We start from the raw sequence: 72,089 nt of genomic DNA on the forward strand, positions 1-72,089 counted from the left end.
GGCTGTCCAGTTTTCCCAAAACAATTTTTGAAGACTCTTTCCTTTCTCCATTGTATGTTCTTGGCTCCTTTGTAAAAAAAATTAGCTGTCCATAGATGTGTAGGCTTATTTCTGGGTTCCTGATTCTGTTCCACTGATCTCTGTCTGTTTTAGTGCCAGTACCATGCTGCTTTGATCATGATAGGTTTTTAGCATATTTTGAAGTCAGGGAGTGTGATACCTCCAGCTTTGCTCTTTTTTCTCAGGATTCCTTTGACTATTTGGCGTCTTTTATTGTTCCATAAGAATTTTAGGATTCTTTTTACTATTTCTGTGAAAAACGTCATTGGAACTTTGGTAGGAATTGTATCTATTCTGTAGATTGCTTTAGGGAGTATGGGCATTTTAGCTATCATAATTCTTCCAATCCAGTGTACAGATCTTTCACCTCTTTGGTTAAGTTTATTCCTAAGTATTTTAATTTTTTGTTGCAATTGTAAATGGGATTGTATTCTTAATATCTCTTTCTGCTACTTCCTTGTTAGTGTATAGAAACGCAAGTGATTTCTCTATGTTGATTTTGTATCCTGCAACTTTACCGTATTCATTCGTTATTTTGAAAAGTTCTTTTCGTGGATTCTTTAAGGTTTTCTATTTATAAAAGCATGTCATCTGCAAATAGTGACAGTCTCATTTCTTCCTTTCCAATTTGGATCCCTTTTATTTCTTTTTCTGGCCTGATTGCTCGGGCTAGGACTTCCAATACTTTGTTAAATGAGTGGTGACAGTGGGCATCCTTGTCTGGTTCCTCTTCTTAGAGGGATAGCTTTCAGTTTTTCTCCATTGAGAATGATACTAGCTGTGGGTTTGTCATACATGGCCTTTGTTATGTTCCAGTACGTTCCATCTATACCCATTTTATTCAGGGTTTTTATCATAAATAGATGCTGTAGCTTGTCAAATGCATTCTCTACATCTATTGAGATGATCATGTGATTTTTGTTCTTCATTTTGCTAATGTGGTCTATCACATTGATTGATGTGCAGATGTTGAACCATCCCTGCATCTCTGGAATAAATACCAGTTGATCATGGTGTATGATGTTTTTAATTTGTTGTATTCTGTTTGCTAGTACAATGTTGAGGATTTTTTTAATTGAAGTTCATCAGTGATAGTGGCCTGTAATTTTCTTTTTTTGTGTTGTCCTTCTCTGGTTTTGGTATCAGGGTAAGTTTGGCTTTGTAGAATGAGTTAGGAGGCTTCCCCTCGTCTTCAGTTTTTTGGAAGAGTTTCAGAAGGATATGTATTAAGTCTTCATTGAATGTTTGGTAGAATTCACCAGGGAAGCCGTCTGGTCCTGGACTTTTATTTTTTGGGAGGTTTATGATTGCTGTTTCAATCTCCTTACTGGTGATTGGTTTATTCAAATTCTCTACTCCTTCTGGGTCCAGTTTTGGAAGGTAGTATGTTTCTAAGAATTTATCCATTTCTTCTACATTATCAAATTTGTTGGGGTATAGCTTTTCATAGTATTCTCTTATTATCTTCTGTATTCTGAGGTGTCCGTTGTAATTACTCCTCCTTCATTTCTGATTTTATTTATTTGAGCCTTCTCTCTTTTTTTCTTGGTGCGTCTAGGAAGGGTTTGTCAACTTTGTTTATCTTTTCAAAGCACCAGCTCTTGGTTTCAGTAATTTTCTCTGCTGTTTTTTTATCTCTATTTTGTTTATTTCTGCTCTGATTTTTATTATTTCCTTCCTTCTGCTGATTTGAGGCTTTGTTTGTTCTTCCTTTTCCAGTACGATTAGATGCACTGTTAGATTGTTTATTTGGGATTTTTCTTCTTCGTTGAGGTAGACCTGAATTGCTACAAACTTCCCTCTTAGAACTGCTTTCGCCATATCCCATAATTTTGGCACATGGTATTTTCATGTTAATTTGTCTCCAGGAATTTTTTCATTTCTCCATTGATTTCCTCCTTGACCCAAACGTTGTTCAGTGGCATTTTCTTTAATCTCCACATTTTTACGGATTTTCTGGTTTTGTTCCTGTAGTTTACTTCTACTTTCATACTTTTGTAGACAGAAAAGATGCATCGTATTATTTCAATCTTCTTAAATTTATTGAGACTTGTTTTGTGGCCTAATATGTGATCAATCCTGGAGAATGTTCCATGTGCATTTGAAAAGAATGTATATTCTGTGGTTTTTGGATGGAATGTTCTATATATATCTACGAAGTCCATCTGGTCAAATGTGTCATTTAAGGCCAATGTTTCCTTATTGATCTATTTGGAGGATCTGTCCATTGGTGTAAGTGGGGTGTTAAAGTTACGTACTATTATTGTGTTACTATTTCTCCTATTAAGTCTTTTAATAGTTGCTTTATATATTTAGCTGTTCCTATGTTGGGTGCATAGATATTTACAAGTGTTATATCTTCTTGTTGGATTGTTCTCTTTATCATTTTGTAGTGCCCTTCTTTGTCTCTTGTTCCAGTTTTTGTTTTAAAGTCTATTTTGTCTGATATAAGTATTTCTTCCTCCGCTTTCTTTTCTTTGCCATTTGAATGGAATATCTTTTTCCATCCTTTCACTTTCAGTTTGTGAGTGTCTTTAGGTCTGAAGCGTGTCTCTTGTATGCAGCATATATAAGGCTCTTGTTTTTATCGAAATGGACACCCTATCCCTTTAGATGGCAGCGTTTAGTCCATTGACATTTAAAGTAGGTATTGATAAATATGAATTTATTGACATTTTGTTACTTTTTGGGGGGAGTTTTAGTAGTTCTCTGTTCCTTTCTTTTTCTCTTGCTAGCTTCCCTTGTGGTTTAATGGTTTTCTTTAGTAATAAGTTTCATTTCTTTTGTCTTCCTTATTTGCCTCCTTATTATAGGTTTTTGATGAGTGATTACCATGATGATCCTATATAATATTCTATGTATATAATAGTCTATATTAAGTTGATAGACTTTTGAGTTTGACCTCTTTCTAAAAGCTCTACTTTTATACTCCCCTTCTCCCACATTTTATGTTTTTGAAATCATATCTAATCTCTTGTTTTGTGTTTGTCCAGCCATTGCCCTCTTATCATTGAAATAGGTAATTTTCGTACTTTTGTCTTTTAACCTTCATATTATCTTCACAGGCGATTGATCTGCTACCTTTACTAATTTTCACCTGTACTGATGATTTCATTGCCTGGTTTTTTTGGGGGCGTTTTTTTTTTAATAATTTTTTACTCCTATTTGTGGCCATTGCTTTCCCACTTGAATAAGTCCCTTCAACATTTCTTGTATAACTGGTTTCTTGGTGATAAAGTGCTTTAACTTTTGCTTGTCTGGGAAGCTCTTTATCTCTCCTTCCACTCTGAATGACAACCTTGATGGATAGAGTATTCTTGGCTGTAGGTTATTTCCTTTTAGCACTTTAAATATGTCATACCATTCTCTTCTCGCCTATAGGATTTCGGCTGAGAAGTCTGCTGATAGCCTTATGGGCTTTCCTTTGCATACCACTTGTTGCATTTCTCTTGCTGCTTTTAGGATTCTCTCATTATCTTTAGGTTTGGACATTTTAATTATAATGTGTCCTGGTGTGGGTCTCTTTGGGCTTATCTTGTTTGGACCGCTCTATGCTTCCTGTACTTGGATGTCTGTTTCCTTCCTTAGGTAAGGAAAAATTTCATGCATTATTTCATCGAATAAATCTTCTGCCCTTATGCCCTTTATCTCTCTCTTCTCCTTCTGGGACATGTATAATACGACTGTTAGTACACTTGATGCTGTCCCAGAGTTCCCTTAGACTGTTCCCATTCTGTCTAATTCTTTTTTCTTTTATGTGTTCAGCTTGGGTGATTTCCTCAAGTCTTTCGTCTAGCTCACTAATCTGTTCTTCTGCATCCTTTACACTGCTATTGAGTGCCTGTAGTGAATTTTTAATTTCCAGTGTTGTAGTCTTCATTTCTCGTTTGTTATTTTTTATATTTTTGTAGTTCTTTACTGATGCACTCACTGTGCTCATCCAGTCTTCTCCCAATATCTCTGAGCATCCTTATAAGTTTTTGTTTGAACTCCTTGTCTTGTTGGTTGCTTATTTCTGTTTCATTTAGTCCTATTTCTGGGGTTTTGTCCTGTTCCCTTGCTTGGAATATATTCCTTTGTCTCCTCATTATGCCTCTTTCTGTATGCTTATTTCTATGTATTAGGTGAGTCGACTGTGTCTCCTAATCTTGGAGAAGTGGCCTTATGTAAGAGACGGTTTTGAGGCCCAGCAGTGTGCTTCCCTCTCATTCACAGTCCAAATGATCCAGGATTGAGCCCTGTGTGGGCTACTTGTGTCCTTCTGCTGTGGCAGGGTTGCTCTTAATGCGGGTATCCGGGGAGTTTAGTCTTTCCTTCCCTGGCCAGCTGTTTGTAAATCTGGCTTGGGGATGCTCAGCACCATTGGCTACAATGTCTAACAGCACACTCCTGTTGCAGTTTTCCTGTTAATTGGGTAGGTACCCATGTAGCTGGTTGCTAGGCTAAGGGGCTTACAATTGCTATAGGCTTCAGGCCTACAATGCTGTTGTCAGTTCTCCTACGAGTGCAGCTGAGTGGGGCTGGCCCTAGGCATGGGAGCACTCAATTGTTTCAGGTTTTGAAAGGTGAGGCTGATCCTTTTTATGGCAATTTGTGAAGCACAGTCTTCTGCCACTGATAAGCCTCACTGCCCCACAGGACCACACACACTGTCAGCACAGTCTTTTTCTGTGCACACATCCCAACCCCCTGGAGCGTACTCTGATACCCCACTGCAGAGGCCCCCACCTCTCTACTAACACACCCCCACAGTTCACCTGGTCCTCACACAGGCCCTGCCCCACAGAGGTGAACACACTCACCTGCCTGTAGAGGATTAAGGCACCCAGTCAATGCAGGCGAAAAAGTAGCCTGAGGGATTGCTGTTGGTCAGGGCTGGTCCCTAGGGCAGGCTGCCTACCCTGGCTGAATTGAATTAAATCTGTCTGTAGCGGGTGTGGCAGACCCCTGGGCTAACAGGCCAGGGGAAGAACCTCAATTGCATATGCCAGGGTCTGTGTCAACACGCCTGGACCAGGTCAGAACAATGACCACCCATGTCTCTGTCACTGGAGAGGTCCCTCCTCTCACCAAGATTCACCCAGAGCCCACCAGGGGAGTGTCTTTTCACCAAAGGACTGTCAGCCTTCTCTCTGGTGATTTTAGATTGCTGAGATGGGCGAGTTCATGTGTGGGCCCTGTAAGACCTGGGTCTTTTTGGCTTTCACCTGATTGCTTTTCTGGGAGTATCCCTGCTGCAGTTAATAGTCAGGGAAGCCAGATAGTAAGACCGTCGTCTCAGTTGTGCTGAGTATGAAGGATGCTTATAGCAGTACGGTACCCCTGCTCAGGTCCCCACTTCTCCAGGGATGACTGTGTACCTTAGGGTGGCTCCTGCCTGACCAGCTGAGAAACTCCACTGCTCCTGAAGGTGGTTTTATTTTCTCTTCAGAAGGAATTTCTGCCTCTTCTGCCTTAGTCAGCACTGTCCCTTGTTGTGGGCGTTCTTTTAATCTAGTTTTCAGTTTTCTATCTGGGGTAATTTTTCCAAGAATAGTTGTAACCTGGTTGTGTCTGTGGGAGGAGATGAGTTCAGAGTCTGCTTCTGCTGCTATCTTGACAAGATCCATGGGGAGGTTTTTGATTTGTGTTGGTCTCCTTACAGGTAATTATTCTATTCTAATTGTCTATTTCATCTTTATTCTGCTTTGGAAGATTGTGTGATTCTAAGACTTTTTCCATATCTTCTAGATTATGAAGTTTGTTGTTATATAGTTGTTCATAGAATTCTGTTATAATCTTTTGTATATCTGAGGTATTCGGTGTAATTTCTCCTCTTTCACTTCTGATTTTATTTATTTGAGCCTCCTCTCTTTTGCTTTTGCTTAGTCTAGCTAAAGACTTGTCAATTGTTTTATCTTTCCAAAGAAACAGCATTTAGTTTCAATGATTTTTGTCTGTTGTTATTTTAGTGTGTATTTCATTTATTTCTGCTCTGAATTTTATTATTTCTTTCCTTCTATTGATTTTTCACCTTTCTTTTTCTTCTTTTTCCAGTTCTTTTAGTTGCATGGTTGATTGTTTATTTGAGATTTTTCTTATTTGTTGAGGTAGCACTACATTGCTATAAACTTCTCTCTTAGAACCACTTTTGCTATCGCCAATAAATTTTGGCATGTTGTATTTTCATTTTCAATTGTTTCCAGGTATTTTTTTTATTTCTTCATTGAAACGTTTTTCAGAGCACTTTGTATAATCTGCACGTTTTTGTGGCTTTTCCGATTTTCTTCCTGTAGTTGATTTCTAGCTTCATACCATCGTGGTCAGGAAAGATGCTTGATAGTATTTCAATCTTCTTAAATTTATTGAGGCTTGTTTTGTGGCCTAATATGTGATCTATCCTTGAGGGTGCTCCATGTGCATTTGAAAAGAATGTGTATTCTGTGGATTTTGTGTGGAATCTTCTGTATATGTCTGCTAAGCCATATGAGTCTAATGAGTCATTAAGGCAAATGTTTCCTTATTGATCTTCTGTTTGGATGATCTATCCATTGGTGTAAGTGGTACGTTAAAGTCACCTACTATTGTTGTGTTACTGTCTGTTTCTCCTTTTATTTCTTTTAAGGATTGTTTTATATATTTAGCTGCTCCTATGCTGGGTGCATAGATATTTACAAGCATTATATCCTCTTGTTGGATTGTTCCCTTTATCATTATGTAGTGCCCTTCTTTGTCTCTTGTTACAGTTTTTGTTTTAAGGTCTATTTTGTCTCCCATAAGTATTGCTACCCAAGCTTTCTCCTCGTTGCCATTTCATGGAGTATCTTTTCCTATCACTTCACTTTCAGTCTGTGAGTGTCTTTAGGTCTGAAGTGTGTCTTTTGCAGGCGGCACGTAAGCGGGTCTTGTTTTTTATCCAATAGGCCACCCTATGCCTTTTGATTGGAGAATTTAGTCTATTGCTATTTAATGTAGCTGTTAAGAGAGCTAGTCACGATGGCAGCGTACATAGACTCTGAACTCACCTCCTCCCACAAACACAACTACTCTTGGAAAAATTATCCTGGAGAGAAAACTGAAAACTGGATAAAAAGAACCTCCACAACAAAGGACAGTCCTGACTGAGACAGAAATTCCTTCTAAAGGGAAAAAAATCCACCTTCCTGAGCAGCAGAGTTTCACAGCCAGTAGGGTAGGAGGCAACCTAAAGTACACAGCCCTCCATGGAGAAGTGGGGATCTGAGGAGGGGCGCGTTACTGCTATAAGCATCCTTCAGACTCAGTACAACTGAGATGAGTGTCATACTATCTGGCTTCACTGCCTATTAACTGCAATGGGGAATACCTCAGAAAAGCTATGAGACGAAAGCCAAAAAAAAAAAAAAAAAAAAAAAACCAGCTCTTAAAGGGCCCACACACAAATTCACCCATCTGAGAGAACAAACTAAAATCACCAAAAAGGAAGCTATGCAGTCCTTTGTTGAAAAGAGACTTACCTGGTTGGTTCTGGGTTCATCACAGTGAGAGGTGAGACCTCTCCAGAGACTGAGACATTGCTGGTGGCCATTGTTGTGATGTAGTAAAGACATGCTGACACAGACCCTGGCAGACACCATTGGAGTACTTTCCCTGGCCTGATAGCTGAGGGGTCTGCCACACCCACTAGAGTGCAGATTTAATACAGTTCAGCCAAGGCAGTCAGCCCACTCTAGTAACTGGCCCCACCCAACAGCAATCCCTCAGGCTACTTTTTGGCCTGCATTGACTGGGTGCCTTAATCCTCTACAGGCAGACAAGTGTGTCCACCTCTGTGGGGCTGGGCCAGTGTGAGGACCAGGTGAACTGTGGGGGGCGTTGGTGGAGAGGTGGGAGCCTCTGCAGTGGCACAAAGGGGTACAGTCCAGGGTGTCAGGAAGTGTGCACAGACTAGGGCTGTGTTGATGGTGTGTGTGGACCTGTGTGAGGTGTGTCTTAACACTGGCAGGAGACCTGTGCTTCAAAAACAGCCACAAAGAGTATAGGCCCCACCTTCCAAAGCCTGAAACAATTGAGTGCTCCATGCCTAGGGCCAGTCAGACCCAGCTGCAATCCTAAGAAAGCTGACAACAACCTTGCAGGCCTGAGGCCTACAGCAACTTTAAGCACTTGAGGCTACCAATCAGCCACACTGGGTACCTTCTCAATTAAAAGGAAAACTGAAACAAGAGTGTGCTATTAGTCCTTGCAGCCAACGGTGCTGGGGCTCCCCAAACCCAATTTACAAACAGCCAGCCAGGAAGGGAAAGACTGGACTCCTTGGGTACCTGCAGTAACAACAAGCCTGTTACAGCAGGACACAAGTAGCCCAAACAGGAGTCATTCCTGGATCACTTGGACTGGTGATGAGAGGGATGAACACTGCTGGGCCTCAAAAGACATTTCTTACATAAGGCCAATTCTCCAAGATCAGGAGACAAAGCCGACTCACCTAATACATAGATATAAGCAAAGAGAAAGGGGCAAAATGGGGAGGCAAAGGAATACATTCCAAGCAAGGGAACAAGACGAAACCCCAGAAAAAGAACAAAATAAAACAGAAATAAGAAATCTACCTGACAAAGAGTTCAAACAAAAACTCATAAGGATGCTCACTGATATTGGGAGAAGACTGGATGAACACAGTGAGAACGTCAACAATGAATTGGAAAATATAAAAAATAACCAATCAGAAAGGAAGAATACAACACTGGAAATGAAAAGTTCATTAGTGGGACTCAATAGCAGAGTAGAGGATGGAGAAGAACAGATCAGCGAGGTTGAAGAAAGACAAGAGGAAATCACCCAAGGTGAACAGATAAAAGAAAAAAGAATTTAAGAGAATGAGAACAGTCTAAGGGAACTCTGGGACAACATCAAGTACACTAACATTCGTATTATAGGTGTCCCAGAAGGAGAAGAGAGAGACAACGGGGCAGAGAATCTATTTGAAGAAATAATAGCTGAAAACTTTCCTAACCTAAAGAAGGAAATAGACACCCAAGTACAAGAAGCACAGAGAGCACCAAACAAGAAAAATCTCAAAGAGGGCCACACTAAGGCACATTATAATTAAACTATCCAAAATTAAAGATAAAGAGAGAATCATAAAAACAGCAAGAGAAAGGCAACAAGTGGCATGCAAAGGAAATCCCATAAAGCTATCGGCTGACATTTCAGCCAAAACCTTAAATGTTAGAAGAGAGTGGTGTGACACATTTAGAGTGCTGAAAGGAAAAAACCTACAGCCAAGAATACTGTATCCAGGAAGGTTATCATTCGGGTTGGAAGGAGAGATAAAGAGCTTCCCAGACAAGCAAAAATTAAAGCACTTTATCACCAACAAGCCAGTTCTACAAGAAATACTGAATGGAATTATTTAAGAGGGAAAGAGAAGACCACACATAGGGATTAAAAAAATTATCAAAAGAAAACAAACAAACCAGGCAATAAAATCAATGATAAAGGGAAAAATATAGTAAAGGTATCAGATCAACTGCCTATGAAGATAATATGTAGGTTAAAAGACAAAAGTACTAAAATTACCTATTTCAATGATAAGAGGGTAATGGATAGACACACACAAAAGAAGAGATTAGATATAATTTCAAAAACATAAAATGTGGGAGGAGGGGAGTAAGAGAGTAGAGCTTTTAGAAAGAGGTCAACTAAAGAGACTATCAACTCAATATAGATTGCTATGTAGGTAGAATATTGTCTAGGAACCTTATGGTAATCACAAACCAGGAAGCCATAATAAGTTAAAAAAAATAAGTAAGAGGAAAGAAAGGAAACATACTACTAAAGAAAGCCATCAAACCACAAGGGAAGAGAGCAAGAGAAGAAAAAACAAACAGAGAACTACTAAAACACTCAGAAAAAAAATAAAATGGCCATAAATACACTTTTATCAATACCTACTTTGAATGTCAATGGACTAAATGCTCCAGTCAAAAGGCATAGGGTGGCCAATTGGATAAAAAAAACAAGACCTATATATATGCTGCATTCAAAAGACACACTTCAGACCTAAAGATACAAACTGAAAGTGAAAGGACAGAAAATGATACTCTCTGCAAATGGCAAAGAAAAGAAAGAGGGGGTAGCAATACTTAGACGAAATAGACTTTAAAACAAAAACTGTAACAAGAGACAAAGAAGGGCACTATATGATGATGAAGGGACAATCCAACAAGAAAATATAACACTTGTCAATATATATGCACACAGAGGAGCACCTGAATATATAAAACAGTTATTAACAGACATAAGAGGAGAAATAGACACAATAATATGATAATAACACAATAATAACAATAAGTAACACAATAATAGTAGGTGACTTTAACACTCCACTTACACAAATGGATAGCTCATCCAAACAGAAGATCAATAAGGAAACATTGGCTTTAAATGACACATTAGACCAGATAGACTTAGTAGATATATATAGAACATTCCATCCAAAAACCGCAGAATACACATTCTTTTCAAATGCACATGGAACATTCTCTAGGATTGATCACATATTAGGCCACAAAACAAGTCTCAATACATTTAAGAAGATCGAAATAACACCAAGCATCTTTTCTGACAAAAAATGTATGAAACTAGAAATCAGCTACAGGAAGAAATCAGAAAAGCCAAAAAAATGTGGAGATTAAACAAAATGCCACTGAAAAACGATTGGGTCAATGAAGAAATCAAAGGAGAAATCAAAAAATACCTGGACACAAATGAAAATGAAAACACGACATGCCAAAATGTATGGGGTACAGAAAAGATGATCTAAGGGGGAAGTTTAAAGCAATTCAGGCCTACCTCAACAAACAAGAAAAATCCCAAACAATCTAACAGGGCACCTAAGGAGCTGGAAAAACAAGAACAAACACCCCAAAATTAGCAGAAGGAAGGAAATAATAAAAATCAGAACAGAAATAAATGAAATAGAGACTTGAAAAACAACGGAAAAAATTATTGAAACCAAGAGCTGGTTCTTTGAAAGATAAACAAAATTGACAAACCTTTAGCTAGACACACAAAGAAAAAAGGAGAGAAGGCTCAGATAAATAGAATCAGAAATGAAAGAGAAATTACAAGAGACACCTCAGAAATACAAAAGATTATAAGGGAATAATATGAAAAGCTCTACGTCAACAAATTGGATAATCTAAAGGAATGGATAAATTGTTAGAATCATACAGCCTTCCAAAACTGGATCAAGAAGGAGTAGAGAATTTGAATAGTCCAATCACCAGTAATAAGATGGAAACAGTAATCAAAAACCTCCCAAAAAATAAAAGTCCAGGACCATATGGCTTCCCTGATGAATCCTACCAAACATTCAAAGACTTAATACCTATCCTTCTCAAACTTTTCCAAAATATTAAACAGGAAGGAAGCCTTCCTAACTCATTCTATGAAGTCAACATTATCCTAATACCAAAACCAGAGAAGGACAACACAAAAAAAGAAGCTTACAGGCCAATATCACTGATGAACATTGATGCAAAAATCTTCAACAAAATACTAGCAAATCGAATACAACAATACATTAAAAAGATCGTACATCATGATCTAGTGGGTTTTATTCCATGGATAGAGGGATGGTCCAACATCCGCAAATCAATCAACATGATACACCACATTAAGAAAATGAAGAATAAAAATCACATAATCATCTCAATAGATGCAGAGAAAGCATTTGACAAGATACAGCAATCATTTATGATAAAAACTCTAAATAAAACGGGTATAGAGGGAAAATACCTCAACATTATAAAGGCCATATATGACAAACCCTCAGCTAATATCGTTCTCAATGGAGAAAAACTGAAAGCTGCCCCTCTAAGGACAGGAACCAGAGAAGGATGCCCACACTCACTACTCTTATTTAACATAATATTGGAAGTCTTAGCCAGAGCAATCAGGCAAGAAAAATAAATAAGGGGCCGGCCCCATGGCCGAGTGTTTAAGTTCACACACTCTTCTATGGCAGCCCAGGGTTTTGCCTGTTCACATCCTCGTCAGGGACATGGCACCGCTCATCAAGTCATGCTGAGGTGGCATCCCACAGGCCACAACTACAAGGATCCACAACTAAAATATACAACTATGTACTGGGGGATTTGGGGGAGAAAATGAAAAAATAAAGTCTTTTTTAAAAACATGAAATAAAAAGGATCTATATTGGAAAAGAAGTGAAACTGTCACTCTTTGAAGATGACATGATTTTATATAAGGAAAACTCAAAAGAACACACTAAAAAACTTTTAGAAATAATAAATTAATACAGTCAAGTCTCAGGATACAAAATCAACATACGAAAATTGGTTGTGTTTCTATACACTAACAAGGAAGTAGAAGAAAGAGATATTAAGAATACAATCCCATTTACAGTTGCAAAAAAAGAATAAAATACCTAGGAATAAACTTAACCAAAGAGGTGACAGATCTGTACACTGAAAACTAAAACATTGTTGAAAGAAATTGAACCACAAAGAAGTAGAAGGATATTCTGTGCTTTTGGATGGGAAGAATTAACTTAGTTAAAAGGTCCATACTTCCTAAAGCAATCTGTAGATTCAATGCAATCCTGAAAAAAGTTCCAACAACATTTTTCACAGAAATACAAGAAAGAATCCTAAAATTTATACGGAACAACAAAAGACCCCGGATAGCCAAAGGAATCTTGAGGAAAAAGAACAAAGCTGGAGGTATCACACTCCCTGATTTCAAAATATACTACAAAGCCATAGTAACCAAAGCAGCATGGTACTGGCACACAAACAGACACACATATCAATGGAACAGAATCAAGAGCCCAGAAATAAACCCACACATATATGGACACCTAATTTTCAACAAGTGCTCCAAGAGCATGCATTGGAGAAAGGAGAGTCTCTTCAATAAACGGTCTTGGGAAACTGGACAGCCACATGCAAAAGAATGAAAGTAGACCATTCTCTTACACCATGCACAAAAATCAACTCAAAATGGATTAAAGACTTGAATGTAAAACCTGAAACCATGAAACTTCTGGAAGAAAACATAGGAAGCATGCTCTTTGACATCAATCTTAACAGCATATTTTCAAGTACCATGTCTGACCGGGCAAAGGAAACAAGAAAAAACAAACAAATGGGACTACATCAAACTAAAAATCTCCTTCACAACAAAGGAAACCATCAACAAAACGAAAAGACAACCTAACAATTGGGGGAAGATATTTGCAAACCATATATCAGATAAGGGGTTAATATACAAAATATACAAAGTACTCATACATCTCAACAACAAAAAAAACCCAACAACCCAATTAAAAAATGGGTAAAAGACATAACAAAGATTTCTCCAAAGAAGATATATGGATGGCCAACAGACGCATGAAAACATGTTCAACATCATTAACTATCAGGGCAATGCAAATCAAGGCTACAATGAGATATCACCTCCCTCCAATCAGAATGGCTATAATTAGCAAGACAGGAAACAGGTGTTGGAGAGGATGTGGAGAAAAGGGAACACTCGCACACTGCTGGTGGGAGTGTAAACTGGTGCAGCCACTACAGAAAGCACTATGAAGATTCCTCAGAAAATTAAGAATCTACCATGTGATCCAGCTATTCCACTACTGGATACTTATCCCAAGAGCTTGAAAACACAAATGCGTAAAGATACATGCACCCCTACGTTCATTGCAGCCTTATTCACAATAGCCAATACTTGGAAGTAACCTAGGTGCCCATCAAGGGACAAATGGATAAAGAAGATGTGGTATTTATACACGATGGAATACTACTTAGTCAAAGAAATGATGAAATCCTGCCATTTGTGACAACATGGATGGACCTTGAGGGTATTATGCTAAGTGAAATAAGTCAGAGGGAGAAAGTCAAATCCCATATGATCTCACCCCTAAGTAGAAGGGGAAAACAATGAAAAATAAACACATAGCGACAGAGATCGGATTGGTGGTTACCAGAGGGGAAGCGGGGGAGGGGTGATCAGACTCACATGTATGGTGATGGATTATACTTATTCTTTGGGTGGTGAACACGATGTAATCTGCACAGAGTTCGAAATATATTACGATGTACACCTGAAAGTTATATAATGTTATAATCCAATGTTACTGCAATAAAAAAATAAAATAATTGTTTCAAAAAATAATAATACAGTAGCTATGGATAAGAATGTACTTATTGTCATTTTATCGCATTTTTTTCTTGGTGTTTTAGTAGTTCTTCTCTGTTCCTTTCTTTTTTTTTTTTAAAGATTTTATTTTTTCCTTTTTCTCCGCAAAGTCCCCCAGTACGTAGTTGTATATTCTTAGTTGTGGCTCCTTCTAGTTGTGGCATGTAGGATGCCGCCTCAGCGTTTGATGAGCAGTGCCATGTCCGCGCCCAGGATTCGAACCAATGAAACACTGAGCCGCCTGCAGCGGAGCACGCGAACTTAACCACTCAGCCATGGGGCCAGCCCCTGTTCCATTCTTCTTCTCTTGCTCTCTTCCCTTGTGGTTTCATGGCTTTCTTTAGTATTATGTTTGGGTTCCTTTCTCTTAATTTTTTGCATATTTATTGTAGGTTTCTGGTTTGTGATTACCATAAGGTTCATATATAATAACCTATGTATATATAATATATATTAAGTTGGTGGTCTCCTTAGTTTGGCCTCTTGCTAAAAGCTTTACTCTTTTACTCTCCTCCTGACACATTTTATGTTTTTGATATCATATCTAACCTATATTTTTTGCATGTGTATTCATTACCCTCTTATCACGGAAAGAGATAATTTTTGTACTTTTTTCTTTTGACTTTCGTATTAGCTTCATAGGTGGTTGATCTACCACTTTTATTGTATATTTGCCTTTACCAGTGATTTCATTGTGCTTTTTTTGATGACTTCCTTATTCCTATTTTTGATCTTCTCTTTTCCACTTAAATTAGTCCTATTAGCATTTCTTGCAAAGCTGGTTTCTTGGTGATAAACTCCTTTAGTTTTTGCTTGTCTAATAAACTCTCTATCTCTCCTTCCATTCTGAATGATAACCTTGTCAGGTAGTGTATTTTCCCTTCAGCATTTTAAATATATCATGCCTCTCTCTTCTAGCCTGTAAAGTTTCTGCTGAGAAGTCAGCTGATAGCCTCATGGGGTTTCCTTTGTATATAACTTGTTGCCTTTCTCTCATATCTTTTAGGATTCTCTCTTTATTTTTAGTTCTTGACATTTTAACTACAATGTGTCTTTGTGTGGGTCTCTTTGAGATCATTTTGCTTGGTGCTCTCTGTGCTTCCTGTACCTGGATGTCTGTTTCTTTCCTCAGCTTTGGAAAGTTTTCAGCTATTATTTCTTCAAATAGATTCTCTGCCCCTTTTTCTCTCCCTTCTCCTTCTAGGACACCTATAAAATGGATGTTAGTGTGCTTGATGTTGTCCCTGAGGTCCCATAGACTGTCCTCATTCTTTTTAATTCTTTTTCCTTTTATCTGTTCAGCTTGGGTGATTTCCTCCCATCCAGCTCGCTGATCCATTCTTCTATATCATCTACTCTGCTATTGAGTCCCTCTAGTGAATTTTTCATTTCCATTCCTGTACTCTCCATTCTTATTGGTTTTTTTTTTAATTCTTTTTCTTTTTTTAATTTTTTTAGAGGAAGATTAGCCCTGAGTTAACATCTGCTACCAATCTTCCACTTTTTGCTGAGGAAGTCTGGCCCTGAGCTCACATCCATGCCCATGTTCCTCTTCTTTATATGTGGGATGCCTACCACAGCATGGCTTGACAAGCAGTGAGTAGCTCCACACCCAGGATCTGAACCAGCAAACCCCAGGCCGCCAAAGCAGAACATGTGAAGTTAACTGCTGTGCCACCAGGCCAACCCCAATTGGTTCTTTTTTATATTTTCCAGTTCTTTGTTTCAGTTCTAACTGAGTTCATTCATTCTTCTCCCAAGATCAGTGAGTGTCTTTATGACTATTTGTTTGAACTCTTTGTCAAATAGATTTTTTATTTGTGTTTCCTTTAGTTCTTTTTCTGGGATTTTTGTCCTGTTCCCTACTTGGAATGTATGCCTTTGTCTTCTCATTTTGCCTCTTTCTCTGGTCTTATATCTATGTCTTAGGTAGGGCAGCTACATTTCCCTATCTTGGAGAGGTGGCCTTATGTAAGAGATGCCTTACAAGGCCCAGCAGTATGCTTCCTTCTCATCACCAGTTCCAAATGTTCCAGGAGTGTCCCCTGTCTTGACTAAGTGTGTCCTTCTGTTATTGCAGCCTCGCTCTTGCTACAGGTTCCTAGGGAGGCTAGGCTGTGCCTCTAGCTGGCTGGTTGGAATGCTCAGCTCTGTGTGGCTGCTATGGACTCTTCAGTCACATTATCAGGCATGGGGAGCTCCAGCACAGTTGGCTGAAAAGCCTAATAGCACACTTCTGTGGCAGTTTTTCTGTTAAGTGAGAAGGCCCCCACTGTGGCTGCTTCCTAAGCTCAGGGGCTTACAATCACTGCAGACCTCTGGCCTGCAAGGCTGTTGTCAGCTCTCTCAGGATTGCAGCTGAGTGGGGCTGGCCCCAGGCATGGGAGGACCCAATTGCTTCAGGCTTTGGAAGGTGGGGAAAATCCCTTATGTGGCTGTTTGAGAAGCACAAGTCAGCTGCAGCTGTCAGGCCCCACCACCTATAGGATCACATACTCCTTCAATGTAGTCCTCCCCTGTGCGTGTGCCCCGACCCACTGAAGTGGACCCACTCACCATACTGCAGAGGCTCCACACACTCCACCAATGCAGGCCTGCCTCTCATGCATGCCTTGTCCCCAGAGGCAGACCCACTTGTTCGCTGCAGAGATTCCAGGTGCCTCACTTATGCCAGCCCACAAGTTACCTGAGGGCTTGATGTTGGATGGGGCCACTTCCTAGAGTGGGCTGCCTGCCATGGCCAAGCTGGATTAAATCAGTGCTCTAGTAGGTGGAGCAGACCCCTGGGCTAACACACCAGGGGAAGAACTCCAATGGCATCTGCCAGCGTCTGTGTCAGCATGTCTGCACTAGGTCAAAATAATGGCTGCTTCCAATGCCTCAGTCTCTGGAGAGGCCTCACCTCTCACCGAGATGCACCCAAAGCCTACCAGGTGAGTCTCTTTTCACCAAAGGACTGTGCACCTTTCTTTCTGGTTATTTTAGGTTGCTTTCCAAAATGGGTGAATTTGTGTGTGGCCCCAATTAAGAGCAGGCTTTTCTTTCCATTATGTCTGACAGCTTTTCTGGGGGTATTTCCCGTGGTAGTTAATAGCCAGCAAAGTCAGATATTATGCACTTGTGCTGAGTCCAAAAGCTGTTTATTGTGGTAATGCTTCCCTACTCAGATCCCTGATTCCTCCAGGGAAGGCTTCATACCTTAAGGTTGCTCCTGGCCAGCCATGAGGTGTCATGGCTCAAAGGTTGCTTTTTCTCTCCAGAAACCTGCTTTTTCTCTCTTCCACCTGTCAGCACAGTCCATGGTTTTCAGCATTCTTTTTATCCGGTTTTCAGTTCTCTCTTAGGGGTAATTGTTCCAAGAGCAGTCATAAATTCATTGTGTCTATAGGAGGAGATGAGTTCAGAGTCTGCCTACACTGCCATCTTGAAACCATCCCCATGTGAAGGTCAACTTTTAGGTTTTAAGCTGCTGAGGTATTCAAGTTGTTTATCACAGCCTAGCCTGCCCTGAATAACATAGACCATGGCTTCCTATGGAGCCTTGGTCAACCCCTCCCCTCTGGGCCTCTCTTGCTCCAGCTCTACAAGAGAGTGCCTGACTCAACACTAGGATATCTACTATTTTTTTAACAGGTCAAAGGAGAAAAACAATTTGATCACCTGGTCAGGAGCTGAAAAGATATTAGAGAATTCTCAACACCAAATGCTATTGAAATTTCTAAAAAAGGAAGAACCTGTGGCAAAATACACCAAAATATAAGTATGCCAGAAAGAGATTTAAGGAGAATTAAAATTTTAGCATAAGATAAATTACAAGCCAGTGGCTAAAATTTGAATTATTTGGTAGGTGAATGGATCAGGGCACTTGCACAACACTGAGAGTGAGGAATCCCCAAATTTTTGTGCCATAAGTGCTTCCTGGGCTACACCCTAGTGTGGTGCTTGGATTTTAACAATTGGTTCACAAAAATAAATCATTGAATTTTCCTTCTTTTTTCTTCCCTTCTGTTCTCTTTTTTCCCTCTTCCCTTTCCTTGATCTACCTCCCTATCATCTATCTGTCTATCTATATATCTATCTATCAATCATCATCATCATCATCATCATTATCATCTACTTATCTGTCTATCTATGTACCATCTATCTATCTATCACCTGTCTATCTATCCATCCACCCATCACCTACCTTGGTGTATGTAAACATATTTAATAAAAAATTTGGAAGGACATCTTCCACAGCATTAACAGATATGACTTTGGTGGGGAATTGCAGGTGATTTTCACTTACAACTTTACTTCCTTGTTTGTATAAAAATTAGAAAAAATAAAGTTATTTTTATTTTGAAAAAAATCTAAAAATAGCTTTCCCAATTCTTGGCTCATCACAGGTGCTTATAATGGATGATTTGTGTGTCTATTGTGTATGCATGTGCATGTATGTCTCGTTGTCTTTCATGTTATCTCCATCACTGACTTAGTCTCCAAATTTCTCCCCATCATACCTCCTCTCTCTCATCCCCCTCACAATATCTTTGTGTCTGTAGATGTCTTGCTTTCTCTTTCCTTCATAATCCTCATATTTATCAAAATGTTCACCCACTGTTTGCAGTTGGACAAAGGGAGAAAAATCACACATAGAAGAGGAGGTGAGCAGGCATTTTCATAATGTGGACAGGGCACCACTTACCCATGGAGAATGGAATGAAGCTTCCTGCTTCCTGAAGTTGCCCTCTGCATCCAGGAAACGGCCATGGTGGAAGGTGTGTGGCTTCTCAAAGTGTCCTGAGGCTTGGAAGACAGAGCTCAGGATAGCGAACACAGTAGTGTCCTAAGAGGGCATCAAAGCCAAGAGGATCCAAATGACCATCAACAAGGAGGAGCTGAATCAATGATGGTACACCCACAGGTGATAATAAGCTTTACCCACTGTATGGTCTACAGTTGGTGGATAAAATAATTGCCAAAATAATGAGTTGAGATAATTCTGCCCCTTCTGGTTAACATGCTGTCCAGAGCTCTCCAGGAATCTCCAGCGACCACCCTTATCCTTCTTCTCAATGACCCTTTGGACTTCCTCACGGTTCATCAACTAAAAAGGTCACATCTGGCTCAGTGGAGGCCTCCAAGGAACCGATTCCTGCACAAGGGCTGGAATACAACCTTATGGGTGGTGCCTATTGGATGTTAGATATTGTGAGTATCACCCCTATGTACATCTATACTCAGGAACATTTGCAACCATGGAAAAAATGAATTAGAACCATAGGCATTGACCTGAAATTATATCAACAGCATACTCATATTATAAAATGAAAGCCAGACACAGACACAAAATAAAAACAAGTTTAAAATTGTATTAGTATGAACATAAAGACAGGAGGGGAAGGAGACATGCACACTGTAAACACAAGTTCCAAAGTGATAGATACAGTATGACCCGATCTTTTTGTATATGTGTATATATGAGGTATATGTTCATATAATTCAAAGAAAGTGTGGAAGGAGAAACATCAAATTGTGAATGCCTTCTCCTGAAGGAGGAAAGTAGGAGACACGATAAAATAGTTTTTTTAAAAAAGCTCTATTTTGGGGGCCAGCCCCGTGGCTTTCTTCTTAAGTTCACATGCTCAGCTTCTGCAACCCGGGATTTGCAGGTTCAGATCCCAGGTGCAGACCTAGCACTGCTCATCAAGCCATGCTGTGCTGGCATCCCACATAAAATAGAGGAATATTGGCACAGATGTTAGCTCAGCAGCACTCTTCCTCAAGCAAAAAGAGGAAGATTGGCAACAGATATTAGCTCAGGGCCAAACTTCCTCACAACGGAAAAAAAGCTCTATTGTATAACAAGTTTCACTAAGTAAATGGTACTTTTTTCAGAAAATCTAATATCTAATAAAGGTAAAACATAAGACAGAGAGAAGGGAGAGAAATTTTCTATATTTCTAAAATCCCTCTCCCTCACATATAAACCTGGAAATAAAAGTTCTCATTTCAGTCCAACAGCCAGAGACACGGAGTATAAGACTGCAGGCAGACAGCACCTTCCATCCAAGATTCTGTGGTCCTGCTGGTCTCACCTTAAGGAGATGATATCCCAGAAATCAGTGTCCTTGATGACAGAGTATGGGACACCTGTGGGGATGAAGTCACTGAATCTCTCAATCTTGTGAATCATGTCATCTGTATAAGGCATTTTTGCCTGACCTTAAAGGGCTGGGAGATGGTGTGGGCCAATCACTGTCTCCTAGATTTTCTCTAAGAATGGTGAGGGTTGGAAGAAGGTCAATTAATGCCTATAACAGTGGGCTTAGCCAAGTCACCAAAAAAATGACCTGCAGACTTGGAGGAAGGTCTTATGAATTGTTTACTAGAGCATTGGGTTATTTTTCCTGCTCAATGAAAGTATCAAGAAAGAAAGTTGATGGCTTCTTTGTCAAAAAGTCTTGTCTGATGTTTCCACTGTAGTTATGAGAGGGATAATTTGGGTAAGGGTGGTTGGGTCGAAATTCATTCAACACTTAAGGCGCCTTTTTTTAAAAAAAAAAAAAACTAAAAATGCATTGTAGCTGCAACTGAGGACTTGTCCTTCTGTCTCCCTGATTTGCTATATGATCTTGGATAAGTCAGTTCCGATGTAAATTCATTATCTCTAAAATAAACATTTTTGATGAGATGAAACTTTCCGAAAGTCTGATCTGCAGACCATCCAAACGAGAACCAATTGAGAGCCTTTTTAATTAGCTGTAAACCAGCAATATACTCCAAATAGTTAAGTTCTTTGCCATCCTCAAAGTGTTCTGTCAAGAGCCACCTGCTTTTGTAGACTGCAAAATGTCCTGTGAATGATAATGCTTTGTGACTGGAGCATGCTTTGTAAACCATAAAGAACCTTACAACCTCCCAAGTGTTTTTGCAAATTCCAAAATATTTCATAAGCACAAGAGTACCTCCTAAACCAGAGGGTGCTTCATTGAATGAAAAGCATTTTGCAAACTGTGAAGTACCTTGTCAACTTCAAAGAGCTCTGTCAGCAGCAAAGCTTCATTATAAGTTACAGATCCCTACGGGATGGATTTTTTTCACACTGATCAGGACAGAAGTTGTCTGTCTTCATCCATCACCCAGCCCCTTCCAGCATGGCCTCAGAGACCCACAGCTATCTGGCCTCCACCAACCATAAGCCCAGCTAACCTAAGACATCTGGGTTCTTAAGAAGGAGAAGAAGCACGTAGGAGAGTGGTTCTGGAGGTCTCCATGCCAGTGAAGAACAGCGAGAGCAAGGTATGGACATTATTCTTATGGTGGAACTCTCTCAGGATCAGAGCATTCATGAGGGTAGCAATGGACAATCCTTGATGCCTCCTCTTGCATCCATTTTAGTTTCTGGATCTTCTTTTCTCTTCACTCACTCTCTTGTTACTCTGTGCTGGTTTTTCTTTTTCCCTATATCCTTTTTTTTCTATTCAAGGGAAACAAAGGAGCAAAAGGGTGGGCTCTGGGGCCAAACTGACTGGAATCAAGCTCAGGCCCTACCATTTACTAGCTGTGTGCCCTTGAGCAAGGAACTTAACCTCTCTTAACATCTGAGGTGATGCCTCAGTTCATCCCCTAGGGTTGTTTTGAAATTATGTATGTAAGTGGTCAATAAACTTAGGGATTAATTTTTTGTTATTATCTTCTCTGTCCTTTGGTGCCTTTGCTTTCCTGATTGGCTCTTGCAGCTGTATATCCAGAGGTAATATTGAAGATATTTAACAACTTGTATGAGTCTTACCAGACCAATCAGAACAGACATCAGCCTCCAACCAATGAGAACAGACATGGGCTGTGACTAGTCATAACAGACATGGGGCTCTGACCAATCAGAACAGATATGGGTCTCTGAGGAATCAGAATGGGAGGGGACTCCTCAGGCAAGGGAAACTAAAGAAAAAATAAACAAAAGGGACTATGTCAGACTAAAAAGCTTCTGCAAGGCAAAGGAAACCATCAACAAAATGAAAAGACAACCCACCACAGGGAGAAAATATTTGCAAACTGTATATCTGACAAGGGGTTAATTTCCAAAATATATAAAAACTCATACAACTCAACAACAAAAAAAGCCAACAACCTGATGAAAAAATGGGCAGAGGATATGAACAGACATTTTTCCAAAGAAGATATACAGATGGCCAACAGGCAAAAGATATTCAACATCACGAATTATTTGGGAAATGTAAATCAAAACCACAATGAGATATCATATCACACCCTCACAATGAAAATTATTAAGAAGACAAGAAATAACATGTATTGAAGAGGATGTGGAGAAAACGGAACCCTCAAATACTTCTGTTGGGAATACAAACTGGTGTGGCCACTGTGGAAAACAGTATGGAGATTTCTCAAAAAATTAAAAATAGAGATACCATGTGATCCACCTATTCTGCTTTTGGGTCTTTATACAAAGAACATGAGAACACCAATTCAAAAATGTTCATAGGAGCATTATTCACAATAGCCAAGATTGGAAACAAAATATGTGTCCATCAATGGATGAATGGATAAAGATGTGTTATATAGAGAGAATGGAATACTACTCAGCCATTTAAAAAGACAAAATCATGCCATTTGTGACAATTATGGACAGACCTTGAGGGTATTATGCTAAGCGAAATAACACAGACCAAGAAAGACAAATACCATGTGATTTCACTTGTTTGTGGAAGATAAACAAACACATAGATACAGAGAACAGATCGATGGTTACCAAAGGGGAAGAGGGCAGGGGAAGGGTGAAAGGGCTAACGGGGTACATATGTATGGTGACCAACGGAAACTAGACTTGTGGTGGTGAACAAGATGCAGTCTATACAGAAGTTGAAATATAATAATATGCGCCTGAAATTTACACAATGTTATAAACAAATGTGACCTCAAAAACATAATTAAAAAAAAATGGAAGGGGTGAGCAGGATCTCAGAAGCCCCCTGTTGGGCCAGATGTTAACTCTTTAGTTGTTACCTCTTAACAGGCTTTCCAGGAGGGAAACCTGGGGAGGCTGAGGAAGGAATAGTGGGCAGTGGGGTTGGGCCAGGGTCACTGTTACTAACTCATAGTGAGCTATTTCAATATTTAAACAACACATACATCGTACCCAAACACATGAGCTCAATGGCAGTAGTGTGTCCATCACTCCCTTTCCCACTCACCCCCAATGTAGCTTTGTCCTTGCCTTATCTATGCGTAAAAGGAAGGAATGAGTGAAGTCCTTTGAGGTACTGGGGTCCAGTATTTCCTGGTTTCTCTCAATGTTTCCAGCATTTGTGCCTCTCCATGTTCTCTGTGATAACATCTTTCATTTCTTGAATGTTTCTGTACAAGTGAGTGTGTGTGCCAGGAAAGAGTTTCAAAAGGACAGAGAGGAGTTTAAACACCCCCAGGGAAGCAAGGCATGCCCCAGAACCTGTTGTACTCTCTGGGCTTTTGTTATTGGTGTTGATGTTGTGCACTGCACAACAGAAACATCTGAAAGGCACCATTCACCACATGGACTTGGGGAATGTGGGTGCTAGCTGAGCAGACACACACACATACACACTCATACACACACACTCAGTGGGGCATGAACAGCTGCACCCTGCTCTTACATCTGCTGAGGTTTCTTCTCTCATAGTCCACCCATGTTGGAGGTCTTATTCTTACCCCTAAACTGATCCATCACCTCACCTGGGGAGGTGCAGGTGTTGACATGTGTGCACAGAAGCCTGAACTCTTGAGGACTTCTTGCTTTGGTGTTCAGGACAGAAAGCATCTGATTCCTTCCCAGGGTCCACTCACCTCAATTCCTGGCCACAGTGATATCTCTGGCCTCCCTGGCTATAGAAACAGCTGAGAATGGTGAAGATTTCATTCAGCGAATTTAGCAGCTGTAAGAATCTGGTGCCCTGGTAAATAAAGCGCTCACCAAAGATGCTGGAGCAGATGATGTTGGCCATTGTGGAGTGAAAGAGGAAGGTGGGATCCAGATATGCCCCTGGGGATGTAAGGTCTGTCATGAGGGTCCCTGAATTGCCCTTCTGGGTGGCTCTGACCTTGCTGGTGTCATCTTGGGCTGTCTGGTTTCTTTCTCTGCCGCTGGCCAGCCTAGCTTTCACTGGGTCTCTGCACCTCACTTTTCTTTCTGGGAGTCTCCCACTCTGTATCTCTTGTTGTTTTTCTCCGTCTCTGTCTGGATCTGACTTTCTTGATGGCCCTGTGTCTTTCTCTGGTCTTGTCCCTGACTCCTTCTTGGAGCCTCAGCCCCTTCTTCTCTGTGCTCACTCTTTTCATGCCCTCTTTGTGGTCCCTCTCCTTGGCCTCACTGACACTCTGTGTCCCCCCTGATCTATTTCTATTTTTACTTTTTTCTTTCTAAGTCTTTTCCTTGCAGTTTCTGCTTCTGGGTCGATCTTTGTTAGTGTCTTCAGTTTGTCTCTGTCTTGCTGTCTCTCTCTCTCTGCTTTCTGTTTCTCTGTCTGCTTTCTCTGCCTCTCCCTCTTTTCTTCCCAGTCCCTACCTCACTCTGTCATCCTCATCCTCTTCCTCTATTTCTCTCTCTGTCTCCATCTCGTCTCTCTCTCTGCATCTGTCTCTGCATCCATCTGTCTCTGTGCCTGGGTCTTTCTCCATCTGTCATGTTCTTTTGCTCCCTCTCTGTCCCCATCTCACCCACCCCCTGCCTGCCTCTCCACCCCTCAGCACAGGCCCAGGGCTCACCCTGGGATTTCTGCAGTTCCTCCACCAGACACTGAGCCTTGTCTTTGTTTCTCTCCTCCATACTCCAATTCCCCATCCTCAAGGTGGCCTGACAGAATTGTCAAAGGGCCTTCCAAGAATTTCCATTGGTAAAGATCACAGCTGATTGGTTCAGCAAGCAAGGAAGGCTGGGAAAAGGCATAGTGTGTTCCCTCATCCTCTCCCCAGTCCCCACTTTCATCCTCCACTCACCAGTTCCCTGGAAGATGTGGTCACATATGGTGATATGACCTCAGCCAGAAAAAGCCTCTGCCTCCCTCACTGTCTCGTACCCACACAGGATGATGGCTGGCCAGGGCCCCAGGTAGATCGTGAAGACATCCCCGTATTTCTCCAGCAGCTGTGGAGGCAGGTGCAGATAACATTCTCTAGCTCATGAGAAATGCCTCAATGCTCACACCTGGATCACACCTTCCAGGGTAGCCAAAACATCACTAACTGCAGCCTCATCAGGGAAGAAGAGAGACTTGAAATCCATGGCCTCCTTCAAGTCTCCCATGTATGCCCTCACCCCAAGTGTCCTTCTCTCTTGGCTTTTCCACAAACCGTCCCAGCTTTGGAGTTTAAGAATTACACAGACTCCCCATATCTGAGCTCTAGGACCGCTCCCTCCCAATCCCCATGGGACCACAGCTCAAAGCCTCAAGTCTATCAGAATTTCTCCCTCCATTTTACCTTCCCTCCATTCCATCTCATAGGAACTCCAGAAGCTTCTCTAGTGGGCAAGCCAGGCCAGGTTGTGGTTGGAAGAAGACCATCCCCAAGCTGGCCTGCCAAGCCCCACCCAAAGTTTGACTCTCAACTATCTTGCTGCCTCTGAGCTGTTTCCTGTCCAACCCCTCCTGCTCTCCACTCTTTTGCCCTCCCCATCTCACAGCCTGCAGGGACTTGAGAAAGACTTTGTACTTTGGTTGTAAAATGTTACCCAGGAATATTTTGGAGGTGACCACGGGAGGTGGGGTGGCCGCATAGTAGCAAGAGGCCAGTGAGGATGACTGAGGAGCAGGATGGCCAGGAACGCCATGATCCTCCTTGTGCCTGCCTTCCCTCCTACTGTCTCTCTTAAAAGGCAAGTAACTCTGTTGTTTCTTGTTTTATTTCTGTGGTTTTGGGGGAAGGGGATGCCTGGAATGTACCATGGTAGATTCCAGATAACTCTCCAGACGCAATAAGAAGCCTACAGGTGGAAGGGGCTGCACAGACAAGGAGTTTAGCATCTTGTTTGGGTCCTAAGGCCTCCTTCCCATTGCCCCTGGCTGGCCAGAGGTGTAGTAGGCAATGACCTCGGACAGAGAGCACCTCCCTCAAGGAAGGATGGTGGTGCCAACTGTGGAAATTGTGAGGCTGGGTTTAGGCTGGTTGCACTGCAAAGGTGACGCTCAGCCGGTTTTGTCAAAGGAGGGGTGGCATTACAGCATGAGTGATTGACAGTAGCTGGCGTTCAGAATTGGGGCACCTTGTGTCCTTTGGGCACAGGGGTTTAGTCTGGGCATCAGAGGAGAGGGAGATATGGAGAAGAAAACATGGTCTTATAGGGGAGGCCTAGTACCACATTGGGTGGATTTGAGGGTTACCTGATTTAGCCATTCATTCAGTCAGTCAGTCATTCCTGTGCAAATATTTTGAACACCTGTCATATGCCAACCACTCTTCCAGGTGCTGAGAGTACAGAGATGAATAAGACAGTGGCTTTGCCTTCATGGAACTGGCACTGAGGTGAAGGAGAGGTTCTCACCTTCTGGAAAGACCCCTAGTGACCTAACAATAAGTGGGTCACACCTAAAATGGCAGGGATCACCACCTGACCCAGGACATCAGCCCTTGCATGTTTATTTGAGTCTCAGGGACTTGAAGGAGAATATAAAGGAATTCATGTCACCGGTTTAGAATCACACAGCTCAGGGGCCATGAGCAAAGGAGGTCCTTTCATAAAGGGAAGTAGTGGGAGACACAATAAGAATGAGGATACAGGAAGATGAAAGTGGCATACAATTATGGTCTACAATGGGGTTGAGCCTCAAAAATATCATGCTGAGTGAAAGAGGACAGACACAAAAGATCACACATTGTGTGATTCTGTTTACATGAAATATCCAGAATACGCAAATCCACAGAGACAGAAAGCAGACTGATGGTCACCAGGAGCTCAGGGAAAGGGGGAATGGGGAGTGTCTGCTAATGGGTACAGGGTTTCCTCCCAGGGTGATGAAAATATTTGGAACTAGATAGTCGTGGTGGGTACACAACATTGTGAATGAACCAAGTGCCACTAAATTATACACTTTCAAATGGTTTATTTTATGTTATGTGAGTTTTATATTTAATTTTTAAATATATATGGAGGGAGAAGGAGCTGTGGTGAAGAGTTTGAGTTTTAGAGCCAGACAGACAGAGTGTGAATCGTGCCCCTCCACTCACTAGCCATGTGACCTCAGAAAGACCTCAGACAACTGATACCACTGCCCTGCCTCTGTTTACTTGTCTGTAAAATGGGCATGATCACTGTGCCCACCACAGGGGGCTAAAAAGAAGAGGATTCAAGCACAGTCATGTATGCACAAATCATGGAGCAGAAGCAGCTGATAAGTGGAGGGTGTGGCTGTTCTGAGGAAGGGAGAAGTCATCAGGGTGAGCTCTGGCTTGGGAAGTGGAACTGCAGATATCCTGGGCCAAGTTTCCCCTTTTATCCTCCATTTCTATACATATACCACCTCTGGAATTCTATTAACAGAAGAAAGGAAACACCTCCTTGAATCTTTAGAAGATGTGTGGCATGATGGAAGGAGGTGAGACAACAGAGACTTTCCCAAGGAGGTGGAAACCAAGGAGGGGTAAGGATACAGGCTTGCATTAGGTCTCTCAGAGGAAGGAAGACATGGAGGGAGTCAGGGACCATTCTCTGCAGAGGTGAGGATACTTCATGACCCTGGACTCCTTCAACCACCTTCCTCAGCCCTGGCAGGGCAGGGCAGGAAGCTGATCTGGTACATCGGGGGTATTTTGCCCACACCACTCTCCTGGGGTGTGAGATCAATGTCCTCAGGGGCCATGGAGCTGGCCATGGAGAAGTTCTCTGAAGGGTGGTGGTGAAGAAGAGGAACAATTCAATGTGATCAATGCCTTTGCCAAGGCAAATGTGCTTCCCTATGGGCACAGAGGATCACCAACTTCAGCACAGGGCAGGTGCACATTCTTTGCTGTGTCATATCCCAAAGCCCAGACACCTGTTTCCATTGCAACAGATTTGCATGGGATTGATCTTTAATCTGCAATTGAGGGTGGATTTTTAAGGGGTTCCCAAAGTCTGTGAATCCAGGTACAAATCTTTGAGTGGACGTGCCTTGCACATTTTTCTAGGAGAGAGTTTGTAGCTTCTGTTAGATTTCCAAAGGGTTCGGTGACCCCACAGAATCTAAGGACCCACTTCTGGGTGTGGGGGCGGGGGTGTGTGTGTTTGCCTCCACATGTAGGTTTGGGCATATTTCTTGCATAACATTTTTAACATCCTTCATTTCTAATATGGGGAGAATGGTACCTATCTCATAGGGTTATTGTGAGCTTAAGGAAATTAATATTTGTAAAAATTCTTACAATAGAGTTTTATTCTGGCCTGTATTAAGGATCCCATAAATGTTGTTAGTGCTTTGTGTTTCTTTCTGGTGTGTGGGGGGGGGATGTCTCTGGCACTGCATATGTTTGTCTATCTCTGGGATGTCTTCTTGTCTCAGCCAGAGAGCCAGGTGCTTCAAGAGTTCTGAAAAATCCCCAAATCGTATATGAGATTGTGAATACGAATGATGAACTCGAGAGGGGAGTCAATGGCTTCCATCAGATTCTCAGCGGTGTAAGGTCCCCCTCCCTCAAAGTTATAAACCACTGGCTTGGAGAGAAATCAGGACAAAGGGAGCCAAAAATTCAGGCAAAGACACTGAGAACCTCCTCCTTTACCTCCATAGACCTTAATTGGCAAGCTGACAACCCTAGAAGGTCATGTCAAGGATGGGTTTCCAGTCATTTTCTAGACCTTTCTAGTTGATAGACATTGTGCCCGTGTGGAGTGATCAGGGGAAGGGTCCACGTGTTTCTGGCACATCCAGAAGTCAGGAGACACTAGCTCAGAGATGCTCGGGGCAGAGCTCTGGGCTGGTTCTTCTCTTTCAACTTGTTCTGCAACCCAGCTCCTTCCAGAACAGCCTGATTCCTGTTCTTTTCCTCCCACCTCATCCTCCCCATCCCTGGGGAGGTGTGTCTATTTGGACACACCTTGATGTCCCTTTGGCTCTAACACGTTTTTGGTTTGGCTTGTCTTTCTCTCTGCCAATGGCAGCCAGCCTCGGTCTTTTTCTCTGTCTATACCTCCTATCAGACACTGTTTCTCTGTCTCTCTTCTTTTCTCCTTTTTTCTGCTGTATTTCATCTTATTTACCTCCCTGTCTATGTCTATTTGGATCTGATTCTATCTGCAATTCACTCTATCTCATTTGTCATCTCCCTCTACCGATCCCTTTTCTCCCCTTTACTATTTCTTCATCTCCTGTTACATCATTCTCTTTTTTATCTTTCTCTTTTCTGTTTCTTTCCCTCTTCCCTGTTTCCTTCCTCCTCTATTTTCTCCTCCTCCCTCCTTATCCTTCTCTTGCTCTCTCTCTCCTCCTCTCTCTATTGTCTCACATCCACTCTCTGTCTTTTTCCACCATATCTCCCCTGTCTCTATCTCCCTCTGTGTCTCTCTCTGTTCTTCTCTGTTTTTCACTCACTCTATCCTTGTCTCTCTGTCTCTGTCCTTATTTCTCCACCTCTCAGCCTGTCTCTAAACATAGGACAGGACAAGTAAATGAAGGAATTGTCCTTCACCCCACCACATGGCTCCCAACTCTCACTTAAGATGAAATGAGGGAGGAGGCCATTCCACTGGCCAGAGCCAGGGTCCTGAGTCACTGGAGTCACTGATGGAACTCAAGACTAGGGACTTGTTTCTCCAGTCTTGCCTTTCTACCAAATGATGAGGACTCTGGGCATTGGAGTTTTCTCTGTATGGGGCCAAAGAGTGGAGAACGGGGTTAGAGACATGCCAGAACATGTCAAGACTCTCCCTGGTTCCCCAGCATCAGCAGGATAAATCCAAACTACCCCCAACACTCAAGGCCCTCCAGCTGAGCTCTGCATCCATATCCCCTTCTGGAATCTAGCAGCCGGTTGATGCTCACCCATGAGCTCTTAGCTTAGAAGCCTGTGCTTCAGGTAAGGCTTTCCTCACCAACCTACCAAGAGTTGTCAGTACCTCCTACTTTGTGCTGTCAAAGCACCCTTTAGAGCACTTATCATAATTATGATTAATCATAATCATAATAATTACCTCTATGAGAACTAACTTAGTGTCAAGCAGTACTAAGCACAGGGGAAGCATTGATTCATTTAATTAGATATTATTTTGTGACCATATGATGAACACTCATCTCCCCTGCTAGACCGTAAATTTCTTGGGGCAGGAACCATGTCTCTATGTGATTTGTCCAATGTATTATCTTCAGCTCCAGTAGAGCATTCGGCTCAGAGTAATGCTCAACAGATATTTTATACTGAGATGTGGAAAGGTTAAAATACTTGTCTAGGGTCCAGCTTACCAAGATGTGTCTTAGGACAAGATCTTCTCAAGCCCCCTCTAGGGTTGTAGTAATACTGGAGTGGGTTAATGCAGGTAAAGCAACTGGTATATACTCACTGCTCACTAAAAAAAGACCTTTCCTTGATAGTCTTGAGGAGAGGATGGCACCTGCACTCTGGTGTCTGGGAAAGGGAGTGCAGGTCCACCTTATCTGTGGAGAAGGGGATAAAAGCTTCATTCTCCTTCAGTGCCCCATTGGCATCCAGAAAGTGGTCAGGGTTGAAGGCATCTGGTTTTTCAAAGTAACGTGAGTCATGGAGAGCAGAGCTCAGGATTGGATACACTTCATTGCCCTGAGAGAGGGTCACAAGGTCAAAGATATTGTCATTCCCTTCCCCGCTCCACCTGTAAAAACAAAAGAGAGGGCCCTGGTGATAAAACCAAAAGGAGGTCAAGTTTGCAGATTAAGAGAACCCAGGATGCACACCCCAAACAGGTGTGGGAGACACGCTGGCCTTACCTTGGGGATGAGGTACCTGTGGAAGTGAATGTCTTTAGTGACAACATGGGGCACACTCATAGGGAGGAGGTCCAAGAATCTCTGAATCTCATGAATGGCTGCATCAGTGTATGGCATTCTGGTTTGGTCATCAAGGGCTGGAGAGCAATGGGAGCCAATCACCTGATCAATCTCCTTGTGGACTCTCTCTGCACAGAAGAGGGGGACCAATGAACTTCCTTTCATAGAGGCATTTCAGCATGGACACTGCTCTATGGGCCAATGAGCCAGGGAATACCTCTAGTAAAGGGTTAAATTATTGACACCCCCCCTCAGAGAAACCAGCTTGGCGTGGAGGGGAGGAGGGAGAAAGAAACAAGAATACTCACCAATTGAAATCTAATGAATGTTGTGGATTCTCTCCCCACATGCACAAGCAAACACAGACACACACAAACCCACATGCACCGCATTTTGAATAGAATTTCAGATTACTTACTCTAGGCTATGAACTTGTCAAAATTCTCCAAGATGAGTAGAAAAATAAACCACTATTTACTGTGTTTTCATGATTGATGAGGCACTGTGCTAGTTTCCTCAGGAATATAACAGTGAAATAGACCTATTAACCTATGAACAACTGGATAAATAAATCAATACATAAATCAGTCAACCAGTGGATCAATTTGTGAATGGAAAGACTGCTGAATAGAAGAACACTAGTGAAGGTATGTATGTATTTACATATCGATCAATAGGTAAATTAGAGAATCCTTAATTAATAAATGTTCCATAGACAAATAAATCACATGAATGGATGAATGGCCAGATATATGGAGGAATAAGTGAATGAATAAATTAGTGATGGAATGAGTAAAAAAGAGAGTAAAATGGATGGATGATTGAATGATAAATAAATCAAGGATGAATAAATGAGTGAATTATTAAATGGATAAATGAAGGAATAGATGGATAAAGGATGAATTGAAAGACTGACTGATGGAAGGATGAAGGAATGGAACCTAGCTCAGAGAAGTAGAGACAGATGCATGAATGAATCAATGCCAAATAGTTCATTCAGTTAATCACTGTTCCAGAGGATCAACAGAGGAATCAATTAATCCAGATAAAGAATGGAACTGATTGGTTTTGAATAAATCAAAGGTAAAAGAATCTGAGGATACAGGTTAATTAATGAATAAAAGGACAGACCAATGAATGGATGGATGGATGGAAGGATGGATAGATGGATGGATGGATAGATGGATGGATGGATGAGTTGATCTTTAATTGATTAGAGAAAATAGTGGGAGAACAGATTGACACTTCCTTCATCCATCCATCCACCAAAAGGGCTGGCCTGGTTGGCGGATCCTTCAAAATCTGCAGTGCTCTAGGTATAAGAGGGGAAGACGCCCTCTCTTGTTGACGAAGGACACCTAACCTCACTTCTGCACTTCCAAAAGGGGTCAGAAGACCCCCCTCGATTGTCTATCTCAAGCCTGCCCACCTGTTTTGGGGGGGTATTTGAGCATGATCAAGAATCCATAGCAGAGAGTGGTGTTTGCAGTCTCAATGCCCGTGAAGAAGAGTGAGAGCACAGTGATGATGAGGTTTGATTTCTCCTGGGTCCAGAGAGATAGGGCTCACGTCAGGAGAGGCAGGAGCCTTGCAATACACACGTCTCATGGGGTGCCCACCGCCTGTTTCTGGGTCTCTCATACCGTCTGGCTCATTTTACTTTTTTCTATCCTCTGTGTGTCCAACCATATATCTCTATCTGTCTCTCTTAGTCTCTCTTCACTCTGTCTGGAACTGTTTCAATCTCTCTCTCCATCTCTTTGGTGTGTTTATCTCTCTTCCTCTCCCAGACTCTTTCTGCCCATTTTTGGTCTTTTCACCTGTTGCTGTATTTTTACTCCTTGTCCTGTATTTTCAGTATCTCTCTCTCTCCTCCCTACTTTTTCCTTCCTTTCATCTCCCTCTCTGCTCCTTCCCACATCTCCCCTCCCTTTTCCTAGCTCCCTTCCTCAAGTGTCTGTTCTTCCCTGCCCGTCTTTCCCTCACTTCTTCTCACCCCAAAATTTCCCTCCCTCTCCTCCCTCCCCTCCAACTCTCCTCTCTCAAACCCCACTTTGTCCATGTGGAGCAGGTAGGTATTGATGAAGTCCCAGGGGTTGCTGGGATCCAGGGTTTCACGGTCCTTCTCCACACTGCGGCCAGTGAAGGCATTGATTTCCATCGGGTTTTTGTAGACTTTCCTGTGTGTGCCAGGAAAGTACTGCAGGAAGTCCAAGAAGAGCTGGAACACCTGAGGCAGGAGAGAAGGGGCTGTGAGGTCCTCCTGGGGCTGAGAGAGCTGGTCACAAGGAGGGGAAGCCCTGCTGGGCCCAAATACCTCTGAGAAGAATCTGCCTCCCACTCTCTCTCTCTCTCTGAGTCCCTCGCTGAGACTGTGTCTCCTTTGATCTGTTATTCTGACATTTTTCTCTTTCTGCATCTTACTCCATCATCCTCATGTCTTTTTCTTGGTCTCTGTCCCACCTCTCCATCTCTCCTTTCCATCTCTTCTTATCTCTGTGTGTCTCTCCTTATCATCTCTCTGGGCTTCCATTGCCTACCTCAGCCGTTTATCTGTTTTGCTCAAACCTCTCTCTGACTGTTGGCAACTCTTGCATCTCCGTTGCTGTGTCAGGCATTGATAACACGATGTTTACACAAGATGAGCCTACTGTCAACTTAGGACTATGTATTTATTTTGGAGCTTTCTTATATTGTTTTGTCCGATGATAAATGTAATACCTAACTTGTTACAAATAATTCCCAAAAATGCAGAAACATATCAACATAAAGTTGCTTCTTAATCCCTCCCTCTGTAGATAACAACTGTTAACTTTTTGGTGGATCTCATTCCACTCTTTTCTCTCTCCACATATTCTGTGGGAGGAGAAAATTGAACCACCTGTTGGGCTTGTTGCAAATACTCACTCTGGGCCCCATTCCAGATTTGTAACAGTCCTACCTGTGAATCTGACACTTACTTGGTGATGAATGATAGCCAGGCTGTTCTTCAGTTTAATTTTTTTAAATTAGTATACAATAGGGGTATTTTCAGATTAGTCAAGAAAGAGAAGTTTTATTATATTGTTTTCAAGAGGGGCATATTCCTTTATAAATCTAGGAGAAATCTTTAAAAAACAGAAAGAAGGAGGAGAAATGGGAATAATGAAGAAATGCCGTTTCTTATATTCATGTATCTTTGAATTTCTTTAAGTGAGGGGTTTTGACAAAGACAGAGAAAGATTCAGAGGAGGCAGGGACAGAAGAGCGGAGAGCCTCAGTCTGACTCACTCTCTGTCTCTCTCCCTTTCTCTCACACATACACACAGACACACACATGCACTCTTTTCAACTGTCTCTTGCAGAATCTCTTCTTCTCTGTCCTTCTTTGTCTTGTTTTCTCTCTGTCCTCTCTCTTTTCCTCCCTTCTTCTCTCCTCTCTCTTCCAAGCCCTCATTCCTTAGTCTCTCTCTATTTCGGCCTCCTCATCACTTCCCCGTCTTTCTCTTAGTCTCTCAGTCCCCTTCTCACCGTGTCCCCCTCCCTCCAGTTCTCTGTCCCTGTCTCTCTCTGTTTTCTCTGCCCTTCTTCCAGCCCTAAGCTGCATTTCTGGGCCCCCAAATCAGATCAACCCTATACCCTGCCATGGATGGCCCCTCATCCCCATTGTCCCTCAGCCTTTCCCTTACGTGGCTGGAGAAGTAGCTGAGGAGCGCAAAAGACTGGTAGAACAAGTCCAGGAGCCGCAGGAACTCAGGATCTCTGCACGAGAAGCATTTTCCAAAGACAAGTGAGTAGATGATGTTCGTGGTGGTGGCATGGAAGAAGAAGGTGGGATCCTGGAGGGCTCCTACGGGGAGGAGGTGCAGGTCATTGGACACAGACTCAAATGCCTGGGGAGCATTTGACTGCTACCCCAGCTCTGCGTGACTGTCCCCCTCCACTTAGTAATGATGAAGAAAACTGGACCAGGAACAGCTAATACTCACTAGCCCATATTAGGTTCCAGGCCCTATTCTAGGCATTTAACATATTGTTTTATTTAATTCTCACCACAACTCTGTGAGGAACGTGCAATTCTATTATTTCATAGATGGGCAGACAGTGCAGCTATGTCATTTCACCAGAGTTACCTGGCTACCCATCACAGGCGGCTCAGCTTCAGGGCTGTGTGGTTGGTCCCCACTAAGACCCCAGCTCTGACCCTCAGAGCAGGTAGAGTTCAGTCCTGGAGCAGAGGTGGCTCAGAGCAGGTGTTCAGTCAATCATACATGAAAATTAAAAGGCTCTGGTCTCCCTGACCCCTATCTGTCACTCCCCCTTCTTCTCTTCTCTCCAACCTCTGGTCTTAGGGAATTGTTCTGCACTTGTTAGTTGACGTCAGTGAACCCCGGGCTTGTCCCCATTGGAGGAAAGGTGGGCTGTGAGCCCAGGAATGTCAGGTCAGCGCAGCCTCTCCCTCTGGGTCTCACCTGTCCATCTTCTCTTGCTCCCCTGCAGACCCTTTCCTAAGGGAGTATGTCCATCTCTCTAATTTACTCTGCCTGGGTTTCTCTCTGCCTCTTTTTCTTTCTGCCTCTCCAAGTCTCTTCCACTCTCTCTCTCGTCTCTGCTTGTCTCTCTCGGTCTTGGCCCCTCCATCTCTGTGTCTATCTCCCTCTCTGTGTCTCTTTGTCCCTCTATTCTTCCCTGTCTTTATTCTCAGCCCTCTGTCCCTATTCCTTTGTTGCTCCCTGTGTCTCTGCCTCTGCCTATCGCTCCCAACTTCCAAATTTATGTCTTGCAATCTCTTAAGAAAGAACCCTGTCATCTTTGTGTCTCAAAAAACCCCGTTTATGGACAATTCAAAAACAACTGGAAGTGCTTCTTTGACAGCTCATCCAGCTGCCCAAGAACAGCATACCTTACTCTCTGCCAGCTCATCAGCAGTTCACCCACAGAAAGGAAAACTCAGTTCATCATTTTTAAAATGTAGTTTTCTCTTTTCTCTCTCTGCTTTCTTTTATGTAAGCCTTATTTTTGCCTTTGATAGACACTATTAATCCATGCATTGGTTTCCCTGAACACATGTAAATAGCATGCTAATATCTTAGTCTGTGTCTTTGAGTTGTTCTTGACCCTACCCACCCCACATCTCTTCTGGTTCCCCGCATCCCTTTCCTGCTCATCTCCGTCCCTCTCCATGCTCCTCTCTCTGTCCCTTCCCTCAGTCTGATGGTCTCTCAGGCTCTGTCTTTCTCTATCTCTACTTCTCTTTCTCTGCCCACATCCTACCCTCAGTCTTTCTGTTGTTCTGCACCCCACATCTCTCCTGATTCAATGTCCTTCTTTCCTGCCCATCCCCTGGGGCTCAGCCTTGGTATTCCTCAGCTCCTTCACCAGACACTGAGCCTCCTCCTGAATCCGCTCCTCCACATTCCACTTTCCCATCCTGAAGTCCTCCATTATGGCCAGAGAGAACCATCAAAGGGTCTTCCAACTTTCCCCATTTGTAAAGATCACACCTGGGGGTGTAGAATTGGGAGGAAGGCTCTGGGTTCCTCTCTTCCCATTACCCTTCCTTCCCAGATTCACCTCCCCAATCCGCATCCTCCATTCTGCCCTCACCTTATCATATCCCTGGAAGATTTGCTCAATGACAGTGATTTTCCCCACCCAGAGAAGGCCTCAACTTGGTCCACCAGGGCCTCCCAATGGCCTCTGTCCCACACAGTATGACCACAGACCTTGGGCCCGAGTATACCATGAAGACATCCCTGTATTTCTCTTGGAGTTGCTAAGCATAATAACCCTCAGAGTTGCTGTTAGTCACTGTGCGCTTCTGTGGCCATACAGGTTCTTAAACTATTAAAATACTTAGATTTGATAGATAATTAGCTGCTACCCCCAAGACCCTCCACCCCCAGGACCCAGCAACTAAAGGATTAACCCATCACCCAGCCACGATCCATGTGATTGGTGCCCTAAGCAGTAGAGATGGTTAAATATTTCTAAGATCACCCTTGTCCATACCCTTGCATCTAACCAGATCTCCCCGGCATCCCAACTAAAGAATCATCCTTCTTGTGACCCAAATTCAACCTGCTCTCTGCCTTCTGACAATTTCCCCAGAGAACTACCCTGCATCCCTCACTTAGTAGACATGAAGGGAAAGTGAGGGCTGTCTCGGGGTGATCATAAATTTGAAAAATCATAACCTCAATACAGCCACTTGGGAAACTCCTCAGCTGTACTTATGGAGGCTGAACACATGTATACTCAGTAACTCAGCAACTTCATTCTGAACAAAATGCCCAACAAAAATATGTATATGGATTCACCAAAAATATGACAAAAGAGATTCCTAGAAGACTTATTAATGAAATTATAGTGATGTAATCATGTCATGGAATACTATGCAGCACTGAAAAAGAACAAACCACTGCTACACCGAACAACATAAAAGAAACTCACAGACATAATGTTGAGTGAAAGCAAATAGACACGTAAGTCATAATTCTACTTATGTGAATTTCAATAACAGATACCATGAACTTATGATGTCAGGATAGTAAGAGGGTATTTGACCGGAAGGGGAACATGAGGGGGTTTCTGGGGACAGGCCATGTTTTTAATTGTCTGTATGTCAATTACATGAGTATGTCAGTTTGGGAAAATTCACTGACTGCACACTTAAGATTTCTGTACTTTGTAGAGTGATGTTAAACTTCAATAAAAAGTTGACTTGAAATCATAAAAAGGTGAAGTTTACTAAAATCTTACATTGATCTCTGCAAAGCCTCCTTACTGGTCTCCCTACCTTCATTGCTGTCCTCCCTACAATCGTTACACCATTCACCCACCCCACCCCACCCCGAAATCAGAGTAATCCCAATAAAATGTAAATCAATTAACATCCCTAACCTGCTCCAAAACCTGCAATGCTCTCATTGCACTGAGACTAAGTCCTGAAGTCTCCATCCTGGACCACATGGACCATAATGCCTCCCCATCACTACTCTAGTTAAAGACAATGAAAACTAGAGGCTAGCCCCCATGGCACAGTAGTTGTGTTTGCTGTGCTCTGCTTCAGCAGCCCAGGGTGGCAGTTTCAGATCCCTGGCATGGACCTGCACCAGTCGTCAGCCATGCTGTGGTGGCATCCCACATACGAAATAGAGGAGGATTAGCATGGATGTTAGCTCAGGAAGAATCTTACTCAGCGAAAAAAAAAAAAGACAATGAAAACTAAATAATATGCACTTGGGGCTTCCATATCTGTGATCAAATGATCTCTACTAAAAGCAAAGGGATGACGAGCCCAAGATTCAGGAGTGTGGCCACCATAGCAGGGAAAAGTGGGTGGATGGAGGAGCACCAGGCAGCTGGAAGTTACTGTCAGTGTTCCATTGCTCTGCTGGGTAGTGGGTTCATGGAAGTGGACTATATTATTAATAAATCAGTAGATCATCAAACATGAAATCATGCCTGGAAAGCAGCAAAACAGAGCCTAGTAAACGTTCCACAGTGTCAGCTGCTATTATACTGCGTTAATGCTCATTATTGTAAGCACTCTGTACCTGGCCTCCCATCCTGCTCTCTCTCCTGCCTCCTCATTGTCCTGGCACTGCCATGAGCCAGTCTTTACTGTCATTTGTTAGCAGAGGAGAAACCTACTTGACTTTTGTCACTGTCACTCCTTCTGGGGAGTGATCCACAATTACAGAGGCAGGGAGCCACCCTCAAACTCCATCCCTCTGCATCTCACCCTCAGGAAGGATTTGAGTAGGCCTCTTGTGTCCATCTGCAGAAGGTTCCCCAAGAAGGGCAGAGGACGGGGTCCTGGTGGGAGGAGGCCATGGGCACTTGGGCGCCCCCTGAACAGGAGAAGCAAGAGTCCTGTGAGGAGAGCAAGGAGGAGGAGCATGCTGAGCTCCATGGTCCCAGTCTGACTGCCTTCCACCGCACTGCAGCCTCGAGCTGAGCCTTTTATCCTGAGCCTGCCTTCCCACCCAGCTATGTAACTTCCACCATTCCCCACCTCCTCTCTCATCATTGTCTGGGAGTGTCAACATTAAAGAGAAGAGCTAAAGGACCTAACATTTCCTGTTCTGGAAACCCGGTGACCTGCTCACTCCCTATCTCTGCACTCCCTCCCTAGATGTTGGCAGAGGTACTGTGGCAGACATACCAAGGCCTACATAAGTGTATGTGTGTGCCTGTGTGTGTGTTTAGTTTTCTGGGTATGGGTGAGCATGCACTACTTGTTTTGGCCATGTTTGTGTATTTGTGCTTGCATCCATTTGTCCATGTCTGCTTGCCTCTGTGTGTGCTTGCGTGATTTTCATATTGAATAAAGGGTGTTTGTATTTATGTGAATGTGTTGATGTGTGCCTGTGTATGCGTCTTCATGTGCTTACATGTATATTTTGGAATGTATGCAAACTTATGTGTACTTACATAGTTTCATACCTGAAGATGTGTTTGCATTTGTACAGTGATCATGGTATATGTCCTGGTGTGTGCATTCACACATGAACCACTTTCAGTCTCTATGGGGCCTGCAGACCATCAGTGTCTACCTCTCCAGTCCCTCTTCCTTTGTCCTCCCTTCTGTGACAACCACAGATGGCAGTGATGTGAGAAACAGAAGGAGGGGCAAGAGGCACAGAACGGGTGAGACTCAGAGGTGGAGGGGGTCAGGTGGGTAGAGTGAGTGGGCTCAGAAACTGGGTCTAGCTTGATGTCCACTGGGCTTGCGTGTGTCTCTTACATGACTCTGATCTTGCCCCCACCCAGCCTCTGGCAGGCTTAGTCCATATTCACTGAATATGTGAATGAATGTGTCCACATCCACCTGTTGTGGCCTGGACCTGGCTTTCTACCTCTCTCTGCTTCTCTCCTTTAAAAGGGAGTGAGGGGAGATGAGGCAGCATCCTTCTTGCTTTACACAGAGTAACTGACTTAATTCTCACCCATTGAGGTAGGTATTCTTGTTATTCTCACTTTATCAATGAGAGAGTGAGGCAAGGAGAGTTATTTGATACTTTCTTTCCCCTTATCTTTTATGTTATAATTAATGTTTGGTAACCTATTCTGACATACAGCTGCAATTTTCTGATTTTGTCTGCCTATTTACTGCCTTGCTCAAAGCTTCGTAAACCTTTGACTTTTTCTTTCAGGTAGGAGAGCTCCCTTCGTCTTTTCTTGTAGGGCAGGTCTAGTGGCGATGAACTCCCTCAGCTGTTGTTTATCTGGGAAAGCTTTTATTTCTCCATCATATCTGAAAGACAATTTTGCTAGATAGTGTATTCTTGGCTGACAGTTTTTCAGTGTTTCAAATATATCATTCCACTCTGTCCTAGCCTGTAAGGTTTCTGCAGAGAAACCAGTTAAAAGCCTGAAGGGGGGTACCATTATAGGTTATTTTCGTCTCTCTTGCTGTCCATAATATTTTTTCTTTGCCATTGACCATCAAGAGATTTAATACTATATGCCTTGGAGAAAGTCTTTTTGGATTGACATAATTAGCAGTTCTATTGACTTCATGAAATTGTCCGTCCAGTTTCTTCCCCAGGTTTGGGAAATTCTCAGCTGTTATTTCATTGAATAAGCTCTGCTCCTTTCTCCCTCTCTCACCCCTCTGGGATACCTATAATCCATATGTTACTTTTTCTATTTGAGTTAGATATTTCTCAAAGAATTTCTTCATTTTTTTAAATTCTTAGTTCTTTCTCTCCCTCCACCTGAAGCATTTCTGGGTTTCTATCTTCAAGCTCAGTAATTCTCTCCTCCATAAGGTCTACACTGTTTTTTATGCTTTCTACATTATTTTTTTTATCTCATTCATTGTGTTTTTCATATACAGAATATCTATTTGGTTTTGTTTTTAGAGCTTCAATCTCTTTGGTGAAGTATTCCTTCTGTTCATTAATTTTATTCCTAAGCTCATTGAACTGTCTTTCTGAGTTTTCTTGAAACTCATTGAGTTTCTTTATGACAGCTATTTTGAATTCTCTGCCAGTTAGATTGTAATGTTCTGTGATTTCAGGTTTGGTTGTCATTTTCTTTCTGTTCTGCCATGTTACCATAGTTCTTCACGGTGTTTGATGAATTGATCCTCTGCTGGCACATTTGTTGTAGTAATCAACTTGTCTTATTTGGGTACAGCTTTGGTTACTTTGGTTCTATTCACCTGGGTCTCAAGTTCCTCCACTGGCTTTCTATCAGTCTGGATACTGCTGTCTATGCACCACCTGCACTGCTGTTTCCATGTTGTCTTGTGGTGCTGGTTGCACTGCTGCCAGGGGTGCTGGGTTCACAGGTGTCGCTGTCACTGGCAGGGGTCTGGGGACCCAGGGACTTGTATGCATCCCCTGCTGCTGGTGGAACTGGTGTCAGGGTTGCTGCTGGTGGGGGCTGGGTCCCCCATTCTGCTCTGGTTCTTGATGCTTCTGGTCACAAATTCCATCTGCCACTAGTGGAGGGGGGGGGGGTGGACAGGGACTCTTTTTTCTGTTCCTGACCCATCTTCTCCTAGTTGTGGCAGTCGGACCACTCTGTCCTGGCATGGGTCAGGCCACCACCACTCAGTGGGGCACTTTTCCACCTGCAGGGACACTGCCTCTCATTGGGTCACACTTATGCAGGCAGGGCCACCACGGCTTGGTAGGCACCCCCACAGGCCAGGCTACCACCACTCCACAAGAGTTCACACATGGGCAGGGCTGCTCCTGCCTCCACTCACAGTGGCACTGATGACCGCATGAGGATCGGCGTCCTGGGTCACTGTGGCTGGGGTGGAGGAGGAGGCTGCTCCGCTAGTTTCCCTGCTTCCTGGGGGTTCAGTCTACCCACCTTCAGATGTATAGCTGCATGGAGCTCTCAGGCATCCTATTGCGCTGCGTAGGGAACCCTCTGTTTGTTAACAGATGTCCATCTAGTTGTAACTTATAGGAGAGAGACAAAGGGAACAACTCACTCCATGGTCACGCTCAAGAGGATCATCTTTAGTTACTTTTGTGGTTGCTTAGGGTTCATAGTATACATCTTAATTTATCACATATTTTTATGATTCCCTTTTATCTCCTTTGTTGGCTTGCTAGCTACATCTCTTTGATTCATTATTTTTGCCATTGTTTTAGGGTTCACAGTATAGATCCCTAACTCATCATCATCTACCTTCAAGTGACATTATGTCACTTCACATATAGTATAAGAACCTTATTATAGTATATCCTGGAACATTGGGCTATTGTTTTCTTATGTCTTACTTTTGCATATGCTACAAGCCTCACACTACATTATAACTATTTTATTTAAACAGTCAATCATCCTTTCTAAAGATTTAAACAATGGCAGGAAAATCTTACATATTACCCATATGTTACCATTTTCAGGGTTCTTCATTCATTTGCTCCATTTCCATCTGATAGCATTTTGCTTATGCCTGTAGGACTTCCTATAACAGTTTCTATGCTGCAGATCTGCTGGTGATGAATTCCTTGAACATTTGTATATCTGAAAACATCTTTATATTGTCTTTGTTTTTGGAAGATATTTTTGCTGGATACAGACTTCTAGGTGGATGGATTTGTGATTTCTTTACGTTAAGATGTTGTTCCCCTGTTTTCTCACTTGCGCCATATCTGATGAGACATCTGCTGCATCTTTATCTTTATTCCTCTGTACATCACGTGTCTTTTTTCTCTGCCTGCTTTCAATATTTTCTTTTGAACACTTGTTTTGAGGAATTTGATTATGATGTGTTTGTCTAGGGGTTTTTTTGTTTTTTGTGCTGGAGGTTTGTTGAGATTAATGAATCTATATGTTTATAATTTTCACCATTTTGGGAAATTTTTTCAGCCATTATTTTTTCAAATATTTTTTCTATCCAAACCTTCTCCCCTTGCTTTCAATGACTCCAATTGTGTGTATATTACGCCTCTTGATGTTCTCCCACAGCTCACTGATACTCTTTTTATGTTTTTTATTGAGATCATAATAGTTTATAAAATTGTGAAATTTCAGTTGTACATTATTATTTGTGAGTCATCATAAAAATGCACCCCTTCACCCCTTGTACCCATCCCCCAACTCTCTTCCCCCTGGTAACAAGGAAACCATTCTCTTTGTCTGTGTGTTTGTTTATCTTCTACATATGAGTGAAATCATATGGCGTTTGACTTTCTCTGTCTGGCTTATTTTTCTTAGCATAATCCCATCCAGGTCCATCCATGTTGTTGTGAATGGGACAATTTTGTCTTTTTTATGGCTGAGTAGTATTCCATTGTGTATATATACCATGTCTTTTTTTATTCAATCATCAGTCAATGGACACTTGGGTTGCTTCCACGTCTTGGCTATTGTGCATAAAGCTGCAATGCACATAGGGGTGCATAAGTCTCTTTGAATTGTTGATTTCAAGTTCTTTGGATAAATACCCAGTAGCGGAATAGCTGGGTCATATGGTATTTCTATTTTTAATTTTTTGAGAAATCTCCATACTGTTTTCTGTAGTGGCTGCACCAGTTTGAGTTCCCACCAGCAGTATATGAGGGTTCCCTTTTCTCGACATCCTCTCCAACATTTGTCATTTTTTGTCTTGGTGATTGCAGCCATTTTAATGCATGTAAGGTGATATCTTAGTGTAGTTTTGATTTGCATTTCCCTGATGATTAGTGATATTGGACATCTCTTCCTGTGCCTGTTGTCACAGGCTGTCTGTTGGCACAAAATGTCTGTTCATATCCTCTACCCATTTTTTGGTTAAGTTATTTTTTTGTTTTCAGTTGTATGAGTTCTTTATATATTATGGAGATTGACCCCTCGTCAGAAAAATGATTTGCAAATATTTTCTCCCAGTTCTTTGGCTGTCTTTTCATTTTGATACTGGTTTCCTTTGCCTTGCAGAAGCTCTTTAGTCTGATGAAGTCCGACTTCTCTATTTTTTCTTTTCTTTCCTTTGTCCAAATAGACATGCTATTCAAAAAGTTCCTTCTAAGACCAGTGTCAAAGAGTGTGATGCCTATATTTTCTTCTAGGAGTTTTATGGTTTCAGGACTTACATGCAAATCTTTGATCCATTTTGAGTTAATTTTTGTGTATAGAGAAAGATAATGTTCTACTTTCACTCTTTTACATGTGGTGTCCAGTTTTTCCAGCACTGTTTATTGAAGAGACTTTCCTTTCTCCGTTGTATGTTCTTAGCTCCTTGGTCGAAGATTAGCTGTCCATAGATGTGTGGTTTTATTTCTGGACTTTCAATTCTGTTCCATTGATCTCTGTGTCTGCTTTTGTACCAGTACCACGCTGTTTTGATTCCTATAGCTTTGCAGCATAGTTTGAAGTCAGGGATTGTGATGCCTCTGGCTTTGTTCTTTTTTCTTAGGGTTGCTTTAGCTATTCGGGGTCTTCTGTTGCCCCATACCAATTTTAGGATTCTTTGTTGTATTTCCATGAAGAATGTCATTGGGATTCTGATTAGGATTGCATTAAATCTGTAGGTTTCTTTAGGTAGCATAGACATTTTAACTATGTTTATTCTTCAAATCCATGTGAATGGAATATCTTTCCATTTCTTTATGTCATCATCAATTTCTTCCAGTAATATCTTATGGTTTTCATTATATTGTTCTTTCACCTCTTTGGTTAAATTTATTCCTAGATATTTTATTCTTTTTGTTGCGATTGCAAATGAGATTGTATTCTTGAGTACTCCTTCTGTTAATTTGTCATCAAAGTATAGAAATGCAACTGATTTTTGTAAGGTGATTTTTTTTTTACCCTGAAACTTTGCTGTAGTTGTTGATTATTTCTAATAGTTTTCTGGTGGATTCTTTAGGGTTTTCTATATATAAAATCATATCATCTGCAAATAGCTAAAGTTGCACTTCTTCCTTTCCATTATGGATCACTTTTGTTGCTTTTTCTTGCCTAATTGCTCTGGCCAAAACCTCCAGTTCTATGTTGAATAGGAGTGGTGAGAGTGGACACACTTGTCTTGTTCCTGTTCTCAGAGGGTTGGCTTTCAATTTTTCCCCGTTGAGTATGACATTGGCTGTGGTTTGTCATATATGGCCTTTATTATGTTGAGGTGCTTTCCTTCTATACCCATTTTATTGAGAGTTTTTGTCATAAATGGCTGTTGGATCTTGTCAAATACTTTCTCTGCATCTATTGAGATGATCATGTGGGTTTTATTCTTCATTTTGTTAATATGGTATATCACGTTGATTGATTTGCAGATGTTGAACAATCCCTGTGACCCTAGTATAAATACCACTTGATCATGGTGTATGCTCTTTCTAATGTATTGCTGTATTCAGTTTGCCAGTATTTTGCTGACAGTTTTTGCATCTGTGTTCATCAGCAATATTGGCCTGTAATTTTTCTTCTTTGTGTTATCCTTGTATGGCTTTGTTCACAGGGTGAGATGGGCCTCAAGAATATGTTAGAAATGTTCCAGCCTTCCTCAATTTTTTGGAATAGTTTGAGAAGGATGGGTATTAAATCTCCTTTGAATGTTTGGTAGAATTCTGCAGAGAAGACCTCTGGTCCTGGACATTTATTTTGGGGGAGATTTTTGATTACTGTTTCAATCTCTTTACTTGTGATTAGTCTATTCAGATTCTCTATTTCTCCTTCATTCAGTTTTGGGAGGTTGTATGAGTCTAAAAATTTGTCCATTTCTTCTAGATTGCCCAATTTGTTGGCATACAGTTTTTCATGGTATTCTCTTACAATCCTTTGTATTTCTGTAGTATCTGTTGTAATTTTTCCTGTTTTGTTTATAATTTTATTTATTTGAGACTTCTCTCTTTTTTTCTTTGTGAATCTGCCTAAGGATTTGTCAATTTTGTTTATCTTCTCAAAGAGCCAGCTCTTTGTTTCATTGATACTTTCTACTGTCTTTTTTGTTTCAATTTCATTTATTTCTGCTCTAATTTTTATTATTTCCCTGCTTCTGCTGACTTTGGGCTTTGCTTGTTCTTCTTTTTCTAGTTCTGTTCAGTGTACTTTAAGATTGCTTATTTGAGATTTTTCTTGTTTATTAAAGTGGGCCTGTCTTGCTATGAATTTCCCTCTTGGGATCACTTTTGCTGCATTCCATATGAGTTAGTATAGCATATTTTCATTTTACTTTGTCTCCAGATTTTTTTATTTCTCCTTTAATTTCTTCAATGATCCATTAGTCCTTCAGTAGCGTGTTGTTTAGGCTTCACATCTTTGTCCTTTTGCCAGCTTTTTCCTTGTAGTCGATTTCTGGTTTCAGAGCATTATGGTCAGAAAAGATGTTTGATATTATTTCAATCTTAAATTTATTGAGGGTTGCCTTGTTTCCCAGCATATGGTCTATCCTTGAGAAGGTTCTATGTGCACTGCAAAAGAATATGTATTCTGCTGTTTTTGGATGGAGTGTTCTATATATATCTATAGAGTCCATCTGATCTAGGTTTTCATTTAAATCTATTTCCTTATTGACTTTCTGTCTGGATGATCTATCCATTGATGTAAGTGGGTGTTAAGCTTCCCTATTATTATTGTGTTGTTGTTAATACCTCCTCTTAGGTTTGTTAATAGTTGCCTTACATACTTTGGTGCTCCTGTGTTGGGTGCATATATATTTATAAGTGTTATGTCTTCTTGGTGGAGGGCCCCTATTATCATTATATACTGCCCCTCTTTTTCTCTCATTAGCTATTTTATCTTGAGGTCTACTTTGTCTGATATAAGTATGGCAATACCTGCTTTCTTTTGTTTGTCATTTGCTTGGAGTATCATCTTCCATCCCTTCACTCTGAGCCTGTGTTTGTCCTTGGAGCTGAGATGTGTTTCCTGGAGGCAGCATACTGTTGGGTCTTGCTTTTTAATCCATCCCACCACTCTGTGTCTTTTGGTTGGAGAATTCAATCCATTTACATTTAGAGTGATTATTGATATATAAGGGCTTAATGATGCCATTTTGTCACTCGTTTTCTGGTTCTTCTGTATTTCCTTTGTTTCTCATCCCATGTATTTCGGACTACCAATTCAGTTAGGTAGTTTTCTCTTTATTTATCATTTGTGTCTCTGTTCTGATTAGCTGTTTAGTGGTTACCATGAGGTTTGTATAAAAAATCTTATAGATGAGATAGTCCCTTTTTGATAGCCTCTTATTTCCTTAGACTAAGACAATTCCATCCCTTTCCTCTTCCCCTTCTAAGTTATTATTGTCACAACTTATTCCATCTTGTTTTGTGAGTTTGTGGTTAAAATAACAAGATAATGTTACCTATCCTATATGGTTGTGAGGATCCAGTGGGTTGGTGGTACATAGTAAATGCTCAAGTTTTAACTATTTTATTATTACAACCAGATGTCTATTGTCAACACCAAAGCCCAAGTGACCTTATAAAACCTGTTAGGTCACATTCCTTCTCTGCTTAAAACACCCCCATGACTCTCACCTCACTCTGAGTAAAAACCAAATGACTCACGCAACCCTGCATGATCTGGCCTCCAGCCCTCCTCTCTCAGCTCATGTCCTACACTTTCTTCTTAGCTCACTCCAGCACACTTGGCCTCCTCATTATCCTTGCTCATTCCAGGGCTTCTCTCACCTCAGGGCCTTGGCACTGACCATTCCTTCTGCCTGGAATGTCCTTCCCTCAGAGATCCACATGACTCCCTCCCTCCTGTCCTTCAGAACTTGCTCAGAAGTCACCTTCTCAAGGAGCCTTCCTTGGCCCCCAAATGAACAGCTGGTTGCACAGTTTATAGGGAAGTGTCTGTCTGGTTTGGTCTGAGTGGACATTTGTGTCTGTCAGGGGAAGGGATGCTGGCGATGTCACCATGAAGGAGAGAGGGGACTCCTGGGAAACCGTGTTTGGCCCTGGCATTGTCTGGAGAGAGAAGTCCACCCCTCTCTCTACCCCTACCATCTGTGAGCACAGAGTGTCTTGGGTTGGGTGCCTAGAAACAGACTTTGAGATGAAGGTGTGCATGCAGGAGGTTCACTGGGCAGGCCCCTAGGGAGCAACACCTGTGGGGAGCTGGGGCAGCAGGTAGCAGTGGACTGTGCCATGGCTGCCCAGATGAGCCAGTTGGTCCCATGAGGAGCTCTGGGACCATGGTGCCCCACAGAGCTGTCCCAAATTGAAGTGAGAGGCTGGCTTTATACTCGTGCATCAACTAGTAGTTGGATGCAGCTTTCTTCTGGAAAGAGCCCCCAGTTGGAGGAGGTAGCTCCCTTTGGCCAAAGGCAATTCTCAGAAAGGGAGCAGCTCTGAGCCATTAGCAACGGACACTCCCAGGATGCCAGAGTGTCAGTCATGAAGGAAGTTTGTGCAGCTACCATAGTGTCCACTACACAGAGCAGGACACCAGTGGAGGTCCAGCCTTCTCTAAGTATTTAGCAGTGTTAGATCAAGCAACTAAACATCAAATAAAGCATGCCTTGCCCTCCTTCCCTGGCAAAGGAACCTCCCCAATCACCTTGAAAGCAAGGTTTGACTTGAATATTCTCAGAGCTCCTCAAAGGAATGTGACAATTCAGGGAGAGCTTGCCCCAGCCCCAGGCCCCTGGCCCATCTCCCTTTCCTTCCCACTTCCAGCTCCATCCTGTACTGCGAGGGGTCTCCCACACGTATGTGGACACTCAGCCCATGTGTGCAAAGCTCCATCCACACTCATGTCCCTTGACCATCCCCCTGGCACAGGCTTCCCTTGGAAAGTGGACCTACAGAAGAGGCCCCTCAGGCTCTGGACATGGACTTGAGGCCATTGGACAGGGACTCTGCAGTCCCAGGTGCAAAGGGAGGTCCAGAGCAGGACCATGGGCTCCAGGAAAGCAGGAACTGTCAGCTCACAGGCTCCTCCGACCATTTCATGGGCATGGTGGGAGGAGGGTCAGAGGGCCTGGATCTGTTTCTCTTTTGTTCTTATTTTTCTTTTCTCTTGTTTTTTTAAATTATGGTAAAATTCACGCAACATAAAATTTACCATCTTAGCCATTTTTAAGTGTACAGTTCAGTAGTGTTAATTGTATTCGCATTGTTGTGCAACCGGTCTCCAGAAGTCTTTTCATTTTACACAACTGAAACTCTGTCCCATTAAACAACAGTTCCCCATTCCTCTCCCCCAGCCCCTGGCAACTGCCATTCCACTGTCTGTCTCTATCAATCTGACCACTATAGGGGCCTCATATAAGAAGAATCATACAGCATTTGTCCTTTTATGACCGGCTTATTTTATTTAGCAAAATGTCCTCAAGATTCACCCAAGTGGTAGCACGTGTCAGAATTTCCTTTTTAAGGCTGAATAATATTCCATTGTATAGATTTACCACATTTTGTGTGTCCGTTCATCTGTTGGTGGACAGTTGGGTTCTTTCTACCTTTTGCCTACTGTGAATCATGCTGCTACGAACATGGATATACAACCACCTCTTCAAGTCCCTGCTTTCACTTCTTTTGAGTATGTACCCAGACCTGGATCTATTTCTGAGAAGTTCACTCAGACACCCTCTCCAGGCCTGAGTTGCAACAGAAATATCAGGCTCCAAGGACCTGTAAAATCGCCCTGAATCTCAGGGCGAATGTGCCCACATATACAGGCCTTCTGTGATGAGGAGTTGGGGATTTTTCCTCCCTCTCCAATAGTAAAAGGGAGTGGTAATAGCAAGGAGAGAAGCTTGCCCAGGGTGTGCCTTGGTCCTCAGCAACCTGAAAGTTTTCAAATGCCCAAAGTGTTAGCTGGATGATTGCTTATTTGCTTACGTTGACAGCAAACGTGCCCTTAGGCAGAGAGGTGAAGAAATCTATGACATGCTCCAAAGCAGTCGAAACAGCTAGAGATGATCTAAAATAGATGAATGTCCTCACAAGGAGCTGAAGTCTGCTTTTGTGGTTAGAAGTGCTATAAACAAAACCAGGGCAGCCACTAGCCCTTATGATGCACTTTGTGAGAATGAAAAAGGCACCTTCTCTGGACAAGTGGCCTGTTGAATGCATGGTATGAAGAAAAAAGGCTCTTCTCAGATTTCAGTCCTGCTGTTCAAGGCACAACCTTTGTGACCTCATGTGGTAGCCCTGAGCAATAACAATAACTGTTTATCAAGGGCTTATTATGTCCCAAGTGATTCTCACTACCTCATTGGCTCCTCTGAACAGATACTATTATTATGCCCATTTTGTAGATGGAGATATTGAGGTTCAGGGAGAAGTTACTTGCCTAGTCACTCAACCGGGAAGTGACACCTAGGATTCAAGCCCAGGTTGCCGACCCCAGGGACCACAGTCTCCCCACCCTGCTGTTCCCCAGGGCTGACTAGACCAGGGAGGAGGTTGGGGCCATCATGCCAGAAGCACATGTCTGCGTCCTCCCCTGGGTGGGCAGCCCTGAACATCTGAACTGACTCCTTCCACAGGGCACCATGGTGTTCCCGCTGCTCCACTCTGTACTCCAGGACCCTGACCAGTTCCAAGACCACGCTTCCTTCCAGCCCCAGAGGTTCCTGGATGACCACAGAGCTTCTTGAAAGTGCCCGCCTTTCTGCCCTTCCCTGCAGGTTAATATTCACGCTCCTGTCCAAGCCAGGGGCTGATGTGTGGCTCCAAGGAGGAGCCTTTCTCTCTCTGCACCTCATCCTTTAACATAAGCCAGCAGTTTTCTGATTGCTGGTTTGGAAGACAGATGCTACAGGCCAGGCTCAGGCGAGGCATGTGGTTGGGGTGCAGGTACACCCCAACCACAGTTAACCGTGAGATTAATCCTTACTCAGAAACTGTAGATTGCACCAGGCCTGTGAAAAACACCAAAAAAAGGGGGGGGGGGTTAAAAATTTCCACTTCCTAAAAAAAATTTTAAATAAGCATAATTCTCCAATTTCTAGAGAAAATAAACAGCACATTTAGTCCACAATACTAAATACTTTTTAAGTGATTGCTTTTGTTATAGTTATCTGAAAATTAGACAGCTAAGCAAATACTGGCTAATATTTTTATTTAAACTATTTTTTAATTATATATATAATGCAAACACTTGGTAAAAAATAAATCAAGCAGAACAAGAGCATAAAGTTATCTTATTCCTCCTTGATCCTATTCCCTAGATTATATCTCCTACAACCTAGAGATAAACATGGTTAATGGTTTCTTGTGTATCCTTCTAGAATTTATCTAAGTAAATGCAAGCACAAATATGAATCTATGTATATGTTTTACAAAAACTGATAACCTTAGCATCCCATTGTGGATTTATTTTTTCCACCTAAACATCCATCTTGGACATTGCTCCATTGTGGCATGTACAGTTTTAACTCATGCGTCTTTTTTTTTTTTTTTTTTTTTTTTTTTTGCTGAGGAAGATTTGCCCTGAGCTAACATCTGTGCCAATCTTCCTCTAATTTTTAGTATGTGGGCCACCAACAGAAGAGTATAGGCCCATGCCCAGGAACTGACCCCAGACAACCGAAGAGGAGCACACTGAATTTAACCACTAGGTCACTGGGGTTGGCCCATAACTCAGTCTTCTTAATGGCTGTGTGGCATTCCATGGTTGACATACCATAATTTTTTTCACTCATTCCCATACATATGGGCATGTGGATTGTTTCCAGTTTTTCACTTTGCTCCAGTGTACATTGTTCCACATGGGTTTTGGGGTTCTTTTAAAGCTACAGCACTTCAAATGGTCACTCTCGGAAGATACTGAAAATGCCACAGTCTGTCTCCTCCTCGGACCAAGGGGCAGCCTCACTTCTCAGACGGAGCTGCCCCAACTCTCTAAGGTGACCACATTAGGATATACCTGCCCACACAGATGGACAAGAGCATGGGGCATCTTGGCTTATGGGAGATTGCAGGTATATGTTTAAGGAGGAAATTGGGAAAGATTTAGCTGAAATCACAGGCTCTTAAATCATCAGTGGCTTAGACAGTAACTCAGAGGTCTTCTCTGATCTATTCCCCCTCCCTATCTTGTTCTAGGTCTCCTGTCATCTCTGATGTGTCCCTCTCACCCCTTCTCTCTGTCCCCCCCTCCTCATGTCTGCTCTCTATTGTCCTGCTCCCCCAGGGCACTGAGCACGCCCCAGAGACTCTCTGGCCCAGAGTGAGCTCTTTCTCTACCTGACACGGCTGCTACAACACTTCTCACCCACCTCACCACTGCCTCCTGTGGTCCTGGACCTGCAGCCCCAGGACAGCAGCTTCAGGAAGCAGCTGCCACCTTTCCAACCCATCCTGCAACTGCGACAGCTCCTGCAAAGCCAAGCCCACCTCCCACCCTGACCGCCCAGCCCCTGGACATGACCTGGTGCCTTCCTTCCATTGTCTGGCCTCTGTTTCCCTACATGCACAACATAGAGGCTTTCCAGGGACCACATGTAGGCTCTGGAGTCTGACACCTTGGTTTGGGTCTTGCCTCATTCACTGTTGCATCCCCAGCTCCTAGAACAGCATCTGGAACACAGCAGGTGCTCAATAAACATTTGCTGAATGAATGAGTTTCTTTAATAAATCCTGGCTCTGACACGTACTCTACTGTGTGACCTTGGTCAAGTGATGTCCCCTCTATGGTCTCAGTTCCTTCATCTGTACAATGGGGTAATAAAAAATATCTGCCTCACAGGCCATTATTAGTCTTCATTCAACAAATTACTTATCAAGCACCTAATATGTTCTAGTGCTGAGAAGACAACAGGAAAAACTCCTTATCCTTGTGGAGTTGACATTCATGTGTGTCAAAGGAAAGGAAGAGATAATACTCAAGAGACATAAGAAATAGCTAAAATGTGTGTGATCTCAGAAGGTGATAAAAGCTGTGAGAAAATAAAATTAGAGGGACAGGAATGTAGGATGGGCCCAGTTGCAGTTTTCAACAGGGTGACTGGGAAGATCCCGCTGAAAAGGGAACATTTGAACAGACACTTGAAGAAAATGAGAGAGCACTGGCCCCGATGTCTACATGGAGAGAGTTCCAGGCCGAGGAAACAGCCAGTGCAAAGGCCCTGAGGCGAGAATGTGCCTGCAGTTTGGTGAAACAGCCAGGAGGCCAGAGTGGCTGGCCCAGGATGCGTGAGCAGTCCAGTTGGGGGAGGTGATGGGAGATAGGTGATGAGACAGACTTCAGAGGACTCTGGCTTTTACCCTGAGAGAGATGGATCCCATGGGAAGATTTTGAACTGAGGAGGAAGGTGATCTGATTTATGTTTCTAAAGGATCTCTCCAGCTGCACACTTGTGTGTCCTCAGGTAGACCGCTCCTCCGAAAGAAGTGCGGGAGGAGGGGAAGCCTCACATATCTTTTCCTCCAATTCCCTCCTGCCATCCAGGCCCAGCAGGAGCAGGACGCCAGGGCTGGGTTCCCACTCACGCACCTGCCTCTGAGCAGCGGCACGTGCACGGGAAAGCACGCAGCTGCTCTCACCTGTCTCTTGCGTAACTCTCAGCCCTTGAGTAAAGCAGGTTATACAAACGGAGCTTGCGCAGTGGGTGAACCAGCGAAGCCTGTTGTGTAACATCCACCGACAGGCTGCCTCTCTGCTGCCCCCTGTGGAAGGGCGAGCTATAGCAAGGATGGTTTTCGGCCGGGGTTGGCCGGGGACAGTCGGGTTGACGCCCCTGGTCCTGGCTTAATTATTAATAGCGCTTCTTTCACTCTCAAAACAATCCTGGTGTGGACAATAGATTATATGCTCTCTAGTTTAAGTGCACTTTGATTTTACAGCCCAGTTAGCTGAAAAAAAAAAAAGTGGATTTAGGAGCTTTAAAGAATAAATAGTTAATATCATAAACAGGTTGAATTTTAGAATCGCGGACCTTTCAAACAACCAAAATGGCTGGCCTTTATTAATTGCTTCCTCTGTGCCAGGCAAGGTTGTGAATATTTTACAGTTATTGAGTCATTTAATCCTTCCACAGCTTTAAGAGGTAGGGACTGTTCTCTCTGTTTTACAGGTGAGGCAACTGGGGCACAGAGGTTGCCAGCTGCTAATGCGGGGAAACCCAGGACTTGCTATGCCCTGCAGCACAATGCTATGCTGTCTCTCTAGTCGTAGAGTTGTGACAACTTAGAATTCTATATTAATGAGAATCACAACATGTATTTATGGAATGCTCATGTGGACCATCTTTTTAAGCTTGTGGAGTAGGTATTATTTCAGGTTTTGAAATTATTGAAAAAACCATTTCAGGTTTCTTAAATTGTTGATTTGTTTTTAACTGTGGTAAAATATACATAACATCATCATCACCACTTGAGTTATTTTTAAGAGTAAAGTTCAGTGACGCTGAGTCCATGAACATAGTTGTGCAACCATCACCCCATCCATCTCCAAAACTTTTTTGATCTTGCAAAACTGAGACTCTGCCCCCATTAAACAGTAACTCCTCATTCTCCCCTCCACCCAGCCCCTGGGAACCACTATTGTACTTTCCACCTCTATAAATTTGACACTCTAGGTACCTCATCTAAGAGGAATCGTACAGCATTTGTCCTTTTGTGACTGGCTTACGACATTTAGCATAATGTTGTCAAGGTTCATCCATGGTGTAGCATGTGTCAGAATTTCCTTCCTTTTAAGGCTGAATAATATCCCATTGTACAGACATACCACATTTTATTTATCCATTCAGCCCCTATGTCAATTAGATTCATTCATGCATGCACTCACTCAACAAATTTTTCTCATTGCCTGCTCGGTACCTGGACAATATGTGCAAATAAAACTGACAAAACTCCTTGTCCTCAAAGTGTTTACGTTCTGGTGTGTTTGGAAACAGATAAGAAATAAACAAGCAAAATAGATAATATATCAGATGGTGATAAGTGCTGTGGTCAAAGATAAAGTAGGGAGGGGACGAAAAAAATGCTCAGGCAAAGGGGAGGCCTCCCTGAGAAGGAGAGTATTTGAGCAAAGACCTAGAGGAGGTGAGGATGGGAGCCATTTGGATATACTTGGGGAGAGCATTCCAAGCAGAAGAGCCAGCCAGTGCAAAGGCCCTGAGGTGGGGCCAGCCCCGTGGTTAAGTGGTTAAGTTCGTGCGCTCTGCTTCGGCAGCCCAGGGTTTTGCCGGTTAGGATCCTGAGCATGGACCAGCACTACTCATCAAGCCATGCAGAGGCAGTGTCCCATACAGCAAAGCCAGAAGGACATACAACTAGAATATACAGCTATGTACTGGGGGGCTTTGGGGAGAAGAAGAAGAAAAGAAAAAAGAAAGATTGGCAACAGATGTCAGCTCAGGTGTCAATCTTAAAAAGAAAAAAAAAAGCCCTGACATGGGTGGGCCTGCTGTGTTCAGGAACAGCGAGGGAGCACGTTCATCTGGAGTTGAATGAGCAAGAGGAAGAGAGGTAAGTGAAAGAAGTGAGACTCAGAGAGGCAAAAGGCCTTTCTCAAGGTCACACAGCTAGTAGGCAGTAGACCAGCAACTTGAACAGGATCTATCTGACCTCAGAGCTCAAGTTCTTAACCATGGCATCATTTTGCTTCACAAATAATCCAGCAACAATTTCCATATATTAGTCATTTACTTTGTGCTGATCCTGTGCTCCCACGTGGCAGGTATTATCTCATTCTACACGTGGCAAAAGAGAGACTCCAGGAGGTGAAAGAACTGGCAGAGGCAGAATCGAAATCGGGGCTGTCTGAAGTTTAAGTCCACACTCTTTCCTGCTGTTGCCACACTGACACATGGAGCTAGGGAGTCCTTAGATTACAGAACTTTAGCATTTTAGGATCTTGGGGACAAGGCTGACATGGCTATAATACTGGTAAAATATCTAAGTACTTCCCAGGCTGGTTGGTAAATAGCCACTACCCTGAGGATCTTCCCATATGGCTTCCACGTGGCTCTGGCTGACCCCAGCACCCCTAGACCTGCCCAGCATCCTAAAGGGTTACACTGGGCTCAGCAAGGGGCTGCCTCACCCCAGCTCTGCCACAGATCAGGTGTCCATTCTTATTGTACAGGTGTTAGACACTTGTAATATTGCCCCTACTTGGAACTATAACGTGACATTTCCGGAAGAAGACAGAATCTCAGCTCAGAATTAACACCAATTTACCCAGCAAAGGTATGTAGAAAGGGGCCAAAGTCAGAGGCATCTTCTCAGTTGACATTCCTGAGCACAGGCCTCATTTGAATCCGCCTCTAAGGACAAATTCACACCCTGGGCAACAAGCCCTTAATCTATAGAGGAATTCCTTCTGGAACTAGGCCCTGAGGTTAAACCGTGTGCTCCACCCTCTTGAGCATTACCTGAGACCTACTTGTCTCCACTGTGTTGTCCACCAAAATACTTCAGCTATCGCTCCATTTCTTCCAAGGAAGGGAAGGACCTGGGTTCCTGACCTGCTTAGTCTGGCTGACCGAGGTCAACACACTCCCCTCTGAGATTTGCCTTCTGTGCAGTTGAGGCAGAGGCTGTCAATAAACACCAACACCCATCTTCTCACCTCTTCCAAGGCACACAGCTAGACAACATTTCCCAGCCTCCCTTGCAGTGAGGTATGGTCATGTGACTGGGTTTTTGCCAATGGAATGTGAGCAGAAGTAGTGTCTTCTGCTGGTTCCAGACCTGGCCCCCCAAAACCTCCCACATGCGATTCTCATTCTCCTCCCCTACCCCAGTTGCTGGCTGAGTGGCAAGGACTCTGTGAACCTAGAGGAGGATGGAACCACAAGGAGTCTGGGTCTCTGAATGATCACAAGAAAGTCCAGGGGCCCCCGTGGCCGAGTGGTTAAGTTCGCGCACTCTGCTTTGATGGCCCAGGGTTTCACCGGTTCAAATCCTGGGCGCGGACATGGCACCACTCATTGAGCCGTGCTGAAGCGGCATCCCACATGCCACAACTAGAAGTACCCACAACTAAAAATACACAACTATGTACCAGGGGGCTTTGGTGAGAAAAAAGAAAAATAAAAATCTTAAAAAAAAAAAAAGAAAGAAAAAGAAACTCCATCCACCAACTAGATACACCTAAATAGACTTTACATAAGTGAAAAATAAACTTTGAGTTAAGTCAATGGGCTTTTGGAGTCAATTTGTCATAGCAACTAGTGTTACTTATCATAACCTACTCGGTATTGTCAGGAACTTGGGAAAATTACCTCGCCTCTCTGAGTCTGTTTCCTTGTCTATGAAATGGGAATAATGACACCCATGGGTTGTTGAAGAGACTGAGATGATATGTGTAACATTTGTGAGACATAGACATTTCAGTTCAACATATGCTCACTGTGTCTCCATCCCTTCCCCTTCCTTCCTCTCCTAATATGCTCACAAGAGAGGCTGCAAAAGGAGGGAACTACCATAAAGCAAGATCTCGGAGGAGTCTTGGGATGTATCGCTCCGTGGATGGGCAGGAGACTGTGGGGGCAGGGCCACGGCTGAAGTGACCTCTGAGGAACTCCCTCTCTGAGGCCCCAAAAATTGTAATGTCTCCCCTAGTCCTAAATGAGTAGAGCCTGGACAATCTCAAAATAGCAGATGACTCCCAAAGAGTAGATCTTCCAAGAGACTGAAAGATTAGCAGCCTGAGTTCTTACCCTGGCTCCAGAATGAGCATCTATGTTCCAGAAGAAACAGAAGGTTAAAGGACCAGCAGGCATGAAAATGGGTGGTTTCAGGGAGTCTGGTGAGGAACATGCATGATTTAGAAAAGAGACATTCTGTGGAGAAGATATGTGAGAAGAGGCTGCAGTCTGATGATGAAAGTCTGCAGTGTCAAGCTGAAAAGTGGATGTTTCTCAAAGGATGAGGAGGAGCTATGGAGGATTGTAAGCAGGGAGTGACAAGATCTAGCTATACTTTCAAAAGTTAACTGTGGATGGGATCAGTGGATGATAAATACTTGACTCCTCCAGGAAGCAGATGCTCCAGCCCATCACCAATCAGGAATTTGGGAAGAGAGAAGGGGACCAGTAGAGGAGCATGAGCTTGATAAACACCCATCTCCCTTTTCACATCAGACATATGAGGGCCAGGGGAAGGAAGATACAGTGAGCAGGAGGAAGAGGCTGTGGATAGAGACACAGCAGGGTAGTGATAGGGCAGTCCATTGTCATCACCTGAACAAAGACAGTTAGCTACTCACCATCCCCCAAAGGTGACTGCCACTCCTTTAGTGGCCTACTGTAGCTCATGAAGAGCTGCCTGGGACCCCCCAAATTCTGGGAAGAAGATAGAATGTGGATGCATGCCATTTTGGGAAGGAGGAATTCCTTTGGATGACTGAGTAGTAGCTGGTTTCCTGGCTTTGCTCATCTAACCTGAAGAACCAGGGGCTGGAGGGAGGGGAAGGAGTTCTTGCATTAGCTACCTGCTGTTTTACATGTGAGAGTCACTTTTTTGGGTTGTTTTTGGTTTTTTTTGGTGTTTTGTTTGGGTTTTTTTGTGGGTTTTTTTGGTGAGGAAGATTGGCCCTGAGCTAACATCTATGCCAATCTTCCTCTATTTTGTATGTGGGATGCTACCACAGCATGGCTTGATGAGCAGTGTGTAGGTCCACACCCAGGATCTGAACCCACGAACCCTGAGCCACCAAAATGGAGCGTGCAAACTTAACCACTACACCACCATGCCAGTCCCCGAGAATCACTGTTTTAAAGAAACCATTGAGGCAGAGCCCTGATTCCCACTCTCTTGAAGCACAGCGATGGCGGTAACTGTGGGAGAGGAAATCTGATGAGAACTTTCCTTTGTAAGCAGGCAAACGTTTATGGGGTGAGAAACGTGGAGGGAGGACACTGTGCAAAGTGTCTTGCATTTGCCTTCCAGATCCACTCTCCACCCTTCTCCACCCAGTCTAGGCCCTGGAGCCTCGCCTGTATAGAGGGTCTCAGCTCCAAGACCTCTGGATTTCAGTTGGGTTTGGCTAATGAGGAACCACAGCAGAAAATGAGAGGGAAGCAGGAGGTGAGGAAGGATGGGTGCTATGAGCTGGATTCATATTTAGAAACCTTAACCCCAGCACCTCATAAGGTGACTGCATTTGGAGACAGGACCGTCAAGAGGTAATTAAACTAAAACGAGGCCATTAGGGTGGGACCTAAGCCAGCATAACTGGAGTTCTTATAAGAAGAGGATGTTTGGACAGAGAGACAGACACCAGGGGCATTTGCGGATAGAGGGAAGACTGTGTGAGGACACAGACAGAAGACAGCCATCTGTAAGCCAAGGAGAGAGGCCGCGGGAGAAAACAACCCTGCCCACACCTTGATCTGGGACTTCCAGCCTTCAGAACTGTGAGAAAATAAATTTCTATTGTTCAAGCCACCCAGTCTATGATATTCTGTTACGGCAGCCTGAGGAATTACAACTGAGGAATTATGTCTCTAGTTCTCTCCCTGAGGGGTTGTCAAGGGCTGGCTTCATCCTTCAATTAAGGCCTCAGTGCCTCTCAGATGACCTTCACTCTTTTGCTCCCAAGCCTCGTCCCTTCGGAGGTAGGCATTTTGACAGCCCCCTGCTGCTGCCAGCCCTGTGCTACTGCACAACTCTTGTTGCTTCGTCTCAATCCTGTTCTCATGTCGATAACCGTGCCTTTATTGAACTCTTCTCAGCTACCTAGCCAGAGGGTGCTGCTTGTTCCCCACCAGAACCCTGACTGAGACAAATAGTAACCAACCTTCTGCTTCCGTTCTATTTATTCCCGTGTCTTTGGCCCTTTGCCCATTTGGCCAAAAAGGATATTTTGCCATTACTTACTTCATGGAAGGGAAGACAAAGTAGAAAACAGACAAAAGAGGAGTTATTTCCTTGCTTTTGAGTTCCCAAAAAATCTAGTCCACGTTTCTAGGGGGATAGAAATCATTCAGGTGGAACCAGTAAATAAAGGAGAATACAGTCGACTCTGTTCCCTAAATTAATAGAGGTTTTCTGGATTCAAGGAGAGGAGAGGAAATGAGTGGGGGACTGTTGTACATCCCTGAAAAGGGGGAATCTGTCCCCTCCCTCCTGCCCACATGCCATCCTGGCTGGTTCTGGTTTGGATAGAATTGGACCCATGTTGATTGGCCAGGACATGGGGCAGGCTGAGGTGCCTCTGGCAGACCCCACGGGCAGCCTGCATCAGGCCTCTTGCTAGGGAACTGTGGTTTGGCCCAGAGAGTGGGGCGATGTTAAAACCCAAAGAAGTTTGGAAATTCTGATGCAGAGATAACATCATTGGTAAGTAAAGCCCAAGGCAATGGCAAGATGAAATGCCTGGGTAAGAGGGTATTAGAGATTGAATTGTGTCCTCCCAAAATTCACATGTAGATGTCTCACCCCGCATTATCTCAGAATACTGCCTTATTTGGGAATAGGGCATTTGCAGATATAATTCGTTAAGATGAGGTCATACTGGAGTAGGGTGACCTCTAATCCAATATTACTGGTGTCCTTATAGAAAGGGGAAATGTGGACACCAAGATATATACAGGGAGAGCGCCGTGTGAAGATGAAGGCAGAGACGGGGTGCTGCTTCTATAAGCCAAGGAACAACAAAGATCGCCAGCAAACCACAGCAGCTAGGGGAGAGGCCTGGACCAGATTTGCCCTCTCAGCCCTCAATAGGAAGCAGTCTTGCTGACTCTTCTGTCTCAAACTTCCAGCCTCCGGAACTGAGATCGTACATTTCTGTTGTTTATACCACCCAGTCCATGGTACTTGGTTACAGCAGCCCCAGGGAGCTAACACAGAGGGTCATCACAGAGAGCCACTCAGAGTTCACCCATCCATTCCTTCATTTGATCCACAAATATTGACATCCATGTCTTGCCCTTTAGGGGCTTGCGTTCTAGTGGGAAAGACAGACAATAAGTAAATAAGCAAATATGAAGTATCATGTTAATAGTGTTAATCGCTCTGAAGAAAGCTGAGTATGAGTCTGGAGGTCTGGGGCCACTGCTTCAGCTGGGATAGTCAGACAAGGGGGTGACATATGGGCAGCACCTTGAATGCACTGAGCTTATGAGTCAGGAAAATACCTGTTGACTGGACACAAAGGCCAACCCAACAGTGACCTGGCTGTGACTTGGACTTTTATCTGAACTGCAGAGAGTGGGGATGTGATCAGACCTGCCCTTTGACGAGGAAGCTGTGGATGCTGTGAGGAGGGAGCAGGTAGACCACCTGGGAGAGCAGTACAGGGAGCCCAGCTAAGAGGCCTGCACTGTGGAGGCTGTGCTAATCTGCTGGGGCTGCTGTAACGAAGAACCACAGACTGGGTGGCTTAAAAAGATAGGCGTGTGTTGCCTTGAAGCCCGAAATCAGTGTCAGCAGAGTTGCTTTCTTCTGAGGGCTGTGAGGGAAGATGTGTTCCAGGCCTCTCCCCTGGTTTCTGGTGTCTTGTGGGCAGTCTTTGGGGTTCCTTGGTTTGTAGAAGCATCGCTCCGGTCTCTGCCTTCATCTTCACGTGTGTATTTCTTGTGTGTATGTCTCTGCATCCAAATTTCCCCTCTTTATAAAGACACTGTCATATTGGATTACAGCCCAAGAATTGACGTCATCTTAATTCAATTATCTGCAAAGGCCCTCTTTCCAAATGAGGTCACATTCGCAGATACTGAAGATTAGAATCTCAACCTCTTTTGTGGGAACACAATTCAACCCATGGCAGTGGTGGAGATGCAGAGCAATGGACACACTCCAAAGATATTTAGGAGGTAAACTGACAGGGTGTGGTGATGAGTTGCATAAAGGCAGTGTGGGGGATGTGTCGAGGATGAAGCTGGAGCCGGGGTTCTGGCTGGGACAAAAGGTAGATGGGTAATTCCTAAACACACAAAGGGCTGGGGGTTGCTCTGGTCTTGCCACTGTTCTGGGCAAGCACGTTGGGGACTGGAGCACCCTTGTTCATGGGGAGGAGGAATGCCATCCAGAGCAGGTGCTACACCTGGAAGCATGGGAGCTGCAGGAGGTATCCCCATGACAGACAGAATCTTGGAACCTCACAATGAATTTTTTTAATCTTAAAATTAGAGTCTCTTAGAACCACGGGATCTTAGAATCATAGAATAATAATAGTTGACATTGACAGAGCCCGTCTTAGTCCGAGCATTGCACCTAGCAATTTACATTCACGACCTTATTGAGCCCTCTCCTGTCTTTTGAGTCAGCTATTCCATTCTCTAGATGAGGAAACAGCTCAGGGGCGGGTGGCCTCTCGCCAGGGTTAGAATATGGCAGAGACAGATTTGACCCTTAAACAATAAGCCTTCCTCACACCGGTGCCAACGTTCATACTTTTAACTACAGTCATGACAAGAATGTTCTCATTCCAGAGCCTTCTGGGTCAACACTGTCGGGATGTTTGACAGGCCTTGTGTCACTTAACCCCCACCTCACAAAGGAAGAAAACGAGGCTCAGAGATGCTAAGCCACTCGTCCAAGGCCATCAGCAAGTAGGTGGCAGAGGTGCAGCTCGAATCCAAGTTGTTGTCTTTCCCCAAAGGCCATTCTAGAACAGTGGACAGGACCTCTCACTGACTCTGACACTTGAAAATGGAGGGACTGAGGGCCAGAGAAGGAAGCCATGGCATGGGGAAGGGCCATGGCAATGAAGAGGGAGTGGAAGTCTCGAAATCAGAGGCCTGTGTTTGTGGACATTCCTGTGCATATTTCTTCCACACCCTTCTTGAGAATGAAATAAACACCAGGGACAAAGCAGGCAAGGGCCCCTAATCGCCTTAGCAATTCTTCTGAAACTATGTTCTCTCCTGCTGTGTGTACTCTTCTTGCCGAGACACAGGTGCCTCCACCTGGTCAGCACAGAGACCCCAGGTACTTCTCTGTGCTTCTGAAGAGGAATCCTAGCCCTGCCTGTATGGTCCTGATCAAGCCCTTCCCCTCACTGTGCCTTGGTTTCCCCAGCTGTAAAATGAGGGAGCCATGCAGACAGAAGTAGATTTGAAGTAACTGGTCTAAATTCAAAATCTGGACCAGGGACTTACTAGCTGTGTGAACTTGGAGAAATGTCTTGACCTCTCTGTGCCTCAGTTTCCTTACCTATAAAATGGGGTGATAATAGTACTCACCTCACAGGGTTGTTTTGAAGACTCAATGAGGAGGTGGATGTACTAGGCATGGCAGATAAGAGTTGCTCAAAAAGAATTGCTTCTCCCTATTCCCATTCTGATCAACAAAATGCATTCATGGGGTTCTGAGACACTGGGATAGCTGCTGAGGGGTTCCTGGGGCTCCAGGGGTGGGCCCCAGGGGACTTGGGTGCTTAGGTCTGATACGAAGTCCTGTGACCCCACATCTTGGACTCTATCTGGAACTTGAATGGGCCAGGGCTCGAGATATCTCAAAATTTCAGCTGACACCAAGACAGTAAATATTCTCAGGAAATGAAAAATTGACAATCTGAAGGCCAAACTCTGCTTCAGCCTGAGCCCTGACCTGGATCCTGGTTACTCAGTGAATGGTGACCCTGGTCATACATCCAGGCTGCTGTCCCCACATTGATCTTGAGCACACCCTGGCCCATGAGAGGCATCGCAGGGAGAAGGGCTGGCCAGAGCAAAGGCCAGGGGCATGACACCATGCTGTGTTTGGTTAGAGGTAAGAAGAGGAAGCACTTAGGCCAGAGGGCCCATCAGGGGAATTTGGGGCAACGGACCCAGAGAGGTCTCTTGGGCTGTTAGCAAAATCTTTGAAGGTCCCACTGAGGAGATTTGACTTTTTCTTAAGGCCTTAGGGAACCATGGAGGATTTTAAGCAGAGAAGGTCACAATCATATTTGTGCCTTAGAAAACTCACTCTGGTTTGGAGACTGGCTTAGAGGGGGTGGCACTGGTGTGGGAGAGGCAGGAGCCTAGAATGACTCCTAGGTGTAATAGTCAGGGCTGGTTAGCTGTTGTAACAAAGAACCCCAAAATCTCAGTGCTTAAGGCGACAAAAGTTTCTCATTCGCATATTATTTGGATGAGGGTTTGGTGGTGACTTAAAGCCACAGGTTTTGGGGGGTTTTTTTGTTTTTTGTGTTTTTTTCCATGTTGTGGTTCTTCCATCTTCCTGATGGAGGGAAAGAGCATGGCAGATTTCACCCCAGATGCATAATCTTGCATCTTGACCCAGAAGTGACATGTATCACTTTTGCTCTCATTTTTTGGTAAGACCTGGTCACACAGTCTCATCAGTGTAATGCTAACTGAATAGCCACTTCCAAAACACAACTCTGGAAGCAATAACTCTGAAAGGCAGAACACACATTCTTGGTAGTCAGCTCCCTAAGGCTGCCACACCAGGGTTCTGGTCATGGAGATTCGATAGTCAGGGTTTGTTTAACTGAACAAGTATTTATTGAGCTCCTATTACATGACAGGCACAGGTCTAAGTACTTGGAATTCAGTCAGGAACCAAAGTTCCAGCCCTCATGGACCTTGGATATTTGTGGAGGAGACTGATAATAAACGCATAAATACTATTTCTCTTGAGTTGCAAATAGCAGAAATTCACTTCAAACCAGTTAAGAAAGCAAAAAGGAGACAAAGGGGCAGTATTTATTAGCTCCCATAATTGGGTGTTCCACAAGTGCATCTGTCTTCAGTAACTCTCTCTCTCTCTCCCCCTCTTTTGCCTATGCTCCCCTCTATGCACACACACGTGCACCTGCACACACACACACACAGTTTGCATTATGGCTTCATTCTGTCGTCACTCTCACATCTCTTGGTGGGAATGATGGTTATTGACAGCCCCAGTTTCACATCAACTCAGGAAAGACTCTGATTGGCTTTTCCTGGGTCACATGCCTATCCTTGGTCCAATCACCATGAGTTTATGATGATAGTAGCCAGAACCATTTGCTTGTCCTTAAGGATGGTGAGACAGGCAGGACAGGCGGATTGACAGCCCAACCAGGACCATTTGTTGTTAAGGAAGTTCCCCAAATCAGGTGGTTACCAGGTAAGGGAGGAAGTGAACATGTGCTCCAACAATACACAGTGGACCCCCCAGTCCTAGTCCAGGATACTTCACATTTTAGAAGACCAGAATCGAGACATACCCACTCACTCCTACACACAGCTCAAAAATATCCCCACTCAACACAAAAGCAACTCTTCCACACACGACCAAAATTCATTTACCCTCCTCCCCAAAATAAAGTCTAATTCCCGTGCCAATGTCTAATCAAGGAACTCAGAGTGAGGTGTGAGGTGTATGATACAGTGAGGTGTCAGTCAAATGTCCAAAATCTACAGACGAGTGATCATTTAAACCACTCTTTATACACCTGTGGTGGAGCTTGTTGATTGCCTATACCACAACCGTTCCCATTCTCTTTCTTTTGGGCCTATGTCCCACAAGATTTGGAAATACTCATTTTCCAAGCATTCTTTGTGGCTAGGGGTATCCGTGTGTCAAAGTTTTGGTCAATGAGCCATAAGGGGGATTCCTGCTATGGTGTTCTAAAAAAAGATTACTCCCCCTCAATAAAAAGAGAGTAGAACATGAGGAAAGTCCTCTCAAAGTGCAGGCTGCCTTCTGCTTTCTTTCTTTTGAGATGGTCATGCCAGGACATGCTGCCTGGAGCTATGCAGCAGCCTATTATCATAAGACAATGAGCCCAAGACGTAAAAGTCAACGAATAGGATAATAGAGAAAAGAATGGAGCAAACCGGGTTTTTAAATTACCTTCTTGAGTTATTGAATGAGCTCTGGCACTGCTTACCTCCAGACTTCTTGCTTTGTAAGATAATTAAATATCTTTATTATTCAGCCCACTGTTGACCCAAGATTCTTGCTTCACCATTCACTAGGTGACAAGGCTGTGCCACCAAGGTTAAAAGGCAATTAAGTGCCACCCGGGGAAGAGATCAGTGCATGATTCAAGGTCGCTGAGAAAAGACAGCAGCACACCATGCTCACGTGGTACAGCCTTTACTTCTAGCAAGAGAGGAGACAGAGTACATAAGATCCAGCCCCTTGCAATGCGTCAGCCTCCCATGACCAGTGGATCCATGCCACAGCCAACGCCAGGGAAACAACTCCACATAACCCACTTCATGCTGTAGTGGAAGCACCTGAACCCTCTCCCCTGTCGGATCTGAAACTCAAAAAGCTGGAGGCATGCCTGAGGGCCATCAACACATGTGCTTAGCCAACAGGCAAGTACTCATTGAGTCTGAAACAGGAAAAGATATTACCTCACATAGCGATAAGCCCAGCCCAGGCTATGAGGACTCCTTATCTGTTGAGAAGAAAGTGTTCCAGGCCCAAGAACCATTTTTATGCAGTTACCAGGGGTCAAAAGACTGCCCACATGAGACTGCCTTTCCCAACAAGTCTGCTACTTGCAGTTGTAAGCATTCTAACTGCCAACATCGCGGCAGTGAAGCGACTCCCTTTGACAACTGTGAAGTGAATAAGAGAAATTTGAACTAAATTGGGGTCGGGAAGGCCTGTAAGGGGAGCCCTCATGCCCTATCATACAACGTCAATTACACTAAACAGGAAAAGAATTATGCTTGCATCTCCAACAGGAAATCCAACTACTTTCCTACTGAAGGAAAATTTCTCTCCCCACCTGGCAACAGCCCAGCCAATGAGAAACGCCACAGCTCAGCCAATGAGGAGCCAGTTGCCACCCTGAATTGTTACTTTCCCCCAACGGACTTTCATTTAGAACAACCCTGCCCTCTCTCTTTTTTCTCTATAAAAGCAGCCTCCCTCCTTTGTTCTCTGGATTTGCCTATGGTTATCATAGCGTGTACATCCTGAATTGCAATTCTTTTGGCTATTCCTGAACAAACCTGTTTTGAGGGTAAAATAACTGACAAATTTGCTAAGTTGTCATAACCAACATGGCTGCCTCTAATCCTCTTCTCTGAAAGTTAATTCTCCATCTTGTCCTCCTTGTCCAACCTGAGGGAGGTTTAGAGGAAGATTTCTCATTCAAGGGTTGTCCTGTTTTACTTCTTCTTGTTCCCGTGGTCTTAGAATTGCCTTGATCAACCACAAACCCACATCTGCCAGAATTGGGGGCTATTTGGATGACAACTTTCAACCTGTGTTGAACTGATGCTTCACTTCTTGGGGATTCCATGGAGGTTGCCCATAAAACCAGAAATCTTGACAACTTACGGTTCTTGAAGATGAACTCAGGGTCAATAGGGCGCCTTTGTGCAAATTAGAAGGCACTCTCTCTAGAAGAATAAGTTAGAAAAAGGACCTCATCTGGGCAGATCCATTCCTCAGTGTGCAAAGTTTGATGAGCATCGCTTTCTTGGGGGAAAAAAAAGTGTCTTACTGTGGTCGGATGCAGCTCTGCACCAAGGTGCATGACTTGCCAGGTGAAATGTGAGCAGGATCGCAGTCACTGTTTATTCCTTGTGCAGTAAACAGCCTACACGACTGCACAAACCTTCACTGTTTGGACCCCATTCTCAAAAGTCTGCCTCTCAGCAACAGTCATCGGAGTTCCTGGACCCCTGAGGGGAGTTAACAGAGCTGGGCCTGCTGACAGATGTTGGCCAAGTTACTGAAGGATGGTGGGACCAAGGGTGCCCATCAGGGCATCTCCAAGAAGAAGGCCCAGAGAATATATTAATTAATGTAAAGGCCAAGTTGCTATAACCAACAGATCCCAAAATACAGTTACTTAAATAAAATGGAGGGTTCTTTATTTTGTGACTCTCTTGAAGTAGGCAACTTGTCCAAAATGGCAGGTGGCCCCCCACCATGTGGCCAATCAGGGACCCAGGTTCCTTCAATCTTGTTTCTCTGCCACAGTCCAGTGGTTTTCAAAGTGCAGCCTCCAGATCAGCAGCCTCAGCATCACCTGGAATTTGTTTAAAATGTAAATTCTTGAACCCCAGCCAGACCTACTGAATCAGAAACTCTAGGGGTGGGTCCAGCAATTTGTGGTTCAACAAGGCCTCCAGGTGATTTAATGGACACTCAAAATGGAGGACCACTACCCTAGGGTGTGTTGATCTTCATGTTCAAAGGACTTTGTACTTCTTGAATCATCCCTTCCTGTCCAGGGAGTGGCCAGGATGGAAGTCCTCTGACTATTCGAAGACCTTAAGCCCAGAAGAAATTTGAATTCTGGGCATGCAACATGGTTTAGGAGGGTGAGGGAATCTGGCATAGCATAATAGTTAGGGGTATCGATTCTGAAGACAAGCAGCCTGGGTTTAAATCTCAAAGTTGCCATGTACCAGCTGTGTGGCTTTTGACAAGTAACTTCTCCCCTCTGAGCCTTAGTTCCCTCTCCTATAATAGAGGGTTCATCACCGTATCTTACGGTGTTACTATAAGAATTCATGATGTTACTATGTGCCCTACACTTAATAAGTCCTCAAGATATTAACTGAATTATCTTAATATTTAAATGTTGATAGGAGCTATTTGCTCCAAGCCTTGTATTAAATGCTTTCCCTACACTATCACATTGTCTTCATGATTCTATTGTAATAGGTGTATTTTATATAAATATATTAATTTTATAAAGAAGGAGAGTAAGGTGAAGACTGGTAAGTCATGTAGGTTATAGGTGATGGAACGGGAATTCTAACTCCGGTCTGATTCGCTTAGCCTCAAATCTTAATCACTTCTCAGGAACATCGGATTTCTGGAAGTTCCTCAGACTTCTAGGAAGACTGCGCCATCTAGTGGCTGCAGGGCTGACTTGTGATTGGAATGGATGCAGCAGGGCGAGGTGAAAAAGTTCTCATCCTGTTTGTAGCCTCTCTCGACTTTCAGTCACCCAGGCAGCCGAGAGAACCCCAACAGGAAAGAGGAGAAACACTGGACGCAAAGGCAGATCCAGCCCCAGAGCCAGGTGTCCGGAAATATATGCACGAGATACTGCATCAGGCACTTTACATCATTGCCTCTGAATCATCCTAACAACTCAGAAGATGATACTATAATTGCCCCCATTTTAGAAATGAATAAAATGAGGCTCAGAGATAGTAAATGTCCCACGGTCTCAGCTGGGAAGCAGCAGAGCGAGATTCAAACTCGGGACTAATCAGCCTCTCCTGCGCATGAAGCTGGGAGACAGCGCCACCTGGTGGTCACTGGTCTGAGCCGCTTCCCGACTAGAAGGACCCAGACAGAAAGGAATAGCTAACACATAGCATTTGCCATGTGCCAGGCACTGTACTAAATGCGTTACTTAGATTTAATTCAAGTTAACTTGTTTAATCCCTCATCTCAACAATCCTCTAGGAAGATAATTAATAATTTGTAGTCTCCACCCTTCCCCATTTTTATTTTAATTTTCTCTCTTTCAAAAAAAATATTTATATTCTGGAAGATTTCAAGCATACACAAAAATAGATATAACGACATATCCGTCATCTAGTTTCAGCAATGATCAACTCATGGCCAATCTTGTTTCAACTATACTCTCAAAAATCCCCTCCTCCACACTCCAAAGAAATCAGGATTATTTTGAAGCAAAGCCCAGACATTGTATCAATTTGCCTGTAACTATTTTCAGTTATGTATCCCGAAAATATCCCCCATTTTACTGTTGGGGAAACTGAGGCATGAAGAGGTCACATAACATGAGGAAGGTCCCTTTGCTGATAGGGTGCAGAGGCCGGATCAAAGCCGGGATGTCTGATTCCAGGGCCTTTGCCTTTAAACTTGTGATGCCCCTGGAGGGTGGCATCACTCGGACAACAAAGAAACTCGGCCATCTCTTTTCAAAGTTGTCAAATTGCTTCTCAAGTTGACAAGCTTGGAATACAAACAGCAGAGATGAAAGTACTGTATCAATGTTAACATTACTGCAGTTACATCAGAGAACATCTCGGTTCTTAGGAAATGCACACTGAAGTATTTAGGGGTAAACGGCCATGTTATGTGTAATTTACCCTAAATGATTCAGAAAAGGTGTTAGATACATAGATGACAGAGAGAACAAATGATAGTGGAAATGGGTTAAAATGTTAACTTAAGGTCAATCTGGATAAAGAGTATAATGGATGCTACATTTATTCTTGAAACTTTTCTGTATGTTTGGCATTACTTCCCCAAAAACAGTTTTAAAATTTAGAAAAAGCATGCATACTATAAATAGCATATGATTCCATTTATGTTAAGTTTTAAAACAGGCAAAAGTACGCTAGATGACAGAGGGCAGAGCAGTGGTTCCATTTGGTGGGTATCAGCTGGAGAAGGAGCAAGACAGAGCCGTCCAGGGTACAAAACAAGTCTATGTCTATTACGAATGTGTCTCATTAGGCAGTGTGCTTAAAAGCTCCCTACTTTACTGTACACAGATTATACCTACATAAAAAGGAAGGCAAAGGAGCAGAACAGGTAAATTGTCATATATTCATAAAATGGATTATTATAAAGCAAGGAAAATGAACGAATGTATAGTTTTTGGTTTTGGTTTTCTGGTTTGTGTTTTTTGGGGTTTTTTGGTGAGGAAGATTCGCCCTGAGCTAACATCTGTTGCCAATCCTCCTCTTTTTTTCCTTGAGGAAGACTGTCCCTGAGCTAACATCTGTGCCAATCTTCCTCTATTTTGTATGTGAGACACCACCACAGCATGGCTGATGAGTGGAGTAGGTCTGCGCCCAGGATCCAAACTCACGAACCCTAGGCTCCTGAGGCAGAACACTGGAACTTTAACCACTCAGCCATGGCCCCCAAATGTATAGTTTTATACAATAAAAAGGTTGAGCCTCAGAAACATAATTTACAGCAAAGGAGCCAGACACAAAACAGTATCTATTACTTGTTCCATTTATGTAAAGTTTACAAAAAACAGGCATTTAAGGATGCGTGCTTAGGAGGTAAAATGCTGAACACACTCATCAAATATTAAAATGCTATGAAAGTCAGGAAAATGCTTTTCTTAGGGAAGAGAGAGGAGTGGAGGGGCAGTAGAGGGGCTTCCAGGATGCAGGCAACATTCTGTGCCTTAACCTGGTTCGCCTTGTAACAACTCATTGAGCGATACTCACTTGCGGTGTGTACTTCTCATATGTATCGAAATAAAATATACATAATTTTCCATCACATCTATGTCATGAGATACTAAGGGAATACTTTAATGAAATATGTGTAAGACCTGTGCATTGAAAACCACAAAACATTATTGAAGGAAATGGAATAAGACTGAATAAATGGAGAGATACACTGTGTTCAAGTTAGATGACTCGATATTGTTAGCAGCGCTCCATTGATTTGTAGAATAAATGAATCCCAAAGAAAATCAAAATTCCAGCATTTTATTTTTTTTAGAATATTCAATATATTTTGTCAAGCTGAGACTAAAATTTATAGGCAGATGTAAAGAATCAACAATAGCCAAACCATCTTGAAAAAGAAGAACAAAGTTGCAGAATTTACGCTACCTGATGTCACAATTTACTATAAAACTACCATAATAAAGACAAGGTGTATTGGTATATAGATAGAATATAGATAAATGAAACAGACTAGGAAGTCCATAAATATGTGATAATTGATTTTTGACAAAGGAGTCAAGATAACTCAATGGAGAAAGAATAGTATTTTCAACAAATGGTAGTAAAACAACTGAATAGCCATGGAAACAAAACATACCCTGCCTTTTACTTCACCTCATACCCAAAAATTAACTTGAAATGGATCAAAGACCTGAAAATACAAGCTAAAACTACAAAACTTTTATGTAAAAGATATTTTTAAAAATCTTCATAAACTTGGAGTAGACAAATTTTTTTTCTACAGGACATAAAAATCACTAACCATTAAAAAATTGATAAACTGGTCTGAATCCAAAATTATTCTCATTGAAAAGCACCATTAGGAAAATAAATAGGAACAACCTGAAATCAACAATCCAAAGTAACATATGCACCCCTATGTTCACTGCAGCACTATCCACAATAGCCAAGACATGGAAGCAACCCAAGTGCCCATCAACCAATGATTGGATAAAGAAGATGTGGTGCATATATATATATAGAATGAAATACTACTC

General features: G+C 43.1%; 1 long non-coding RNA gene and 2 pseudogenes across 1 annotated transcript; 1 reads left to right on the forward strand and 2 right to left on the reverse strand.

Moving 5' to 3' along the window:
- Positions 1-18,912: 18,912 nt before the first annotated feature.
- Positions 18,913-22,332, forward strand: LOC138915922 (uncharacterized). The gene is made up of 2 exons (XR_011422388.1): positions 18,913-21,534; positions 21,975-22,332. It is a non-coding gene; the product is annotated as an uncharacterized lncRNA (long non-coding RNA).
- A 1,211-nt stretch (positions 22,333-23,543) lies between these two features.
- Positions 23,544-26,056, reverse strand: LOC111775405 (cytochrome P450 2B11-like; annotated as a pseudogene).
- A 1,377-nt stretch (positions 26,057-27,433) lies between these two features.
- Positions 27,434-39,114, reverse strand: LOC100068618 (cytochrome P450 2B11-like; annotated as a pseudogene).
- Positions 39,115-72,089: the final 32,975 nt, after the last annotated feature.

This window comes from Equus caballus, chromosome 10 (genome assembly GCF_041296265.1).
Source record: "Equus caballus isolate H_3958 breed thoroughbred chromosome 10, TB-T2T, whole genome shotgun sequence".
Lineage (NCBI taxonomy): Eukaryota > Metazoa > Chordata > Mammalia > Perissodactyla > Equidae > Equus > Equus caballus.